The sequence below is a fragment of the Camellia sinensis genome, chromosome 4, assembly GCF_055761805.1.
Source record: "Camellia sinensis isolate YWXY chromosome 4, ASM5576180v1, whole genome shotgun sequence".
In the NCBI taxonomy this organism is placed as follows: domain Eukaryota; kingdom Viridiplantae; phylum Streptophyta; class Magnoliopsida; order Ericales; family Theaceae; genus Camellia; species Camellia sinensis.
In genome coordinates, this window is record NC_138964.1 from 155,364,762 (window position 1) to 155,434,506 (window position 69,745).

Consider the following 69,745-nt stretch of genomic DNA (forward strand, 5'->3'; position numbering starts at 1 on the left):
GACTAACTAACCAATTAGTGAGTTTAGGTTAAGCGACTGGGCTATAGGTGTTGGTTAGGGAATACCTAATAATTTTCTGTTGGTTAGTAAGTTTTTTTTTTTTGTTTTTTTAAACTTATACAAGTTACAAATTATTGATGAAAATGGGAGTAAAGTGTTTTATAAATTAAAATTTTAAGGAATTCTTATGTAATTATGTTGAATTTGTAAAGTTTGATATATATATTTATATATATATATATATTTCAAATCTCAAAATAGTATAAATTACACTAAAATAAAATATAAAAATATTGAAAATTCAACTTCAAGAAGCACTAATACAAGTTTTGCTTTCTACTACAAGTCTTTTGCAAATTGATTACAAGTTACAACCTCCTAGGAGCAATTATGTCAAAGGCATTAGGAGTACAACCACTTACATTAGGAAATTTCTAAATACACTAATCTAATTTTTCTAGGAAAATGTTATGTAAAATTATATTTTTTATCTTATTTTCTCACTCGGAAATATAAGTGAGTGGGTCTTATGTGTAATTTTTTTAAATAGATCTCCATTATCTTGTGTCAAGCAATAAAATGATGCCAAAAATATTTCTCATTAATCTGTGCACCGACATATACATACAAATATGAGTGAATTTAGAAGCTTTCATTTCTATTACTTCTAAAGCCATATACCATCCATGCCTATAAATAACAAAAAAACATATGATTTTTATGTGAATGTAATCCTTTCTCACCCTATGGCAATTATTTTGGAACTTTCATTTCTAGTACAATTACTTTTTTATATTCTCTCTTTAAGTTGTAATTTTTTAATTTTTGTGGTCTAGTTTTTTTTTTATTAATTAAATTTTCTACACTGACATATACAAATATTTTTTCTTGACGTACAAGGGTCACCATACTACATGTGTGAAAATGAGTGAACTTAGAACTTCTCCATTCACTACTTCTAAACCTCATCCAACCCATGCCTATATAACATAACTAACCCAAAAAAAATATTTTTATGTGAAATAATCATTTCCAAAGATGCTGTTGAAATGATCAAATCTCTAAAATATCATCCTAGGCATACTTTTAGGAATGGGTCAGGTTGCAATCAATTTATTGCATTATATTTGTTTGAAAAATAATCTGTAAAAACATATTATAATAAATTGTGCATGTAAAGTTCATTTAGGATGTGTTTAGATAAAAATTTTGAGTGATTTGTGTGGGTTGGAAATGAAAAGTGAATGAAATAAAAATTAAATTTTTGTCACATGTCCCTTTCATTTTCCTTTTCCACCACAAATGAGAATGTTGTGTATAAAAAAAATTTCAAACACAGATGTGAGACAAAAAAATTGGTATCACATATGGTCTTTACTTATGTGGGTCTCCTAATTTTGTTCCACATTTGTGTCTCATTATTTGAAAATCTTCTATCTCCCTACCATACTGCACCATAATTCTATTCTAAAATCCTACTTCTAAACACAATCTTTAGGCCTCGTTTGGGAACATACTATTTTAGCAATTTTTTGGCTTTTTATGAGAAGATGTAAAGAAAAATAGAAAGAATGATGTGACAATTTATAACGACTTTTTGACTTTTTAACTAAACTTAAATGTTGTCAAACGAGACGTTAGAGGTGCTACAAGGGAGAGTTAGGCTAGAAGAGTACCTTATAATCAACCTAAAATAAGCCCTCTTTGCATCACCAAGCAAAAGACACCAAAAAGCTATACATTGTGTATTTCACACACTTGAAAAGGGTGAGTGCTCTTTCAATATTTGGAGATCACAAAGACGCAACACCCCCAACCACAATGAGTCCAAAACAAACTCATTGTTAAAAACTAAACTCATTGTTAAAACCTAAGTTCAAAGACCACCTTCCCATTTGTTTGATTTTGTAGTTGTTGGCCAATCTATTCATCCAAAACACCAACTCCCCAAACTCCTCCAAACTAGAAAGAGAGAGAGAAACCATTAAAGAGAATTTGAAATTTGAGGAAAATTCAATGACTCCCATACTACTCTTCCATTCATATAGAGCCCATTGTTGAGAGACATAGATATACCCATATCATCATTTCCATCTCCAAGCTCTCAAATGGAAGAAGAATACCCATCAATCCCAATGGGGAGAACAAGGAAGATACTTAGAACATCAATCCACACTTTCCTTAAAAACTACCAATACTTCACCATAACTTCCTCTCTCCTCTCTCTCCCCTTCTCAGCCTCAGTCCTCCTCTCCCAAACCTTTGTCCCCTTCTCCCCTCTCCTCCCAACAATCTACCACCGCCTCCGATCCCTCTTCGACGCCGCTTCCTTCCCTCCCTCCTCACAATTCTTCACCATTCTCAACCTCAAACTCTCCCAAACCATCACTTCCTCCATTCTTGTCCTCCCTTTCACTCTCTCCTTCCTCCTCTTCGCTAAGGCCTCGGTAATCCAAGCCCTCCACCACCACAAACCGCCTCTTCACCCTTCTCTTGCTTCATTCATATCCATCTACAACCCCATCCTTCTCACCCAAATATGCAATTCCATTGTCATCCTCTCCGCGAATGCCACTTGTTTCTCTCTCCTCTTCTTGGCATTCAATTTCCTTGAAGGGTTTGGCTTCTCTTCCCCTAACTCCCTCCTCTTCCTTTCTGCTACCGGGGCTGTTATGTACTCTGTAATTCTTGCCAATGCCTTCATAATATGCAACTTGGCATTGGTTTTATCCGGGGTAGATAAATGTGGCGGTTTTCAAGCAATTCTCAAGGCCTGTGTTCTGATTCGTGGCAGGACTGCAACAGCATTGGCATTGGCTCTGCCTGCCAATATGGCTCTCGCTGCAATCGAAGCCTTGTTCCAATACCGGGTAGTGAGGGCTTATTATTTCACGAAGAGTTCAAATTCTTCTACTGCTTTAGAAGGGATGTTCATCGCTTACTTGTACTCCATCATTGTTGTCATTGACACCATTGTGACTTATGTGTTCTTCAAGAGCTGTAAATCAGCTTACCGGGATATTATTAGCAGTGTTGAAAATGTGAAGAGTTTAGATGACATTCCATGAATTGTTTTGTGAGAAATTTGCCGGGAAAGGCTACAGATTAGTTCATACAAATAAGGCGGTATCCGCAGAAAAACTCGGTTGCTCAGGAAAAAAAGGATACAATAATTTGTATAGGTAACTCCATATGCATATATTTCAGTTGGAGTAAGCTCAAGAAATAGGCAAATTTGGGTATAATGCAAGCTGTTTACTCAATTTCTCTGTTTCAGTTATTCATTTGATTTTGTATACTTTGTAAAAGAATTTTGTTGCAACAGTTTTTTGTATATCAGTTTAGCATTAAGATTGGGACAACACAATCATGACATTGTCAAGAATCTCATCAATAAATCAAAAAACAAAAAGAAAAAGAGAAAGAAAAAGAAAAAGAAGAAAAAAATAAAAGAGTTTGATAAAAGAATATTTGTGTCATGATATCTCATTCAGAAAATTCCCTACTAGCTAGATTTTCATGAGCTCATGCCAAGGACCATTGGGCTTTTAAGTTCATACTGTGGTGTAGATCACACCCAAAAAATGAATGTGGTAGACATATCTCATTTTTGGAGTAGTTTTTGTTTTTTTTTTGTTTTTTTGTGCGCATGTCTTTTTGATGGCTTATATATCAAGACAAACCCCTTTTGATGATTTACAAATCCAACCTCAAGAAAATTGTAGCATCTCACAAAGTTTCCAAGCTCAGTGGAACTTCGTGACATAATGGTAAAAAGTACTGGTGATTTAAGGGTTGTTTGGAATGATCTAAATAAATGCACTTTTTGACTTTTTATAAAATATAGATTGAGTTTGGATTGGGTTTGAAGTGATGTGTTAGAGAGGTGATGTGACTTAAATAAGATGATGTGACTTAAATAGAATAGTGACTTTTTAACTTTTTATCTTTTTTCAAGTATGCCAAACTTGGCCTGAATTTAGGGCTCAATCAATTCTTATCGCCGGAGAAAGAAAAATTACTACCATGAAACTTCTTTCTATCCTTGGTCACTATTGGACAATTGGTGAAAGTCAATTTCATTGGACTTGATCTTAATTTTTTTCTCGATTCTTAGTCTTAGCATTGTACTTTCAGTTTTCCCTGTAGTGGAGTATATATCATGGACTTTCAGACTCCAAGAACCTGTGCATTCATATACACTGGTTAAAGACAGAAATAAGTGGCTAAAAAGTTGTAACATCCCAACAAACAAATCTTCTGACCTATTATTCTTGCTCGGTATCATTTTTCAGAATGATACTACCATTCCAACTCTGTTCTCGAATTCCCTTAGCGCTGTAATTTCAGTTTTCCCTAGTGGAATATATTCTTAGTCTTGGCACATGTTGGCAAAACTTCAGTTTAATGCCCCTAAAAAGTCATATCCATCACACAAAGCTACTGATTACAACATGGTCTGAGAGACGGAGGTAATACCACTTGCAGCATGCCTTGACACATAGGCAGCCTAACGCCCACTTTTGTGCGCACGTGTTAAAAAGCACCAAAATACCAACCAGATGATTATGATCTTCCAAATGGTGTTTCGAACCTGTTGGTGTTAATGCCCTACTCAAATGCATATATATCAAACAAGAACAATGAAGCAAATTGATTCCACATACACAGCTCGAATTACCAAAGAGGCCGATCTCAAGTACACGGGAGTATAAGATGAGAAGATAAGTTTTTAGGTCAAATAAATGAGAATATACTTCCGAGTAAATATGAATCAATGAAAGAAACAAGCAGATTCTAAACCAACAGCCTATACTAAAGTTATATTACAATTGCAACAAAAGAGAACCTGTCTCCTACTTCCTCTTCTTATCCTCCTAACCTTCTATACAACAATTTCGTGATGAATTCCTGCCAAAATCTCAATACGAGAGGGGGAAAAAACAAAAAAAAAGGGGTCATACTTTTTTTGTTCCTAGATAATTTGAGATCCTACTTCTATGATACAATGAAAAGAATCAAATTTGAATGTTAAGTACAAGGTTAGAAGCTCTGTACATGTTTCATGTTACATTGTGGGGTTGTGCTTTACAGTCACAAGGGCAATCGCTCTCTGGTGCTGAAATGCCAAATGAATGGTGAAAGCCAAAACTGTGCCTAGTGTATTGAAGAACCGACCCAAATATTACCAAAATCTTCTTCTATACATGAACTGAGAAAGGGCCAGATCCATTCCTCCAATAACTAAGATAACCACTGATAACGGTTTTAAATAACAGTATCAGGATACATGTCAGGATCAATGATACGGTCATATATCAGACAGTATTGGCCAAGTGATGTAATCATATTCATGCATCTGACCTGTTCAAAAGACAGTTTAAGGTCCGCAAGCCTCAGGAAGGGGCCTTTCCCCTTCATTTTCTTGAATCCCGTAAAAGGCGTACCATTACAACAATACTGGAGAATACTGGAGAGGGACACTCCTTGCCCGTCTTTGAATACGTGTCCTTGGACACCGTGTAAGCAACCTGGCAGACCTCTGATGGAAGAACCATAATTCCCCATTGCCGGGGATTGAAGCAAACAATCTTAATTATTTCCCACTTTTCTTTGTTAGATTAACCCCCTTTGCCTTTTCCATTTCAACTTCCTTCTGAGCTTTTTTCTTTTCCAATTCAACCTGTTTACAGTTCTCTTCATGTGCTTTTCGGAACAACCTCACAAAGTTTAAGAGGGTCACAGTAACTGCATAAATCAAATGAATATGATTAACGAGGCCAGCTTTAGCATTGCCGCATAAAAGAACCAAGAGAGTGGTGAATCACATGAATAAATCAGCCCAGTTCAAGCCTCGATGCCCAATTTTAAAAACAATGAAGGAGAAATCACAAAGATTTCTAAGACAGTAACAACATATTATCCTTTCAGTCATTTTGTTCAGGGTCAAATTTTGCAGATACAGCAATTCTTCACATGAAAAGAAGTCCATGGCCAAAACCAATCCCCAAACTAATGATTGGTGGTGTAATAACCAGCGTTCATTATGTTAATGCAATATGTAAAAGAGTATTTAACCGATGACAATAATTTTTAATATTAAAGTAATGTGCATAGAATAATGCACCAAAAATTCTTACACAAGATATTTAAAATAAATATTGTAACAAGAAGTCAACACCCAATCACCGTTTTTTAACTGAAACGCCAATTTTACCTGTATGTATTAATATAATTTTACCTCGTCACATCTGATATAAAAATGGTGAAATTTAAAACTAATAATGGCAACTTTGGGTAGGGATTTGATGACTGTGTTACTCATATGTTACCTTGTTCAAATGGGCAACGGGCGGGGTCCTCACCAAAATATAGGGCAAGTGCATCTGCGTTTCTACCCTGTCCAAAAAAAAAAAAAAAAAAAATTTGCTAGAAGATTTTAGGAGAGAGAGAGAGAGAGAGAGAGAGAGAGATGCTATAAATAATTAATTTGATAGTTGATGCGCTTAGAGACAATTACAGCCACTGAATACAAATTCGTTACAGCTGCCACCTCTGTCTCAGCAATACCAATGAATTCCTTCAGTGTCTACATAACAAATAATAACAATCAATAATCAATTAAGAAAGTAAATCGATAGCACCAAAAAGAAAAACAAACTCAATAACAAAATATTTAAAATATTTTCTATATAAAAATTACTTCAATATTCAGACTGCAAGTCACATGTCTACATTTACAAGATTTTCTAGATAACTAAAAATAAATAAATAAATCATTTCAGAGTGAAGGCCATATGTCTACAGTGAAAGACCTATGTAGGGTATAATCCACATTGTACTTCCACAATTTGAAGAAAGTATTACAACTTGAAATTCAAAATTTATCCATAGGGGACAATTAAAAGTAGTATCACCAAATGAACATGTGAAATTACTGTTGCTGAATGAAAAACTTACAAAGGATGTACCTTACGGAAAACTTCAGATACAGGACCATCATTTTCAGATGCACCCAGCTCCTGCTGTAGCTTTTCTAATCCTTTGATAATAGCTTGCATTTCTTCTGCTAAGGACTTCAATTGTATCTGCAAGGAAGTACATCCCAGTTGAAACAATCCAAACATTTTTTGTCACATACTTCAAATCAGCAATTAGAAAGAGAGCATGTTAACCTTTGTTGCAGCTTCCAGGTTATTAAGATCCACATGAAAGTCCAAAAGAGGTGGTGACTTAGAGGCAAGGACCTGAGGCACAAGACAATCCAGTATTAAGACTAGATAAAAGATCTGTTTTTTTCCTTCTTTTTTTTTTTTTTAATTTCAAAAAAAAAAAAAAAACTATTATTCAAAAAGTGCTAAAACGGGTGACCTCTGTACTAGTATACAAGGTCAAAATTGAAGGCCATCAATAAAATTAATTTCTCCTATGAAATTTACAAGGGTAAAAGTAGATTGACATAGCTTCCCTTCAATAGAAAAATGAAAAGTGAAAACTATGAAGTAATGACAAGTGACAACTTTAGCCTATGTACCACCATCTCTACACCCTCAAAAGTTCTGCAATTCCTGTCCCTCCGTACACTCAACTCAACATTACACACATAGGCACCACCATTCAAACTGAAGGAGACTGTACCACAATGTGTTTTGAGAGTTGACAAGACAAATAATTTGTCAAAAATTTTAAATATAAGAAGTCAATATTGCCCATGTCTTCATCTTCTTATGTGAAAACCTTTAACCCTCACTAACCCAGCCACCCCAGCCATCTTCCCTGCCACCCCCGCCCCAATTATTGGGTTTCTCCTTGCTGGTAATGGACTTTTAGTCTCATCTATTGCCATCAATCTGTTCAAGCAGCCCTCACCCTCTCCCCCCCCCCCCCCCCCCAAAAAAATAATAATAATAATAAAAATAAAAATAAAAAATAAATAAATAAACAAACCTTTCAGGTTGTATTATGGTGATGCCTGGGAAGACCTTTAGAGGTTATTATTGTGTGAATTAATGCACTTTGAATGAATAAAAGACTTTAATGTAAATGCCATTCAGTTTCATAGCACAAGAAATGAGTGCACCAAACTACGAAGCAAAGATTCATGGAATGAACATTTAACGACTTCATAGGTTTCGAAAACTACTATAGAATGAAGTAATCCAAACCAACACAAAAATGCTTCTTGAACCCACTTTAGATTAAGGACAAAGGGGGGGAATTAAGATCATTTTACATATGTTGTTTTGTTGTTGAAAGCAATGTTTTGAAAACCGGACCGGCCGGTTTGACCGGTTGACTAGTCTATGGTCCAGTTCAGATATACCCTCTAAACCATTCTCACTTGAAAACAGGGCCTTTTCTAGCTAAACTAGCAAAATTCGCAGTTAAACCAGTACGGGTTGAAGCAAACAAACCAGGTTTGCTAGCTCCAGAAATATTTGATCCAACATAAAAAAAGGGGGTGCTGCAAAGAGTTGAACCCAACACCTCAAGCTCGAAAGGAGAATGAACTTCCACTATGCCACCATGGCTCCTCGTTAATATATAAGAGATATATAATATTTATTGCATTCAAAGTAATATCTCTCAAACACATGTATAATTAATATTTTTACAAACAATATTAATAAAAAATATATATATATGAACATATATATTTGGAAAATATATATCTTAAATTATAAAAATATTTTAAATGAATGTATTTTATTTATTTATAAAATAGTTATGAAGTCACGGTTCAATTCCGATTCAACTTGATGGTTAAATCGGTGACCCGTCCACCCAATCCTTTTTCTAATTGAGTAAGGATCCTCTAGAGTTTTTTTTTCTTAAATTTTCTTAGAGTGGTGTGTTGTATGGTTGAGATTTAATGACAAGTCACATCAATTTTTTAGCATTAAATCTCACCCATACAACACACCACTTTAGAAAACTTTAGAAAAAAAAAACTCTAGAGGATCCTTAGTGTTTCTAATTTGCTCACCGGTCCAGTTTTTAAAACCTTGGTTGAAAGTGTTAGGCATTTCACTTCAATTCAAAACCACATGAGGGTTTTTTGGGCTATTTTTAAATTTCAGGGGGTGAAGATCTTATTCTAGGTTATGTTCCAAGAAAGATCCAACATAGTTTTATACGCATACTGCATAGAGTCAAAACTGAAGTCCGTCCTTATGATTCAACTAGAGGCATATAATTTATCGACTCTACTACAAGGACTGCAAGACTAGTGACTGGAATGAAGTCAAGGTAGCTGTACTGGAAGGTGCAGAGGGATCACCTCCTTTTCAGCGAGAGCTAATGCTTGTAAAATGAATTTTGCCTCAATATTTTTATTCAACACAATTATATATATATATATATATACACTAGTCAACTAATACAATGAGAATGGACAACCTACAGTTCGCCAGAAAGATCTGATTCAATAACAAGAAAAAGCAAATAAGCATACCTTGCAAAGATAATGCATCAATGTCATCTTGCTGTTGGAAGCACGTGTATCAGTGAGTTTTAAAAGACTGTCCAACTTGAATCCAACAGCAGAACCTAGAAAAAAGCAAAAAAAAAAAAAAAAAAAAAACTTTCATTTTAAGAAATTCGTTCAAAGATGTGATGTATCATATGTGCCTTGTACTGTAATTACATTTCTTTTAAAGCAGATCTGGATGCTCTGACTAAATTGGGATGCCCCCAGTATAATTACTTCAAGATATTTAAATAGGCAAAACAGTAACATGATATACTTGACATAGCAAAAGTATTTTACAGAATCAAGAGCAAAATTTCTTGCATCACTCTTAACATGTTTGCATTCCTGAAAGGACAGATCTAACAACATTTTTTTATAAATGCATTCGTAGAAGGCAATTTAAGTAACATTCAACACTTCGGGAGTATAAAGGACAGACCTTGTGGTATGAGTCTCATGGATTCCTTTAAGCATTACTAAACCTCTACTATAGTTGACTGAAGTCGTAGAAGCTACCAAAATTGAAAATTAAACTGAGTCTAACCAACATATTCTTAATGAGAAGGGAGACAATCAATTCACTTCATATGATGTCACATTTATTTGCAGAAATCTCCTTTGTTTTCAGTAGTCCAGTATCAGAATTCGGAGGCACAGGTTGCAAAAGTCTTCTATATGGGCCACGAAATAGACCCTAAACTATTAATCGTCAGCAATTATCAGAGACTACAGGGATAACTGGACCGAGGTTGTTAAGATCGGAATCCTACACAAGATCGTTTTGGGGGTCTACCGGATCGGATCGGGGATCGTAAGATCCTACTAAAATGATTAAAAAACACAATAATTATGATATGACCAAGTAATATTATCAAAATGTATATAGAATGACCCCCCAAAAAAAGAAATATAGCAATTCAAGGTAGCATTCAAACATTTTTTCAGAAAAGAATTGGCATAGAGTTGTGCTGAACAAAATTTATGGTTCAAATTAAAATAATTTTTTTCCAGCAAAGTTCAGGGAAAAAGAACCAAAGAAGAACAGCAACAGCAGCAAAGAAGAACCAAGAAAAATGAAGAAGAAAAAAGTAGGAAAAATGAACAAACAGGGGGAGGGTCGGGGGACGTGATTCAAAGTTCTTGTCAAATGTTTCAATCGGAGTTCTGATTTTCAGTCTCTCATATGTTCGCTTTGATCAGGAACAAAAACAGAACAGACAAAAAAATAAAATAAATAATATACAGACAAGGACAGTCGAACTACAGAACAAAGATGAGAGAAGAGGAGGAACAAAGAAGTCGGGAGAAGAAAAATGGTGATTCGAACTACAGAGAAGAATCGAACACATAAAAGAAGAAGAAGAAGAAAGAGGAGGAGGAGAAGCAGAAGAGCAGCGAAGAAGGAGAAGAGCAGCACGAAGAAGGAGAAGAAACAAAGAAGACAGAAAGGAAGATTCGAAGAAGGATACCAGGTTCCACAAAATCTGAAGCTTTGATGTCCAATTTCTCTTTCCCCAATTTGTATTGCCCTAATCGCAGCTCAATGGGTCAATTTTTCTTCGTCTTTTATCTCGATAAAGGGTTGTTTGCTTTAAAGTTGGCAAAAAAAACCCTATAAATCAGGATCGCATGGAATCGCGATCCCGATACTATCCCACCGATCCTACTGATCCTAATACAATCCTACCATGATCTTGACATGGGCCCAATCCAAAATACAAGTCGGTTCGTAGGATTGTACAATCCTACAATCCAGATCGCGATCTTAACAGCCTTAATCTGGGCCCAGCAAGTGAGGTTGGTATTGGTCCTCTTTGAGGTTGGTAAGTATCACAAATATATTCACAATATCAAAATTTAAAACACAGTACGCAGCTTGTACAGGTGCAAATTCCACCTCCAATTACCACAAGAAAGAATTCATCAAACATGGATATCAAGTTGCATCCTCTAACCTATGCTACATGGATTCGGGTACAAATATAGGGTGCACAAGTGTCAGATTTTTCTAAACCTAAATCTTAAGATATTGGAATATGCATCCAAAAGTTGGGTATGAGTCCGGGGACTCGTTTTAAAAACTTATACATGTTCCATACTGTATAATATTAATAGGTAAGATGTTGTAAATTGTTTAGAAATATTTTTCATATTAAATAGGATTTAGAGAAAATATGGAATTATATCTCCCATTCATGTGAGAAGCTAGTAATGTTTATTTACTAGCAAATATGAGCATCTTCTTCTTCAAACATCATATAGCATTAGAGGTTCTGTCTATCTAAATTGAGTACGACTGTCAGACATATATATCTGGTGGACACAGGTACACTAGAGAAAGCAGAAGAGTCCACGGAACACAGCTTCTAACCCAAATGTAGATACTTAAAGAGCCTCACCATTGGCATTGCAGAATGTCACTAGAGCAATACTCAAAGGAATGGACTCAAATCATTTATTTTCATATCTTGTTCTTCTGCTCTAATTCTTGAATCTTGATCTTCAGTGAAAAACTCTTAGGATGAACATAATTAAAAGAGTTACACAAACCCCAGTTAAAGCAAGATCGAAATAAACCATTTCAATTTGCCCACTACCTAACAGATGAAATTTAAGAAGACATTCTGAATCAATATACAGGTCCTTACCTCTGGCAGTTCCTTGATTTAATGTATTCCCCAGATATAAGATTTTCTTCATGATTTCCTTCAATTTAAGGGAATTCCGAACCTAATAAACCAGTGAAAATCATATTAGATCAAAACAAAATGAAGTTGCTGCATGAAAAGCTTAATTATTTCCAGAGGAATACCTCTTCACATGCAGAGTTCACAGTGTTCAAACTCTGCTTAAAATCTGAAATCTGCAATGTAGGTCAAGAATTAGACAACTGAGGCTACATGCTAATTTAAGAAATCTCTTAGAAGTACCAATAAAATTTCCAGATACCAGACCTGAGAATTAAACTGAATCTTGAAAAGAAACACTCTTAATTTAGACTCCACCCTTGGCACCTTCATCAGCTCCAGAAAAAACTGAAAGGGAAAAAGTACCAGAATAAGAATAAGAAACAGCAATGTAGATAGTCAAAAAAATTAGAATAGGTAACACCCATGGTTCCATAAAAAACAAAAGCATCACAAAACTTATGAACAATAATCACTGGTAACAGCAATGCATCCACATTACTGACAAACAGTGGAAAAGCATATTCTTAGAAGTTCAAACAACTAATTGTTAGGAACACATGACAACTTTTAGTACATCACTCAAATGGCAACTTCCAATACATCACTCCTCTCAAATAAACAGTAGCTACAATCAAGCCTCACCAAAGCTATTCCATTATTCTTCAGCTTTCACCTGGTAATTCTGTAGACTTCATCTTGCACTATCACCACTTCCACTGTCCTCATTCTTCCACACGCCCAAAGCATCTAATTTGACCCTATTTAATTTTCATCACTTGAATCTACAAAATATATATCCGGCTCATACTACACATTTGTAACATCAATGGCCCCATAATAACGGGCGACCTCCTTATTTTATTTTGCTAATCACAAACATACTCTCTCCAAAAATATTTGGAATGATATGCTAAGAACGTAAGATGTAATTTCAGAAGTCCAATTTATCCACAAGCACACACCCCAAAAACAAGAGAGAGAGAGAGAGAGAGAGAGAGAGAACTAATTTTGCGGAACTTTGGCAGACAGGCTATTAGGGAATTTGTCAAGTCTATTCTTGTCTAAAATTGATTTTACTCATAAGCCTTTTGCTGAAGTAGTTTTACATGCCATGAAAGATAAATGATTCTAGTTTCATTTCCAACTAATGGAAATGAGAATTATGGTCATAAACAAGGTTATAGAAAATTGCCTCGTGAAAATTATAAATAAATTGGCAGGATCCATCACTCATTCCAGTCAATTAAATCTGTTTAGAACTGTTATATGGTCATAAAATTTTGATAGTCCCATTGCCATTTTTTTGATGGCAATAGTCCCGTTGCCTTTAGTTATTATTTTATCTTATATGATGTGTGAAGTTTCAGAGTGTGCTTAAAAACTCCTCTTTTGGGCCCTCCTTCAACAGCAACAGAATTCCATACTTGATCCCATACAGACATAGAGAATTCTCTGGAAAGCCGTATTTGATGAAAGTCGTATTTACGGCTTGGAGGGAGATCATTCATATCTTTCGAGATCCAAAAAAGTGGGAAAAAAAATATTTGAGGCCTATTGAGTTCTCAAGTAAACAGATAATCCACACATTATATACAACTACACAAAACCAAATCAAATTTCAGTGTGTTCAAATAATTTGGTCAAGTACAATATATTCATTAATGCAGCAAAGAGAGCACTTTCCCCTGTCCATACATTCAGATCCATAAAGCGCTCAAATCTTTTGAGCACTACATAAATAACTGAGTATGTGATCTGGTTTACTGACCTGTTCACATTTCCCCAGGTTCTCCTTATCACCAGTGTAATTCTAAAGAGTCACAAATAAGAAAGTCAATACAAAAATTAGGGGAAAATGAAAGAAAAGGGACCAAATGAAACTATTGAAATTACTTCTACCCAGCAGGAAACCATCTCATGTCAAAAAGAATGATGATACAGATAATAGAAAGTTGAAGTCCATGATGCTTTACACTAGAGCATCACCTTAATAAGCTCCATTTCTTCTTTAGTAGGACAAAATTTTATAAGATTTTCCACTTGATCAGCATCTAAAATGGAACCATCCATCGCTAGTACTGCAGCCTGTGGAAGTTGAGCATAAATGCAGTTACTACTTTTATTTGAAAGGAAAACCTCAATATTGGAAGACAAACACCAAACAGCATTGACGACCAATAGAGGTCCTATTTAGGGTCAACAAATTCATTGCTCATAAAATGTACCACTTGTCTAAAGAAAATCTAAGTATACAAAAAAATAATATCAACAAAGCAAATAACTAACAAAAGGTTGCAATTTTCTCAGGTACTAAAACCAAATTTGTTTCTCATTTGATCCTGATTCCAAATGATGTTTATAATTTATTTATTTGTTGGTAACATTGAAAAGCAGGACTTAAATAAGATAACTTTCAGACTATGAAAATGGAAATTGTTTTTAGACTATAGAGCATATCAAGTCATACAAGTTTCAAAAAAATATGTTTCATAGAGTCTTCTTAATTCATGAAGTACCCATGTCAGACACATGACCTCTTGGTAAGGTATGGGATATGCATCCAACATTTATAGTTGGACATGCAACAAGCAAGCATTTCCGAGTAATCCAAGTTCACTATACAATGGACATAAACCTCATTAATATGTTACTTCGAAGGACAGATTTTTCAAAATGAGTGAAGCAGCCATGCTTAGTTCTCTATGTTCCATAACCATTTACTCTAGGAATCCTGGGATAAATTTAGATGAATCCATTGCTAAGATTCATACCTGCCCCAACAAACATACCCTATCCATGTAGCATAGTCAATTTCAACTTTTTATTTGATAACAAGTGACTGCACAATCCAACATGCTCTTCCATTCTCTCATAATTAATATAAATTATTTTACATGTGTTATCTCAGCTAACATTTTAGGCTCTAAGTCCCAATTTAAAGATTTCGAGTTGGTAAGATTTGTCCCTCTCAAAACTCAAGTACAAGTATAATAATTATAATTCTAGTAAACTCTGAGCATTTTTTAAAAGACTTTCTGGTGGAGGAAGCAAAAGCATCACTAACTTTTCTCTTCATCCTTTATGTTTTTGAAATAATATTTTTTGAACTAAACAGCTAAATTGAAATAAAATTTGTTGCATTATAAAAGTATGCATGTATAAAATATGCATCATATATAAATGATGAGATCACATGTATATACACAAAATTAGTCTTCGCCATAATTTTTATATCCCTCGTAAGTGATGCCCATGTTGCACTCTATACTCTAATTTTCTTAAAATTTCACATCCCATGGCAGTAAAAATTGCTGCATTCTCTATATTATGTCCATCACAATTATTAATGTTGAGTACATTTAATTTTCAAATCAATATATATTCTCTATCAAGAAACTCATAGGTTTAATTTAGATTGTATAGACACCCACAACACAAACATATAATAAAAGTATACAATTCGCACAAGGAATTGGATGGACATCCTAGAAGAAGAGGCAGTGTGGTTCTAATTTGTAAAAGCAGATAAAAAGTTCCTGACACTGCTCTTCCCCGATGGTCATAACGGGGGAGCTTTCACACTTGAGGCCAAAGCTTTGGCACAAGAACCAAGTGCCATGGCATATTCAGGGATGATCTGTAGAACAATAACAGGTTAAATCCTTGGCCACCGGTTGACCAATTTTACTTGCTTTAGAAGATATAGATGGAACCTCATCTTTCTTGGAAAAAATTCCTAGGGTTTGTAGAAGAGCTAAGAAGCATGGACATGACATGACATGACACAGATACAGACACATCGATACACTAATTTTTAAAAAAATGCAGGACATGACACGTGGGGGACACACACAAAATATAAGATTTTATATATTTATTTTATGTCATAAATATGAATATATCATTCAAAGATAATAAAAAAATGTAATATAACACTTATTTTATAAATTTACATTATTTTTTCTCTTATTATTATATCCTAAACTATTTAGTTCAAACTTATAATTAGTTTTATGTGTGTTTATTCGATGGACAAGTGTATTTAAGCAATAGACACTAGTGTCTGAAGAGTGTAAAAAATGTTTTAAAAAATAAGACACGTTTTGATGAGTATCGGATACGTGTCAGGAAGTGTCCAATGAGTGTTGGAGTCCGACACGAACATGACATGGATACACCACCTTCTTAGAAGTGTTCGTACTTCTTAGTAGAAAAGCATGTAATGTTTCAGAAGTCAAAGTAAGATGGGATATTGTGTTTTCAAGAATACAAGCAGGGTTAGTTTGCTAACATTTATTTTAGGTAATTCTATTTTTATTTTTTTATTTATTTTTTTTGTAGTTGGGAACTATACTTGAGCTAATTATCTATAAAGAAGAATGATAGGCTTATAGTCACAATGGAAAGGTATCTATCAATCTATCTATCTATACTATTATAAAGAGTAGGCTAGAATTGGTGTTGATGTCTCATTTTCTGGATTTTCCCAAAACAACCCAATAGCATTTATGCCTTATATTTAGTTTTATTTTATTTTATTTCATTTCAAATCTCTCAACTGTTGATCATTTTAGATTCATAAAATATTGAATTCAATCATACATTTCACAATCTCATTTCTCTAAATGATAATGATCATATGCACATGCACCGCATGTACCCACCACTTCTAGTACATATATATGTAAATTGATCATAAAACAAGATCCTTCCTTTTCTTTTCACAAAAGTAGTTCAATAATAAATTTTTTAATTGTATGTATTGAATATGAGTAGGAATATATGATCTTATGCACAACATGTTTATTTTGACTAGTTTTTATCAAATCAATATAATTTGATAGAGTAAATTAAGGAGATAATTTGAGAATCAATTCAAAGTTCTACTATAATTTTGTATTTTTTTGAACTACTTGAAATGTAAAATACTGGTTCAAAGCCTGTCGGAGACTGTATTTACTGGTTCAAAGCGGTAAACGTCCGGATTCTCAATGCTTTCCGGAAGTTGTAATTGAAGAGGCATTCTATCTTGTACACCCCCTGATTGGCCGGTCTGGACATGTCCACTGCTTTGAACCACATCGGGTTTGTCAAAGTATCGTAGAAGACCCCTAATAGCGTCCCCTCTCTCCAATGGATGTGGTTTGATACATCCGTTGATGTGGAATAACGAACACCCGTATTGGAAGTGGAATATCTTCCTGCGTTGGGCCTTCTTCTTGGCATTACGATGCCTCTTCTTGATTGGTTCTGGCGAACAGGGGCTCGTCGACTGTATAGAATTCTGCGTTTCGGATTGTCCACGCTTTGAGCCCGGCGTGTTCATGTTTTTCCAAAAACTCATTGTAACTGGAGTCGGCTCCGGGGTTGCATAATATAATACTTGGAATCCCGCCCTTTCTCTTCTTCGGGCGGGCATATTTACAATTTGAAAAAAAATCCCGTTGTGCTCCAATAAACTCCCGCCAATGTTTCAAAAATTGTGGGCCCACATCATCGATTATGTTGTAGAAAGCGTCGTCCTTGTGGTCCCTCAAATCGATGTGGCCAGAATAATAATTATGCGGCCCCAAAGACCGGGCCCAACATGTTTTACCAATTCTAGATGGGCCTTCAACTATAATGCTCTTGGGCCTATGCGGTCTTTGGGCTTCGTCTCTTATATTGTCTGCAACCCATTGCTGTATGGCTGTTGGAACGATCCATACTGTTTCTGTAAATGGATGAACATACGGCAATGGTGGATTAAATGAAATCCGATCATAATTGGATGACAACTTGTCATAATTTAACCAGAAACATTTTGGATCGCCATTTCGTACCAGTGCCAGTGCTTCGTCCTTGGTGCCGGCTGCAAGTGCGGGAATAGACAAGTTGCGGCGCTTGCCTTGTCTTGTATTGAGAAAAAAATAAATATATATATATATATATATATATATTAACATAAATAGAGGTGTAGGTGTATTAAAAAAAAAAAAAATTAAACATTTACACTCTACAAATCCACCATAAACCCATGCACCTCCATATACCTAAGTACCTCTCTTCTCACCCATTTCAATCTCAGACTGGTAATGCTCCATGTATATCCATTTCAATATCAGACTCGCATACATAATACAACCACAAACAATCCTCTCTCTCTCTCTCTCTCTCTCTCTCTCACAAAATGTTGACCGGAAGTTGTAGAATTCCGTCAAACCCAGAAAAATTCAGATTTAGATCGTCGACAAAAAAAAAAAAAAACCAGAAACAGAAATAGAACAGAGCACAACAACAAAAAATAGAGATGTATCCGACTGTATCGGCCCGTATCGGCCCATGTATCGAATTCAAGCCGCTACGTACCGGGACTCGGACGCTACGGACGCGAAATTCATTCTCACCGGTATACCGGTGAATATCTGACTCAACACTCCAATTTTCCGGTACGAACCGGCCGGTACGGCACGTACCGGCAGATATTTAGAACCTTGAGTGCACCTCAGATTGGGCTAGGACAGGGTTCTTGCCAAACCAAAACTACCTAGAGCAGCCCACATATCACCATAGAAAAGGGTCAATGGCAAGCATTTAACCATGACTGTAGTACTTTCTCTAGATATTGTGTTACGCGCAAGGTTCTGAAAAGCAGTTGCGGTCACCGTAGCGGTGGCGGTGGAGCGGTTGCGATTGCGGGGTGTAAAGGCCGTGACGTAACGGTTGCGGTAACCGGAACTGTAAATTTTTTTATTTTTTGCACAATTTGAAAAAAACTTACCAATACACATATTTTTTTTTCCATAATTATATTCATTGGGTTTAAAATAAATATTGATTAATTTTTGTAAATTTTTAAGTATGATCCAATATATTTCATATTTTTAAATCACTATAAACTGAGTTTTTTACATTTTATTTTAATAATTAATGACTTTATATCATACAAAAAAACCAATCACTAACTATTATATATAAGATAAATAATGACAAAAGTAAGAAAATAAATAAGAGCTCAAATATATATATATACATATTTTAACCAAGCCAAATAGATAATGATCGCACTTATTATTATTATTATTATTATTATTATTATTATTATTATTATTATTAAACAATATATAGATGGACACACACAAACAAAATGGTTGAGTAATAGCAGTTGAATAGAATAGCATAGGTCTTACAGCTTCAACAAATCAATAACATGTTCTTCATCTTCCCTCTTCTGTCTCTCTATCTCTTGTTGCTCCATCTTTTCTCTTTATCCTTCTTTCCCCATTTTCAGTTTTTTTTTTTTTTTTTTTTTTTTTCAAAAGAAGCAGTTTGGAACCGTTACGTAACGGTGCGTAACAGGCCGTTACGACTGTTACAGCAACATTACGACCGCTACGGCCGACACACCTGTGAATCTAAATCACACTGCAAAAGCGGCCGTAACGAGTGTCAGTAACCACCACAACTGTTACGTAACGGCGTTACGTAACAGTTGCGGCCGCTTTTTAAAACCTTGGTTACGCATCATTTCTTTAGCTATCAAATCTCAAACAATAAGTATAAATTCCTCCACACAAGTGGTTAGTTTATTAACTAATTTAATGAGATGCATATTGACAACCATTGACAATCTAGATTATCTCGCTAATTATCATGTCAACCCAATTTGCATCATATGCAAATGGAAGGTTTTAATTTACATTTTCACAACGTGGGATGTACATGGATATACTTCCCTAAAAATGATAAATTTTTCTTAATTCATGCCCCAAGGTTAAGTATCGTTGTGTTTATTATATGGCAAAAACATTTTCCTCATTAATAGAAACCACAACCACTTTAGATTTTCCACAAAATCCCAACACATAAGGTTTGAAAGGAAACATCACGCTAAGCACCTTCAATCATGTCAAAGAGAGAAAGGAGGTTCTATGTACACAAATCACAATGTTTGATTCAGTCAAGCTTACCATCATGTCCGACAATGGCATCTTAACCTTAGTAAGCATAATTTCAGTGTTATAGGCCCTCCTGAGATCAACCTGCCCAAGCATGAAGAAGAACATTTATCAGTAACAGACTAAAAATTGTGGAGAAGAAATGAGAATCAAATTGTAAAAGTCTAATTGCAAAGCTAATAACAATTTTTTAGGATGATTTTGTGACTAATTGCTCTACTACCATTAAATTTAAAAACTCTGTTATCAGAATCTTACGATTCGCAATTCAATTTACGATTCTATAAGTGAATCTATTTTGGAAAAGAATCTCTAGTGAATCGCACGATTTACAAACGATTCATACGATTTTTGAAATTATTGTGTCCAACATATTTTTGACTCTTTTCTTCTCCATTTTTTTCGTGAAAATGACATAATACAACTTCTAATAGCATTTAATATCAAAATAACCAACATATACACATGATTATCATGGAGTTTTTAATAGGATTCAATCAGATTCAGTCAAACCCAACATATTTTTAACATTTCCTCTCCCTTTAAAAAATTATAATATATCTTCTAAAGATATTTACGATTAAAGTTATACTATGAATTATCTATTACTATTTTATTATATTGAATATTACATGTATGATGTCAATTATACTTTTTAAAATGTTTTAAACTTTAAAATAAAAGATTCTAAATAATTCTTTCTTATGGTTTGCTCACTATTACTTAGAAAAATATATACTTATTGTCCAAATATCAATATTACTGTTAATTATTGTTACTTTGGAAATTGATAGTTTGTCTATTTAGTTAATATATTAATTAAAAATAGTCGATAAGAAATATCTAAAAAAAAAAAAAAGGTAAGATGATGATCTTACATAGGAACGTTTGTTAACTTTTTACCTATTAAACTACGTGATTATCATTGAAAATAATATTTTCATTGATTCTAAATATTTCGTATTCATACGATATATTTAACATCTAAATATGTAGATAATTGTTTTTAAGTAATTTAGAAAAAGTGACTGAATCTTTACGATTCACGATTCGATTCGCGATTCGGTACGAGACCCATTTCAATTCACGATACGAATCCCAATTTGGCAACTATGTTTAAAATAATAATAATAAATTCAGCACCACACAATTATTTAATGAGTACGTATATAAACATTATTTTTTAGGATGAATAAAGTTCTCTTATTTATCCCCAAAAAAAAACATTATCTTTCAGAGAGAGCAGAATGAACAAGAAGAAACAGATACATTTCTTTCGAAAGATCTAGTTACTTTCTTCATTTAAGTTGTCCCAAAAGTTAAAAACAGGAATCCTTTTTTTTATGATTATAAAATTACATTAAAAAGCCATTTCAATAGGGTCTGTTCCACCTCTCTGTAAAAATTCATATTCAAAGGCCTCTAAAAATACCAGAAACTGGTTCAATGACTGATTAACCATCCCTGAAAACCAACTGTACCAAAAAAACAAAAAACAAAAAAATTAATCTACTTTTTAACAGCAAAATTGAATCTTTCATGCCATCAAAAGTCTGCCTATTCCTTTCGCCCCAAACTATCCACATAAGAGCCAACGTAACCAAATCCCAAGCCTTCCTCCTCCTCACAAGATCCTCTCCATCAATACAAAAACTCCTTCACCTTCTTGGAAAACACCCAAACAATGGCAAACATGACAAGGAGGAAAAACCATAACTCTCCTGCCACATCACAATGGATAAGAAGATGGCTAATAGATTCCCCATCATACTTACACATACAACACCAATCAACATGCACTTGCCTTCTTCTAATCAAGTTATAAATTCAAAATGCTTCACTTGTATTTATTTTATTATTCAAAGTTAAAAAATAAAATAAAATAAAATAAAAAGGTATGAAGCTAGAAGTGGAATGTGGATATCATTACTTTTATTTTATTAAAAAACTTAAGTCCTATGATCATTTAAAGTTATACAAGTAACTTAATTACACAACATACAACTTACAAGTTACAACTACAAATATAAATTATGTTTGGTATTCATGGTTGAATGCTGAGTAAATAAATAACAAAACAGAAGTTGAAAGAGGAGAAAGGAAAACAACCAAACACAAAAAATGACTTTTAAATGTAGCAAATGCTGCCACTGTTACTTAACAGAAGTAACGGTCATAATGGTGTCATAACAGCCCAGCCAAACACCTGTGAAATTCAATCACACCTCTATAGTGGCTTTAACGCGTAGCAGTGACTGTCCATATAGCTACATAACGATTGCAGCCCATTTTCAAAATATTGCTTCTAACATTAGAAATAGCAAATGTAAAGACAAAAGCAATTCTGTCAAGATCTAAAAGTGAATATGGCATGGACAGGGGATGAGAGCATCAATTAACCAGCCCCACAATAAGTCATCTGCGTATATGCTATGCCTTTGTCATAACCTCGTGTAGCCATTCCAAATTGATCAATATCTTTTTACATTCACCCACCCAATAGACTGATTAACTAGCTTATACTTTTGCTATTCTATGATCATACCACTTATTCTTGTTTGATAAAAACAGAAGCCGTGCATGTGTTAAACAAACATATAGTTATTTACAAAGGGTCATGCTAACGATAGCGGAGGGAAATGCCAAAAAATTTAGAATCTTAAGATATTTTTTACACATCCCAAAGCACTTTCACATATTTCTGTACAAATTTCAATGCACCTTTCACATGCATACCGAGACTAATTACAACCTTTTGGGAGGTCATTAGCATTTTCCATTTATAAATTATAGTTCACAAAGCATGATAATCAGAAATTAATCACAAGGATCAGTTAAAAGAGTTTGCAAATTGATCCCATAAATTTTTACAGCATCATCTTTTACAGAATAAAATCTTCCAAAATAGGATGTTTCAAAGAAAAAGTATTGAAGTCATTTTTGCATTACCAGGGTAATTTTGTCAGTTTTAGATCCAGCAGACTTCCGCCGCTCTCCAGATTTACCTCCGGACGACTTTGGGACTATAGCAGAGAAAAGAGTCTCCAGCTCTGACACATCAAATTCTGTCGCACTAGGATTAGAGAGTACATGATCAGTGAGTTATATGGGGCAACAACAAAAAGCAGAAAGGTACAGAATCACATTTCAAAATGTCACAACTTAGAACTTTATGCATTGGTATCTAAATCTATTTCTGCATGTGGGGAAAAAAGAGATCCACTTAGAAGCAACCAAGCAGTTGTAAATGGCCTTGAACACAATACCGAACCACAACTCAAAAATTATTTGGAATTAGAGAAATTTTAATTACGACCAACCACAAATATCATGGTAAACTACGGAATCGGATTCAAAAGAGAAGTTTCATTACCTTTGAGGCTCTCCATGTCTTTGCAATTCTTCCCATAAGCTTCCTTGCAATGCCCTGGTTACCTTGCTCCAATGTAATGGCTTTAAGTTAGATCTTCGAGGGGCTGAAGCAGGTCCTGCAGGACGTGAAAGCCCACGGCCTCTTCCAGGAGGTGGGGGAGGTGCACCACCTGCTGGTCCTTTGGAACCAAACGGTGGAGGTGGGGGAGGTGCACCACCTGGAGGTCTAGGTGGGCCAGGTGGTGGTGGAGGGCCAGGTGCATGACCTCCAGGAGGAGGAGGTGGAGGTGGGGCTCCATGCAATGAGGGAGGTGGTGGAGGTGGTGCTCCAATTGAAGGAGGTGGAGGAGGAGGAGGTGGGGCTCCACAACTTGGATGAGGAGGCGGAGGTGGGGCCCCACGGCTTGGAGGAGGAGGTGGTGGAGGTGGGGCCCCACGGCTTGGAGGAGGAGGAGGTGGTGGAGGCGGTGTTCCATGCATTGGAGGAGGTGGTGGTGGAGACGGTGCTCCATGCATTGGAGGAGGAGGTGGCGGAGGTGGTGCTCCATGGATTGGCGGAGGTGGAGGAGGTGGGGCTCCACGGACTGGACGAGGTGGCGGAGGCAGTGCTCCATACATCGGAGGAGGTGGTGGCGGAGGTGGTGCTCCATACATTGGAGGAGGTGGTGGCGGAGGCCTTGCACCATACATTGGAGAAGGAGGTGGCGGAGGAGGTGCTCCATGCATTGGAGGAGGAGGTGGAGGTGGAGGTGGAGGTGGAGCACCATGTGGAAGGGGTGGGGGCGGTGGAGGAGAAGGCATAACTCCATACACGGGTGGGGGTGGGGTTGGAGGTGGAGGTGGAGGTGGAGGTGGAGGTGGAATAGAAACTCCAACTCTGGCAGGTTTTGAAGTTGCATATTCACTTAGAGTAGGAGGGGGTGGGGGTGGGGGTGGGGGTGGAGGAAGTGGAGAACTTGACACTGTCACAGCAGCAGTTGCAGAAGCCCCAGCCCCACCCTTCCAAGGTGGTGGAGGCGGCGGAGGGGAAAAAGCCCTACCGAAATTCTGCATGCTTGATGGAGGTGGAGGCGGAGGTGGAGGCGGAGGTGGAGGAGGGGTTCCTTGAGGAGTCATCCTTAAGCTTGCAGGTGGAGGAGGAGGAGGTGGAGGAGGAGGAGGAGGAGGTGAAGGAGGTGGTGGAGAAGTCACAAAAGTAGCATTTCTCGTAGACAATGGCAGTGGCGGTGGCGGCGGAGGAGGAGGAGGAGGATGTGGAGGGGACAGACTTTTTGCTGGCACCTGCAAAGAGGGAGCAGGTGGCAAAGAAAGATTATCCAAATAAGTATGCATTGAAAAGCTTGAAGAGGGAGGCGGAGGAGGTGGAGAAGCTGCCTGTGCTTGCAGACCTTTTGCAGGATCTGGTTTGGGAAAAAAATTTGAAGACTGGTAGAAAGATGGAGGAGGAGGAGGAGGAGGAGGAGGAGGAGGAGCCACTGAAAGTGGGCCTGGATGTAGTGGTGGTGAAGCTGAATAAAGAGGGGAAGTTACTTGAAGTGGTGGTCCACCCAATGCTGGCGGACAGGAAGTATGTTTCACCGGTTCAGTGTCTGCACCTCTCATACAATCCACTTCACGACTAGTGGATTCAGAAGCATCATCAGTTGGAACCACAGCTCCAGAAGTAGCAGAAGCCTTTGATTTGCTACCTGCACGAGAATCCTTTGCAACGGCCAGGACAGGTGGTGCACTGTTATATCTTGATGGTGGATAGTATACATGCATTGAATTAGTGTAAGAGCCTTTGTTAGAAGGAATCCACCGAGATACTGTGTTTGGTTTTGCCTGTCTCATAGGAGTGCCTTGAGATTCTTGCTGTTTAATTTTTTGCTTTGTAACAGTTGCATTTGAAGTTGGCTGTTTCTTTGGTGAAGGTGGGATTGACTTATCAGATTTTTGTCTACTGATAGGAGCACTTGACTTCTGTTGCAAACCCTGCCTTTCTAAGTTCTTCTGTATAGCACAGTCTTCTCTGTCTTGTCTACTCTCCATCTCTTCCAACTTGCCACTCACATCTGCAGTTACTACCTTGGTTTCTAAATTGCTAGGCGCATCGGCAACCACTACGGAGGAACCTAACTCATCCCTATCATCTAAAGCAATGGATTTTACCTCATTAGAATTAAAAACAACCTTCCCATCCTGTTTGTGATTGTCTTCGCTAGATAAGTGCCCATCCTGTTTATGATTTGCCTCATCAGCTGCACAGTCTTGAAATGTGTGAGGATCCAAAGCCTCTGTCCAAACTACTTTATTGTTCTCATCATCCTGCGCATTGTCTTGAACTATCTGAGAACCCAAGTATGCTTTTCCATCCTGCGCATCCACTACACTGCTGAAAATCTCCTCAACCTCAAAAAACTCCTCAGGTGAAGCACTTTCTGCCTCATTCTCATCTTCACTTTCCACTTCTGTGGTGATGATAGATTGCACTGCATCAGCATCCGAAAAGAGTACCTGACACAAATATGAGTATGTATTCAACCCCTACAGCATCAGACAAAGAACATTCCACCAAAGTAAAACAAGATCATACCTCTGCTTTGAACTCCCTTGGGAATTGAACCTTCGCATCCCACAAAACATCAACTTCATCACGGTTCAACATTAAAACATTTGAACGGACAAATGCAGTGTGGAACATAACTCTGAACATCATTTCCTCCCTTACTAGATCATCATCCATGTGAATGCACTCAAGAACAACATCCCCTTGAACGCGGCGATGAATATCTATTTTCACTAGCTCACACTCTTCCTGCAGTTAGAAGCCATTAAGTACACAATAAATCCTTATCAAATGATATACTTCAGCTTTGAAATAAAGTGAATTTGGCATTACCTGTTGGTAAAGGCGAGCACGTTTCTTTGTCTTTGGAGTCGAAAACAGAAGCTTAGAACTTCTACTGGCTGTGGTAGAAGGGTCCTGACCATAGACACGAACAATGGGTCGGCAACCCTTTCCTCCATCAAACACGGGAACAATTCTAAGTATAACACAATCCACACCTAAAGGTGTATCTGAGGGCGGCCAGTCTGAACCCAAATTACGTCTAGAAATGTACTGAAGATATCTCAATTGGGAAGGTTGGGGATTTAAAGGAGACAGAAGATGAAGAAGAACCCTTGGAGCTTGCTTGTACACCATTTCAAGAGTTTTTTGCTCACCACTGTACTGTTTTCGGTATAACAAAAGACCCGCAAGCATGAATGCAAGCACGGGCCATCCACCCCTTTCACAGTGCATCAAAAGTACATTTTGTTGACCCTCCAATGACAACCAGCTCTCGCTGGACCGAAGGAAGTGGTGAATCATCTCCAATGGTAACAGAGGACACCCCTCGTATTGCCGTGGGTAATCCATGACTGTCATGTCATACTGAGTTAATAAATCTGAAATCTGGCTCCTCCTTTCCCCTTCTCTGAAGTTGAAAACCATGAAAGAAGCATCGGGATAGTAGTCTTGTAGCTGAGCTACAATGCCACCCATGTACATTTTGTATTCATCTTCTTCCAATACGTCCGTGGAAAAGCAACAATCAAACACTACAAAATGGAACCCAAAACAATGCACAGGGCACAGTCAAAAATCATCATCACAAAATACCCAATTCACAAAACAATGACATTAACAATACAACTTCAATAAATTATCGATTAATCCTCCAATTCACAAAATACCCAAAAGTAGAATCCCAAAAAGAAGAACAAAAGTTCAACAATCAAACAAATTAAACCCAAAAAAATGCACAAATTTCTACATCCTCTGCCGAAGCTGAAGAAATTCCAACCCTAAAAAAAAATTTAAAAAAATAAAAATAAAAATAAAAAAGCGAGACTTGATTGTGAGTTATGAGCTAAATGAGGAAAGGAAGAACAAACCATAGACCCGCTCGGAGATCTCGAGAAGCCGATCCGGAGGCTTCCGATAGAAGAATCTTCTGAACAGCGCCATTGGATGGCGCTGTTACTCCCCTGATCGGATCCACACCGTTAATTGATTCAATGATATACTACCACCTTCCAGATCAAAATTGCACAAAATCAGACGACAGATCTCGAAACAGACCAATTCAATCACGTAACCAATGCACAAATTGACCCAACTGATCAAGAGAGAGAACCCGAAATGCGATCCAGAGAGGGAATTGAATGAATGAGGAATGAATTTGTGGAGAGAGAGAGAGAGAGAGAGAGAGAGAGAGTAGAGGAGGGAGGAAGTGAGGGAGTGTTGTGTTAGGGTTTGATGATAGGGTTTGCAGAGAGAGGGAGAGGTGTGAAATGGACGAGGAGGAGGGACATGAGAGACAGACAGAGAGAGAAAGAGTGGACTGAGAGGTGAATGTCAAGACATGCACAAACTATCTCTCTTCTTCCTCCGAAGGCTGGCTCTCTCTGCAACTTTGGGTTGGCTCCAATCGAACGATCAGTGGTTGTACACGTGGCACCGTAACAGAGATAGACAGACAGAGGAGAGAGAGAAGAGAAGAGAAGGGAAGATAAGAGAAGGCTCAAATTTTCATCAATTTCGGCCTTATGCGTTCATAGTTAGGTTAAGAAAAACAATTTTCCACGTCAAACAAATTATTTAAAAACAAATAAAATGTTATTTGTCCATCATCTCAACTTCATACAAATCTTCCTCACATTTAAAAAAATATGATTAAATTAATATATCTACCTTTAATCTTTATACATATAAAATAATACAAATATTTTATTCATATCATTTAAGAAAAAATAACAATTATCTTTTTTTCTTTAACTCACACAAAAAATTGATTTTTTTTATTTTTATTGAATTTTTTCAATATTTTAAGAATTTTTTTATTTTTAAATACACTTAGTCTAGATATATTTAAGAAATATAATATTTTTTAATTTTTTTAAAATTTACCAAATACAAAAATTCAATACATTATCTTATTTTATTGTATTCAATGAATTTTTTTAAAAAAAAATTGTATAAATTTTATACTTTTTAAATATTTCTAGAATTAATTGATCTAATCTAGATATAATGATGGAAATAAAATAAAAAATTATACAAAAAAATATTATAAAAATGATGTGATAGTAATATTATTGTAAATATAAATTACATTTAAGGATATTTTATTTTAAAATGAAATATCACTATTAAGTTTATATCATTGTGTTTAAAAATTACAATATATAAAAATTATGTTTGTCTATCATCACTCAGGGTAGTTTTGGAAAGTCGGTTATAATCCACTTCCCAGATTATAACTCACTTCCCTCTCTCACAAAAAGCTGATTATAATCAGTTTTTTTAAAAACTGATTATAGCCATCTTTTCGAAATAGCCCTCAATAATAATATGTTTAGGTAGAATTTAATGATAAAAAGCTGAAGAATGTAGTCGTGATGAAGAATAAATGGTAGGAAAAATGACAAGATGGTCATTTGAAAAAATTTAGGATATGATATCAACAATCCAATGGACAATTTGTAATGGAATTACAAATCTAAGAGAGGCAAATGTAGGCCTTATTTGGTTTGTATTTGAGAAACATGTTTTGAGATAAAAAGTACAAAAAATTATTTGGTTTGATTTTTTTTCAAAAGATATTTTGAAAAATTATTTTGAGAGAGAGTTTTGGAAAAAGTGATTGATTTGATGCGTATGAGAGAGAGATTTGTTTGAAAAATTTGTAAACTAAACAAGTTTTGAAAATTTTTTTTGAAAAAATTTGTTTGGTTTGATAACTTTTGAAAACTTATTTGTAGAGAATTTTTTTTCAAAATTTTTTGAGAAACACAAACCAAACAAGGCCGTAATTTTTCAAATATGAATGAGGATTTATATTAAACAGAAATCTTAAGAGTATCTGTGTAATTTACCATATTTATATTTATGGTGAAAATGTTAAAATTTGTAAATAAAATATTTATTTGGAAAATCCTTAAACAATTGTCAAGCATGGATATGTGAGAGTGAGATGTAAAAAACTGGAGACAATTTGGTCATTTCATCGTCTTCATTAACTGTATCAGGTGTGTGGCTTTTTAATGATTAAAAATATTTTTAATTATACATTTTTATAATTTAAAGATAGAATGACATTACTAAAGGGTAGTTTTGTCATAAAACAACTAAAATCTTGACACATCGTTTTCAACCTCACAATTTACTCATTTGGCAAGTTAGGTTTTATTTTTTTATTTTTTTTTGCTAAAATTTATAAAAAAGACAAAATAAATTAAAATATCTAATAAAATAAAATATCACATCAAATCTATAATCATTTCACTTTTTCCTCACAAATATCACATCTAACTATAAAAAAATTAACGGGCAAATTATATTAACGGTTCCTATAGTTTGGGGTTTCTGTCACTTTAATCCCTAACTTTTCAATTGTGACGCGTTTGACCCTGAATTTTGAATCTTGTTCCAAATAAGGACAATTGAATATATTATTGCTTAATTTCAATGGCAAAATCGTCAATTTGATAAAATATAAACTAATTTGATAAAAATAAATGTCAAAAAAATATTTTTGAATATTTAAAAATTATTTCTACCTACTAAAAATAAAATTATGTAAAATTAATAAATCTTTCAGACATTTATTTATTTATATCAAATTAATTTTTATTATGTGTTTAGACGATGATCATGTAAAGTTAAGCAAAATCTTCAATATTTTATTAAATATTTTATTTTTGTTAAGTTAGTTTATATTTTATGTAAAATAAATGACATTTATTAGATGATGATCATATAATTTTTCGTGAGATTTATTAGAAATAATTTTAAAAATTTTTAAAATATGCTTTTGACATTTATTTTTGTTAAGTTAGTTCATATTTTATCAAATTGAAAATTTTGCTCTTAAAATTAAGTAATGGTATCTTTAATTATCCTTATTTAAAATAAGATTCAAAATTCAGAATCAAATGTATCACAATTGAAAAGTCAAGAATCAAAAACATATTTTAAAATTTTTAAAAATTATTTCTACCCATCAAAGATAAAATTATGTAAAATTGATAAATTTTTTAGACATTTATTTATTTATTTATTTTACAAAATTAATTTTTATTATATACTTGGATAAGACCATGTAATGAGTGATTGTTAAGATTATAATGTGTAATCGATATATTTAATATATGAAATTAGTTTTGAATTTTTTGATTTAATGGATTGGTTTAATAATGATATTAAAGTTGTCACCATATTTGACATTTGAAAAAATAGAAACTAATTTAATGCAAAATAAAAACTACCCATTACATGATCATCATCTAAACACATAATAAAAATTAATTTGATATAAATAAATAAATGTCTAAAAGATTTATCAATTTTGCATAATTTTATCTTTAGTGGATAAAAATAATTTAAAATATTCAAAAATATTTTTTGACATTTATTTTTATCAAATTAGTTTATATTTTATCAAATTGACGATTTAGCCCTTGAAATTAAGTAATAATATATTCAATTGTCCTTATTTGGAACAAAATTCAAAATTCATGGTCAAATGTATCACAATTGAAAAGTCAGGGATTGAAGTAACACAAGCCCAAAACTATAAGGACCGTTAATGTAATTTGTCCAAAATTAAACTATCTTCCAAATATAAAAATTTTAGCCTACCAAAGTCTTCGTTTGGCAACTTGGGTTGGGTTGGGTTGGATTTGGGGCTATTTTAACCACAAAAAGATAAAAATAGGTTTTTTAGTTTAATAAGATAAAATGTTATATTTAACCCATAATCATTACATTATTTATCTCATGAAAAGTCAAAAAAACCTATAAAGGCTTGTTAATCCCAAGCTAACCCACATCCCAAACGAATTCTAAAATAGTTAGCCTCCGTTTGGGAAGTGGGTTGGCTTTTTGGCTTTTTGGCTTTTTTGGCTATTTTAGCCTGGGCTAAAAAGCTTGGTTTGGGAAGGGCTTTTTGGCTTTTTGACTTTTTTGACTTTTTTTGTGAGAGAAGAAAGTAATGATTATAGGTTGGATGTGATGTTTTGTTTGTTATGGCTAAAATAGCCTATTTTATTTTTTGTGGCTAAAATAGCCAAAAAAGCCTGAAAAAGCCCTTGCCAAACACAGGCTAAAATAGCTTAAATAGTCAATTTTCCAAACGAAGTCAATTTGTAAGTTTTTAGTGTAGAGACCAAAGTAATAATTAACAATAATTATTTATATACACAATTTTTTATTTAAGTTTATCAAAATTAAAAAATTATAAATAAAAACTCGCATAGCATTTAATTTAATTTTTTAAAAAATTGTAAACATTTTTTTCACTTCATAAAAATTTTAAAAATTAAAAAGTCAGACAAAAAAATCCAAACGAGACCTAATAAAATACTACACCCCTAATCTTATTGAACTTTACACAAACAAATAGTACAAAGCCTATTAATAAGCATTAATGTAACAGTTATTTATGAAAGGGATTGGATGTTTCCTGTTCATAATTGGATTGGAAGTATTGTTCAGCTCAATTGGTCAATTTTTTGATTCTATTTTGATAATTTGAATCATTCATATTTTAGGATTTGGCAAATGTATTATTACTACAAAAAATCAAGTCGATCAAATAACCAAAACCATTTGTTCGAATTAATTTGTATGAACCGTTCTCATCGTTTATTTTTTTTATACAAAACTAATCTAAACACATAGTTATCGTTATCTGATCAACTTAATTATTTATAAAAATAATATATTTAATAAATTTTAAAATGTAAACGATACAAATTATCAAAATAAATCCAAGAGTAGGCCCAGCCCAATCATTCAGTCCGATGAGGGACTTGAGAGATGCCATAGCCTTTATGAAACACCCTCTTTCTTGAATAGCACCAAAATTTGGGGATATTCATTAATAACTTCTTTGCCTTTTTTTACTTGTCAGTGGTCTGAAAGAACTTCACGAGATGATCCACACCACCAAAAGATTATTGTTTTATATGGAGGTGGGTAGAAGTTAATTTTTACCTTTTAATCAAGTTTTTTTGATTTTTTCAAAAAGGTATTTGAAAAATTAGTAAAAAGTTATTTGTTGACTTTTTTACTTAATATTTATTTATATTGTCACATCATAATTAAATGATCAAAATATCTCTACCTATTTTAGAAAATAATCAGTTTCACTCATATTGCTCATTTAAACAACAACAATGATTCATCCCACTAAAAACATCACCACTAATAGTACTAATGCATTAAAAAAGTAAAAAAAAAAAAAAAAAAATACAACTCCAAGACCAAAACATCACATCATTAATGGCGGGACCCACTGCCACCTAATTAGTGGAAGCACTAATTAGTGCTCCCAAGCATTTTTCTTTAAACAAATGGCTCAAGTAGGCAGCCCAAATTAAGCACCTTCTTTCTCTAGCTTGAGAGTTTTTCTCTCTAAACTTTTCTCCTCCTAAGGTTTTCAAAGTTGTGGCTGCCGGCGGTGGAGGAGGGGTTTCTGGCGGCCTCCGGCCTCCTCTCCCCTCCTCCTACCCCTCTTTTGCTCTTTCCTTTCTTTACTTTGTGTTCCCATAACTTGGAAGCTTAGGCTTTTCTTTCTCTCTCTCCTTTGTGCGGTGTTTTTGTCCTATCCATTCACTCCGGAAGTGGCCTTCTTGGATCCGCGCCTTCATCGCCTCTTCCCCGCTGTCCTCTCCATAGCCTGCTTCACCGACGTCGGATTTGCCTTCCCCGCCTCCTTCACCTCCTTTTCTCCACCTCCCCCGCTCTTTTCCGGAGCCTCTTCCTCGCCGTTCTTCTCCATCGCCGGATTCGCCGACGCCGACGCCGACGCCGAATTTGTTTTGGTGGTGGGTTTGTTTTGGTTTTTAGTCCTATGTTGTTTTCTTTGCTTTCTTTTCCTACGATTTGTGTGTGTTTTGGGACTGTTTTGTTAGAGTCCATATGTGCAGTGCAAATTTGTTAAGCTTACCCTCATTGTGATTGGGATCTATAATTTATTTCGAACATGCTCTATTGCCAAACGACTATGATCGGCTCTGCTTTGTAACACGAGCACGAGTACGATATGTACGTCTGAGTATTTTCATCATTTTTTTCCTTAGTGCTTCTTGCTTTATTTTCATTTTGTTTGGTATAAGTTTTGGGTTGAATGGACTCTTATAAGTGCCGTTTGGCTTTCATTTTGAAATATTTATTCTGATCAAAAAAAAAAAAAAATGGCCCAAGATGCGAAACGTAACTTTTTTCTTTTGTTTCCAAATGGCACCATGTAAAATGGATAGTGTAAGAAAAATTTTGGAGTGAAAATTGTTTGTGTCCTATCTTTTATTTTATTTTTTTAAAAAAAGACAGTGAGATGAAAACTTTGTTTGGAAAATTCTATGGAAACACCCCTTATTTAAGAAACACATAAAATTCTTTTTAATTTTTTTTTTGTGGGCAGGGGAGGGGGAACGATATGAAAATAATAAGTGTTCTAGATTTTTTCATTATTCTTGTGTTAAAAAATGTAAAACGAAAAAATTTGAAAATGATACAAAACAGGGAAGTTGCTACTTTTAATATATCTACGTCACCAAAAAAAAAAATTGTAATTAAAAAAAAAATATATTATTAAAATTTGCGAAATGTAAAATGTGAAAACTAAACGTTTTTTTATCTGACAAATTTTTGGTACAATTTTGCTATTAATTCAAATATTTGTTAGAGAATCAGTGGGTGTTTGGAAAATGGCGGTGTTGGGGAAGTTTGAGACTTGGATTTTTTTTTTGTTTTTTTTATAAAAAAACAAATTTTTTTGTAAAATTAAAAAAAATACATTCAAACAAAATATCACATCCAATTCCATAATTATTTTACTTTTTTTTTTATAAACGTCACATCCAATCACAAAAAAATCAAACTATCTTTCCAAACACCAAAATTGTTTTCTCCAACAATATCCTATAACTAAAAAAACCTACATAAAAATCCACTTTCCAAACACCCACATTATTTTAGTATGTTATTTTACTTTTTGGCTATTTTAGGATGCTAAAATTTTTGTATTTGCGAAGATAGTTTAATTTTTTGTAGTTGAATATGATATTTGTGAGATAAAAAGTAAAATGATTATGGGTTTGATGTGACATTTTGTCTTATTGACTATTTTTACTTATTTTGTCTTTTAACGCTATTTTAGCCAAAAAAACAAAAAAAAGTTACTTCCCAAACACCTTCTCACACGTATAATCCACATGGGGTCGTTTGGAAATTATGGTAAAAAGTCAATTTTTTGGGTTTTTAGATTTTTTTAACTAAAAAAGTCACTTTTTTTCCTCAAAACAATCTATTTTTTTGCTAAAACAGTCACAAAAAAAAGTCAAAAAATCAAAAAGTCAGATTTTTACCAATTTCTCAAAACACCACTTAGATAGGCAATATTTTACAAAAAAAAATTAGTTGGATCCATTTTTAAAAAATGTTATCCGAACATTTAATCATTTTAATTTTTTTTTTTAACATTGGTTATGATATTCTCATGTTACTAGGCTTCGTTTGGAATAGTCTTTTTAGTAACTTTTTGAATTTTTAGCTAAAATATGATGTAAAAATAATTAGTATATTTGGGATGACTTTTGATTTTTTACGAAAAAAATATGCAAAAAATAAAAAATAAAAAAAGAAATCTTTGACTTTTTTATATAAGTTATTAACTTTTTGATTTTTTTTTTTTTGACTTTTTAATTTTTAGGCTAAAAAGTGATATTGCCAAAACATATTTGGACAATTGACATTCTACATAAGCTCGAACCCAAATCTCCTCTTAAAAATGTAGAGATACAATTAGGGGTGTGTGTGATGCAGTTCGAGTGATTTAATAGTAAAATTATGAGGTGATTTGGAAAGTTGGTAAAAAGTTTATTTTTTTGCTTTTTTAGCTTATTTTATATTTTTGTAGGTAAGTTATGTGAGAGGTGATGTGATTCAAAATGGGTAAAATGCTGAGAGATGGCTTTTTACCAACTTCCCAAAAGACTCTTATAAATCGAATGATAGATTAGCGAATTGATAAATTGACAAATTGTAGTTTGAGCAGTTTTGGATGGATTGACAGATTAAAAAATATTCAAACCAATTATCAAGTTTTTGCATAATATATAACACTAACTTGCATAACATTTTGAGAAAATTGTTGAAAAGTCCAATCTAATGAAGGTATAAGGCATTAAGTCTAATGGATATTTTTTATTAGTGAAAGGTTCACAATTTGTGAAATGGTTTGGTGAGAGGTTTTATTGTTAGTTTTAGGAGACATCTTGTTTCCAATGTTACCCTTTAATTTATATGTTGACTTTTTTTTATCTGTTGACTTTTATTGACTATCTGTTCAAAAAATTTCTTATCTGTTCAATTTTTCTTATCTGTTCAATTTTTTCCTTATCTATTCAAATTTTTTTCCTACCTGTCCATATTTTTTCCTATTTGTTTAATTTTTTTCCTTATCTATTTAAAATTATATGTTCAATTTCTTATCTGTTTAATTTTTTTTTTACCTATTTAATTTTTTTATCTGTTCAAATTTAAAACATATTTTATTATCTGTTCAAATTTTTTTCTCTTTATCTCTCTCATCCTTATCTGTTCAACACAAAAATAAAAACACAAAAACAAAAAATTATCTGTTTGATTTTGATCGTCGTCGTCGTCATCATCATCATCATTATTAAACAACAATAACAACAACACTACCACCACCACCACCCTTATCTGTTACAATACCAAGCCAATCCAAACCCTATTTGTTCAATTTTTTTCTATCTGTTAAAATCTCTCTCTCTTTCTCTCTCTCTCTCTCTCTCTCACACACACACACACACTCATATAATCTATTTCATCATTATCTTCGTCAACAACAACTAAAAAAAATTAAAAATAAAATAAAATTGAACATATCTCAAGTTTGAGAAATACACCATTGAACAAGAACTAGAAAATAAAAATAAAAATGATGACGAACTATGATGATACTCTACAAATATCAACACTTACTGTACATATACATATATACGTACATACATAGATAAATAGAGAGTACAGATTCATCATAGAGAAACATGAGCGCAGATTCATCATAGAGAAACATGAAGCACAAATTATTTCTCTTTCTTCAATAGTCGGCCTTGTTGATGACGTCCTAATGAGTCGCCGTAAATAAGAAATGACAGATTAGCTAGCGTGAGGGAAAGAGAGAAATAACACTTTTGAATGAGAGCGAGTAGAGAGAATGGTGGGGGGGCATGTAACACTTTTTTGACTTTGATGGTTTTGCAAATGGTAATGGCAAATGAATTGGTGTGACAGAGGGCGAGTGAGTGATCGTGTCTTGGATCTTGAATCTCAAATCTTGGATCTTGGATTTGAGTGATAGCGTTGTTGATCTTGTGCGCTCCACTGTGGTTAAGATTCTCTATTTTCAAATAAATTTTTGATCCACTAAAATGAGGGCTCTGCCGTGAGGTGGTGGATGGATCCGACTAATGAGACACAATAAGAGTTGAAAAACTAGTGGTCCGCCGTGCATCGTTAGCGGATGGTGGATAAAGTGGTTATGGTACTATTAGTTGCTCAACAGTGGCACTGCTTGCTCCTCCTATGGCGGCGATCTAAGGTTCAGTAATGGTGTTGTGGGAGAGATCTAGGGTTTGGTGCATAAAAAAAGAGAAAATAAGATATGGAGAGAGAGAGAGAGATATGAGGATTAAGGGAGAGAGAGAGAATGAGAGAGGGTTTGGTTGAAATGAGATTTCAACAATTAATTTGTTGAATACGTAGAGACAGGCACACATATGTATGTAGAATGGGCAGTTTGGTCTTTCGGTAGAAACTAGAGGTGGTCACGGATCGGATTTATGCGGTTTACGGTTTGGTTTTGACCTGCCTGCATCTATGCGATTTGGGAAAAAGTCAACCCGCAACTGCCCGCAGTGCAGTTTACGGTTTGTGCAGATAAGGTTCACGGATGTGCGGGCAGTTGCAGATGGCTTCCGTTTTGGACTTTTTTTCTTTAACAGTCTATGAAGAATAGATTCAATTAATCAACACAATGTTTTGTAATAGATTCAGGCCTCGTTTGGCAACCAAACTTTTTAGCCAAAAAGTCAAAAAGTTATTAGCTAAAAAGCCAATAATCTATACCAAAAAGTCAAAGATTCTATTTTCTCTCTACTTTTTGCACATCTTTTTCGTAAAAAACCAAAAAGTCATCCCAAACATACTAATTTTTTTTTAGCTCATATTTTAGCCAAATAGCAAAAAAGTTACTAAATTAGCATGTGTCTCAAATGAGGCCTCAATTTCTGATTCAATTTCAATTAATTTAACAATCTAACAAATTTAATTTCAAAATAAATTAAAATTCAATAATAGATTCAATTAATCAAACAATGTTTTTGTACAAGTCCATGAAGAACAACAACCAATTCAATTTCAGATTCAATCAAATAAAATATAAACAAATTCTGTAAAAAATTCAATAACAGATTCAATTAATCAAACAAAGATTAATATCATCATTAAACACAGATATTAATAACATATTGAATTAATCAAACAAGGATTAATATCATTATCAAACACAAATATCAACAACAGATTCAAAGATGAACATATATCATCATCAAACACTACCTATTGTTGCCTTAAAAACAACTGTAGATCTTGTAAATTTGCATCTTGTGGGAGAGAGAGAGAGAGAGAAAGAGAGAGAGAGAGAGACAGAGAAACACTTAGCTGAGAGTTGTCGGAGAGAGAGAGAGTTGATCTTGCGAAAGTCGATCGGGGAGAGAGAGAAGAAAGAGTGAGAGAAGATCTTACGAAAATGGATCTTGCGATGACGGATTAGTCGATCGATGGATCAGGATCTTGCGAAGGTCTTGCGAAGGTAGATCGGTCGATTAGTGAGAGTTGTCGAAGACACAGAGTGGAGGTCGATCGGTAAGTGAGAGAAGATGGAAGAATGAAAAACATAGAAGGAAAATGACCGAGAGAAGAGAGCTAGGGATTAGGATTAGGGTTTGGTTTATTTGGGCAGCACAACCAAAAATATATAGGATATAGATCATAGATGAACAGTCTAGGTATTTTCTTTTTTTTAAAAAAAAAATATATATATATATATTCTAAGTGTGGACGGGTCGTGACGATTGTAGGTCAAACCCACACCCCGTTTGCAACCCGAATAATTGTTATATTCCAAACTGCACCCAACTTTGTGAAACCAAAACTGCCCACATGTGTGCGGTCGGTTCGGGTAGGGCAGTTTGTGCGAGTCGGATAACCTGCTGCCTAACCTTATTAGAAACTTGTCTTTATGGACAAAATAATTTAACGAACTGTTAGACCGAAAAAGTTCAAAATTGGACTTTTGGACTAAACGCTCTAATATTTTTTACGTATATAACACAAACTAAGTTTTTATATGTATAACTATTAATTTGTAATAAATTTCACATATTAAATCTATCTCACACTCATTTTTACTTTAATATTTTATTTTAGGTTAACAAATATATATGTATTAACTATAGCGGAGCGGAACAATTTCAAAGATGGATTATAAATTTTAAAATTTAAACTGCGGTTAATGATTAGAATAGTGCGAATTAATACGGATTGATGCGACTGTAACGGATTGAGCGGAGCAGTTTCAAAAATGAATTATAAATTTTAAAATTTAAAACTACGATTAGTGAATAGAATAGTGCAAATTGATGCGATTATAACGGATTAAACAATATTTTACTCAGTCTTAAATACAGTTCACTTGTCAACTTTCTTTCCTCATATCTTTTGTAAGACTAAAGTTTTATTTGACAAGTGACTATGTTAGATAAAAAGCTTTAAAAATAAAAAAATAATAACAACTTAACTCATATAAAAATAAAAAAAATATTTTTTCATATTGCTTTGTATTTTTTTAAAAAATAAAAAATTGAAAAAATCTTTTTTAAATATATTATTTTGTTCATCTTATATTTTAATAAAAAAATATTAAAAAAGCCACTTGTCAAACAGAACTTGAATCACTGATGCGGGGGCAGAACAAATTTGCCATAGCAAGTCACAAACACCAAAAAGCCATACGGTAGAAAGCAAAATAACCATTTGGATTTTAGGGAAATGAGCATCTAAGTGGAGACCATCAGGGAAAAAGAGGATGAAGATAGCATTCCTCCTCCATGTGCTTTCCTATTATACAACAAAATCCAAAACATAGAAAAGACAAATGAAAATCTCAAAAGTAATTAACTCCCTTGTTTAACATTTTTTCATTGTAGGTTTCTTAATTAATTAAAAATTATTTGATTCTCATAATATTATGTGGTATTATAATATTTTTTGATTAATAAAAAATCATAATACATATTAAATTAGTTGTTCTTTACCTCCTAATTATTAATAAAGATGAGTCATAATATATGCAAATTTTTTTACTGTTAGTTTGAAGCGCCACATAAATATGATATTATGCAACTACTGATTATTACCCCAAAAACTATAAGTGAAAAAACAAAAAAACACAAAAACAAAAAAACAATTGTGCGCTACTTACTTGACACCTCTCCCTCTCTTGTCAATTTTCTTGATCATGTATGGATAGAGGCTAAAGGGAGTATTTTTCTTTGTCATTTATGCATCCCAATTATTTTAAGTGTGATTTATATTTCATTAATTTTATATTTACATCATAAATTTTATTTTGAAGATAGATTTCAGGACATTAATTAATGGTACATAACATTTTTCTTTTGCAAATGAAAAACACAATAGTGATTTGACGGTATTATTTAACTAGTAATGATCCATATAATCCCACACAATCAAAAGTTAATTATAAATAGAGAAATCTTCGACACATATTAACAGGTCCGGCCTTGAGATTTTCGGGCCTAAAGTCAATAATCAACTAATAAATTTTTGGGGCTCTTCACATTTTTTTTTTCATTAAATGAAAAAAAAAGAAAAAAAATATGAAGATAAAAGACAAAAAATTTGTGTCAAAATCACAAAAAATACTTAGTATTACATCACAACAATTAATAAGTGTCGCTTGATCCTCACTCTTCTTGCATTTTTAGAAGCAAATAAATTAATCATACTTGCATAATCTAGTTTTTTTGCAAAATCATTTTCAATGGATAACAATGCTAATTATTTTAAATGGGTCTTTCAATTTTTTAATGGGTCAATTTATTTTTAGTTTGGGTCTTCCTTAATTTTTTTTTTGATTTAAAATATACCTAATATATTACAATAAACTAATAGGAGGACCCTTTTTTGGGTTTATTTTCGATGGATAACAATGTTAATTTTTTTGAATGGGCCTTTTAATTTTTTAATGGGTCAATTTATTTTAAGTTAGTTTGAGCATTCTTTAATTTTTTTTTTTAAACTTAAAACATACCTAATATATTACACTAAACCATAATAGAAGGGGCCCATTTTTTGGATCTATTTTGAGGGACCTTACGCCATGGCCTTGTTGGCCCATTCCCAGGGCCGGCCCTGCATATTAATTAGTAAGAAAAGTACAATATAATGTTAATATCATACCATCATTGATACTGCTGTCTAATAATAATCATATAATTATGATTAATTTCACCATGTATATGTGGCGATTATATAATTATATTGAAGTGAGTAGTTGCATTTCAAAGGTAGAGTTCACACTTTCATATATACATTTATTATTAATTGATAATATCACATATCAATAACGACGTGTATTTCTGTTATATTGAATTTTTATTCATTAGTTACATTCAACATGTCTAAAGACAGTTCAAGCATTAATCATTAAATCATTTAACGTGTTACCTAAAAACTTGAGGGTTTGTTTCTTTTCTTTCCTTTTTTTTTTGGAAAAAAAGAAGAAGTTATTTTAAAGGCCAATGTAAAATAATATCTCATTTTGATGATTAACTTAAAATCTCAAAAAACTTTAAACTGCTCTGATTAAGTGTGACATTTAATCAACATGTTCGTAAAAGCTCAACTTGATGGACAATTTTGATGATCATATTAAGTGGGGCACACCACGTGCATGTCATGTGAGGCCTAATGCTGTAAGCAAATAACATTCCAATTGGGGGAGATGATGATGATAATGATGTGGTGATCTTTGGGATTTCAAAGTGACAAAAATATGTAACATTCTTGGTTTTTGAGGAAACATTGCATGGTGAGGGGGGTGCCATCATGTGTAGTAATAATGGCATCACTGTTCCTTATATTATTACAAATCCCATTTGGTATTTGATTAGGACCCCCAATTCCAAAGTGAATGTAAGTTGAGCTTTGAACAAGCATCAAATGACCCTGCCCAAGCCCAACTTACTCAACCCAAAATTTATAGTTTAGCTAATATTGTTTCTTGATATTAGTTGTCTTTATTGTCTTGTTTGGGGATAGATTATTTTAATATTTTTTTAATTTTTTACAAAAAAATATCCAGAAAAATAAAAAAAATGACATGACAATTTATAATGACTTTTTGACTTTTTAATTAAAATATATAGTTGATAAACGAGACCTTAGTAAAGGCATAATCAACATATTGCAAAAGTTATAGTTCAATGAAATAGTTGTATTGGGTAACAAAAAATTTAATTTTTTATTTTTAAAATTATACTTGTCATGTATTATTTTTAAGATAAATATTATTTAATTTATAATTTTAATATTTGTTCAATCTTTTTTTTTTTTGGCATGAATTATCTGCTTTGTTCAATATGAATAGTTTAAACCAGTAACACGATTCCAAAATGGACTCAATTCCAAAATGGACTCAATAATGTGCCAATTGAACCCCTCTAATCCGACTAAGGACCTAAGAGAAGCATCATTCGGATAAAACTATTCTCCACATTTGATTCTCATTCATTAAGGAGGTTGTGCGGGGGGATGGCTTGGGTATTAAAACAGAAGGATTGCTAAAGATTTATAATTTTGAATTTACAATTCACTCAAACTGACATTGCAAAGTAATAGAATTTTACATAGTTAAGTTTGTGATAAGTTGTCATGCCATTATAGGTAAAGAATCTCAACTTTATAATAAAATAAAAAAGGCATTTGTATTAATATTACTTGCATTAAAAGTGATTGCAGTGAAGTTAAAACTCAAATTAGCACATTTATCCACTTTTTATGATTGCAACAAACAACTCAAGCATTGATTATCCTCAACCAAGTAGAATTGTTGAAAATTGAGGAAAACTAGTAACCAATTAATATCTGATGAATTAATGGCCGAGAATAAGAGGTTAACTATAAGTGATCTTCCTATTTTATTTTATTCACTTTTTGATAAAATTGTGACATGTATAAATTTGGTTTTTTCTAATATTTAATTTTTTTTTTTATTTAAAATAATCATACTTGAGTACTATTAATGTGTAATTTACGCAACTCCATGGAAAATTAATTTAGAGCCGGTGTTTTATAAATGAAAATGACATCATCAAATAATGTGACTAGTCCTATGTATGATAGATACTACATTAGCCTCCGTTTGGGAAGTGGGTTGGCTTTTTTGCTTTTTTGGCTATTTTAGCCTAGGATAAAAGCTTGGCTTGGGAATGACTTTTTGGCTTTTTTAATTTTTTTGTGAAAGAAGAGTGTAATAATTATGGGTTAGATGTAATGTTTTATTTGTTGTGGCTAAAATAGCTTATTTTGTCTTTTGTGACTAAAATAGTTAAAAAAGCTCTTGCCAAACAGAGTAAAATAGCGTACCTAGTATAATTGTTTCTCTTAAAACAAACATTTACTTTTAAAAAAAAAAAAAAATTCAAATATAGATATTTGATTGATTAAGTCTGTATTAGGTATGGAAAAAGGAAAAAATGTATAAAATTAAATGAAATGTAAGTATATTTTATTTACATTTTACCTATCTTTTTTCTATTTCTTGATATACTTATATTTTACATAATTTTATAATATTTTTTTTCAAATTTCTTAACCAACCACGATGTAAGAGAAAAAACCAAAGGCAGTCATTTTCTGTGGTGGTGACATACTGGTCCATTGGACCCTTTTCCTTTCTTTATCATTATCATGTTTGGAAGAAAGTTTCTACACACGCTCAATTTTTCTTTACACCCGCCTCATCCATTTGTATATTGTACCTTGTGAATCAACACTTGTACATATGAGTGTTCAAGAGAAAAACAAGTGTATTTTGAACTTTGAAATGAGCAATTCTATTCACACAGCATATATAATCTCAATATACATTATTTAGGCGGTACAGATATTAACTTTTCAACAAAAATTAGTTATTCAAATGTCAATAATTGAACTTTTTATATTTTTTTTTGGGTACAAAAGTTAGGCCTCGTTTAGTAACATACTATTTTAATAACTTTTTAGTTTTTTAGCTAAAATATGAGATAAAAAAAATTAATATGTTTGGAATGATTTTTTGATTTTTTATGAAAAGATGTACAAAAAATAGAGGAAAAATGAAATCTTTGACGTTTTGATATATGTTATATAGACTTCTTAATTTTTTTAGTAAGTTTTTGACTTTTAATTTAAAACTTCTGCATGTCAAAAGAGGCCACATATCGGAATATTACTAAAATAAAATATGTGCACATAAAAAATTATCTTTGGAAATAGTTTTTGTAGAGTCAAATTACCAAAAACACCCCATGTTATGATTTGCCATCATGTCCCCCCCCCCCCCCCCATTGAATGTGGCTTTTAGTGGAACTGTTTCCCATTATCACCCCAAGATTGTGATGGTGTGTGTCCTCATCTCCAATGATGTTCACATTGCAACTACTGATGATATAGATCGATTTTAAACCTCCTGTTTTTAAGGCTTATCTCAACTTGGAAATGATAGCTCAATTTACACAATGTATATGCACTTTTCTACTAATCAATACTTTGTATTTTCATCAAACTTCGACAACGATTCTCTAAAAATGAAAATCCAATACATAAAAGCTCACAATGTGTCATGTCTTATAGCTTGGACTAAAATTTGGTTGCTATCAATCATAAACATAGATATATATCAAGATATAGACAGGAACCAAATTACTTGTATCTAGTCAAGAAAAATTCACATGATACTTTATTTTTTTTCATTTTCTAATAAACACAAAAAAAATTGGTTTTGGCAATTATTTCCAAAAACTATTTTCTATTTTGTTTTAAAACAACCCACTTTTGAGAAACATCTATTTTCGTGTAGAAAAAAGAAGAGTTTTTCAAAAATTTTAATAATTATTTTTATTTCTAAAAATAATAAAACAAAAGGGAAGAAAACAAAAAGCACAGCCAAATAAATTTTGCTTTTGTCTAAGACATTGAAAATTAATGTCACTTAGAATCAAATGTTTCATCCTTGCTTTTCTTATTGGTGTTAGAGATATCAAAAATTTTGTCAAAATACACTCAACATGGGTACACGTGTATTTTGGTGAAAACTTTTATGTTGTGATTAGTTTATGAATTAGCAGAGCGAAAAATTGAAATATAAGTTAGGGGTTTTTTGGAGTGTCATTTTTGTCTTTTTGGACTAAAAAATTGAAGTTGAAAATATAGATGTTTGGGTTAATTTTTTGACTTTTTATGAAAAAATATGTAATAAAAAATTATAAAAATTGATTTGTAGAGAAAAATTCGAATTGGGAGTTATGCAGTTATAATTGTCGACTTTTGGTGAATAGTGTTAACTTTTTAACTTTTTGAGTAACTTTTTAATTTTTTAACTTTTTTATAAATTCCCAAACTTGGCCTTAATTAAAAAAAAAGTCTTATTTTATTTTCTCTCCACAAATTTGTAATTCACATCGGATTTTCTCACTTTTTCATTTGGTTTTAGCTAGTTTTTGGAACACTCTCTCTCTCTCTCTCTCTCTCTCTCAAAATATATTTTGAGATTCCAACCACATGGAGAACATTTCTAGCATAATAGGTCATTTTTTTTAAGAATAAAGCTTGGGACCCCCAGTGGGGGTGCTGGGGGTCCATTGTGATTGGTTGAAAAAACTGTTTTTTTTTTTTTTTTTTTTTTTTTTTTTTTCTTTGTGTTTGGCCATTGGCAGCCCCCCATGTGGCACTGGGGGTGCTGGGGGTGCCAAAATGGTGGGGGTCTGTAGCATTTCCGTTTTTTTTTTTTTTTGGGTAAATAGAAATCTGGACCTTTTCTTGATTTGTGTGTCATCCTTGTCCATGCTAATCTTCTCTCTATTGTTCCAATTTTATGGGATGTTTAGGCCAAATTTGGGAAGACTAAAAAAGTGCACTTTTTGTCTTTTTGGACTAAAAAATTGAGGTTGAAAATATGGATGTTTGGGTTAACTTTTTGACTTTTTATTGAAAAATGTGTAATAAAAAATTGTAAAAATTGATTTGTAGGGAAAAATTTGAATTGGGAGTTGTGCAGCCGTAATTGTTGACTTTTGGTGAATAGTGTTAACTTTTTAGCTTTTTGAGTAACTTTTTGACTTTTTGACTTTTTTGAATCTTCCCAAACTTGGCCTAAATCAGGAAGTAATGGAATAATTGCGCCAGATCAGTAGCTTTGGGCCCAGCACTTAATTCAAAACGGCCTAAAAGAAGAAGCCCAAGCCCACAACTTTAAAACCCAATGGGCCTTTGGTGAAGTACATTGAAAAGACTAAGCGACCAATTTTAGCTTGGGCTGTCAATCCAGGCTTCGACCTATGAAAGGTTCAAACTGTGTAAGGGCTTTTGGTGCAATTGGAAAAATACCAGGCCTAGGGTTCATTTTTGGAACTGAATTAGAACTGTTAATTTTGGAATTACTAAATTCTTTGAATTGCATATCTTATTCAACGTTTGAATTGACCTACGATTATGAGGATTTGATAAATAAATAAAAAAAAATTCAATTTGTAAGTTAGCAATAAGGCCGAACCTCTATTTAATTCCCATTTTGTATTGCACCTCCGACTTGAGATTTAGAGGTTGTTTGGGATGACCTAAATAAATGTACTTTTTGTCTTTTTATGAAAAGATGTGTAAAAAAATAGAGAGATAATGTGATAAAAAAAGATAAAAAAATAAAAAGATGAATTATTTTGTGTATGCCAAACTTGGCCTTAACAGTTCCCATATTTGTATCATGTCCAATGTTCAAGTAGATTATTAGTCCATATCCCAATATTCTTAGCCAAACTTGAGATTGTGTATTTTATTGAACTATTAGTCCAATTTCAAAAACATATCCCTAAAACAACCAGGGCCGGCCCTGGGCATGGGCCAACCAGGCCATGGCCTAGGGCCCCTCAAAATAGATTAAAAAAATGGGCCAATTTTATTATGGTTTAGTATAATATATTATGTATGTATTAAGTTCAAAAAAAATTAAAAAAGGTCCAAACTAATTCAAAATAAATTGACCCATTAAAAAATTGAAAAGCCCATTCAAAAAAATTAAAATTGTTATCCATTGAAAATAGACTCAAAAAAATAGTCCTCTCCTATTAGTTTATTGTAATATATTAGGTATGTTTTAAATCCAAAAAAAGTTAAGGAAGACCCAAACTAACTTAAAATAAATTGACCAATTAAAAAAATTGAAAGACCCATTTAAAATAATTAACATTATTATCCATTGAAAATGATTTTGCAAAAAAATTAAATTATACAAGTATGATTAATTTATTTGCTTCTAAAAATGTAAGAAGAGCAAGAATTAAGCGATACTTATTAGTTGTTGTAATGTAATATTAAATATTTTTTGTGATTTTGACACAATTTTTGTCTTTTACCTTCATTTTTTTTTTTTTTCATTTTTTTTTTCATTCAATGAAAAAAAAAAATGTAAAAGACCTAAAATTTATTAGTTGATTATTAACTTTGGGCTCAGAAATTTTAAGACCGGGCCTGAAAACAACATGACCTTATAAAATAAATCCTTGATAACTATATGTATTAATTAAGACTGAATGCAACAATAAGCGAAATCCAACCAAAAACATTAATTATGTGGTTAAAGTTGAGTTGAAAGCCCTCACCTTAAAGTACCCACAAAAATATCTTTCTAATTACAAAAATACCACTATCCTTGCATCATTATAGAAAATAAATTTTATAAGATTTCTTCTTCTTTTGATAGCCAAAATCCACCCTTACTCTTTCCAGGGTAAAAGCAAATAGCCCATATTAGGGCCTACAAGACTTGGAACCTAAGACACTTCCACATGTGTACCCATTGCCATGGTTCAACATTATTTGTAAAATTGCCTACAAATGTCACAGAACTATTTACCACAGCAAAGCCATTAATAAAAAAAAACCACAACAAAAAAATAGAAGAAAGAAAATAAAAATAAGCCGGATGCTAGAAGCCTCATGAACCATAGAAATATACATAGATCATCCGTAGGACCTATGAAATGCACTATATACATTGCCGGGGAGAGAATTGGTCGATCTGAAAAGCTTAAAAAGAAGAAAAAGAGAAAATGAGAGGGAAACAAGTAGGTAGTGGATATTATAACCTAGAAAAAAACTGAATGCTTTGCTAGAAGAAAAGAATGAGCTATCGATGGCTTCCTCTTCATGGCCTCTGTCTGAGCTTTGCAAACTAGTCATTTTTTATCCAATTTTCAGTACTCATGCAGAAAATTTCATTCAACTGAATTCAACTGACAGTTCATTTGTGTAAGCGTTGGGTTTGTTAGCTCTGTTAGCAATTGTCCTACATCTTCGTGCTCCTCTAAACGAGTGACTTGAGCCCAAGTACACCTTACGATCATTTCCCATGTTTTTTACCTGCAGTCAAACTAAATTATCGGTCATGTGTGATAATAATATACATAAATTCACAACTATCAACTTCGCAATGTTTTCAACATTCTTACTAATGATTAGTTGTATCTTCTCAAATAAATTAAGTAAATTTCAATAACGGCAGTCATTTCCAATCCATCGCCTAATCTAAGTTGCAAAATTTAGCAATCCAGTAATAGGGCTACAAGTGAGATGATGAACTACAAATTTCTTTAATAAAAATAACAAATAAAAATAAAATGAAAGAAGGTAGACTATATATGAAAGTTCGTGAAATCATAACTTGCGTGGTTTCAGTTTTTGAAACCTTTCTCTTTTTTTTTTGTGTGGTGTTTTTCTGTCATTTTTGTCAAATTCTTTTAGTAGATGCAGCTAAATTTTTTTATATTTACTCATAAAGATTTTACTTTTTAGCTGCATCTAGGCTGAAATTTGGAATTAATTAAAGAAAAATAAAAAATAAAACAAAAAACTTAAAAACAAATTTTGAGTTTCAAAACCAAACAAGATAAATTTAATCTTAATTTTTGGTAATTTTCTACAACTTTTTACCTCTTTGGAACCATGATCTCCGAACTGCCTGGCGGATGTGCCGCTCATGCCTCTCTAAGAGCTCATCGACTCTATGTGATTGAGACAACAAGGGTCCTGAAAACTCAACCTTGTCTCCTTGATCCTGATAAACCTGCGTCGAGTTCAATGTGAAGAATATTAGCGAAATTGAGAAGAGATCAAGAATTTAAATAATTATATCTTTTTTCCCCTTTTTGTGAAAACGTCAGCTTTTCATGCATTATGCAAATACAACTAAATCACATTAAATCGTAGTGAATTGCAATGATTGTAGTGGATCACTATTGAATCGTACGATTCACTCAATTTAAGATTTAAAAATAGAAATCAGATCATTTTTGTTGAAACTCAAATCAAATCGTAAATCAAATTGTGAATCATAAGGTTCTAATAACCATTGCCACATAGAAGTTTGACGGTCTCTAGCTTCGTTAGGAAATTGTAGCACTAAAACCAAAATTAAAGTTGAAATTGATATCAAAATTAAAAATCACAAAATGTTGTCAAAATTATGAACTTACCAAGCTCATCCTCTTAGTTGCCATCTCCTCTCTTTGATATAGTGCCAACGACAATTCTTGCGAGTGGTACCCGTCAGAAGCATCGAAAGAATCTGGACGTTCTAATTGGCTCCAATTTTTTAGCATTGCATGCTTGACAATCTCGTAGGAATCTTCACCCCTAGAGCTAGTGCGACTTCCAAGTACAACTTCGACATTTTCATGCCTATTTGACTCGGAATCATTCTTTGCATGCAATGGACCTGAAGGTTCTAAAATGAGGCTCCTTGAACTAGACCTACTCCGTGATCTCATTGATGATTCATCTATTCGCCTTTTTGCCCATGCAAATCCGCTTGACCCTGAAACTTGTAATGGACCCGGAAAGGGGACATCCCCTTGAGATGCATGCTTTACGTGGGAAGCCTCTTCCGTTACCTCAATTGATGGCTTAGGTGGCTCCATCGCTAAGATGATATCTCCTTCCTTACGAATAGTTACTTTATGACTGTTGATTTTTTGGGCACTGTGAGTTTGGGCTGGCAAAGACTGCACACGTGTAATAAGTTAATTAATGTGAATAAGATTTCCTCCACAATTGAAGCAATTACAACCTATGTTATATGGACTCAGGTATGAGTATCAAGTGTTGGTGTGTGTTCAAGCATCAAATATAGGGATATTGGAATATTTATCCAAAACTTGGATATATAGATACATACAGGGATACGTCATGGAAACATATATATTGCGTCTTATATAATATTCCTAGATAAGACATTGTAAATTATGTGGAAATATACTCGAAACTAAGTAGGATTAGAAAAAATAAAGAATTTCTATATCTCACCCACGTGAGAGGATATAAATGTTTCATTACTAGCATATATGAGTTTCTTTCTTTTCAAACATGATAAAAAATAAAATAGAAAGAGTAAAGGATCCAAATGTCCAAATTGGGTATGAGTGTTCGAAACACTCTTAACCTTGTCATATCTAGTGGATATGGGTACTTTCGGGAAAATATAAAAGTCCATGGAACACAGGCTACAACACATGCCACAGACAAAAGAACACATGGATATAGTTTTACGATATAGAGTTATAGATGTAAAATGGAAAGAGGGAGAGAGAGATACCTCTGCCGGTGCCAATTTATTGATTCCATTTGGTTTTCTAGTTAGCTTAGCTCTTGTTTCAGGTCCTCGAACTCTCCCACCAGGCTTCTTCCTGCAAACCCGGTGCAAGTCGGTTATAATTCTCAAAAGACAACTTGATTAAACAAAAATATGTATTTTCCCTACACTTTTATATATTTCTATACACTTTTCAGATATTTCATTACATTTTTTATACATAAATTAACCAAATGGCCAGTGGTTAGCATTTCCCTTTAATAAATGACCTCAATTTCACAATAGTAGCTTGCAATTATGTTGTTGTTCAAATATTTCTTGTACCATTATTATTGATTTTTTTTTTTTTTTAATATTGCAAAAACTACCTAAATGCTCCCTCTGTTTTAGATGCTAGGCTACAGTGGATTCGGCACATGTTTTGCTGCCAAATTCTTCCATGTACCGCTAAAAAAAGGAGATGAGAAATCTTACCTTTGTGCCTCCTCACGATGTTTGGCATCAATCTCTTTATTTGGTGGATATTTTGGCAAGGTCAACGGGTCACATGCATAGGGCTTTGTTTTGAAATACTGAGGATAGCAAGTACAAGATGAACATTAAGCATATTCATGATGCAACTGAAGATAAAACACAAATAATTACAAATAGTTTCTGCATGACACCTCAGATGCAAGAGCGGAAGATGCGGTTCCACGCTTGTATGGTTCCACAGAGAGTAAAGTTTCTATCAGATTCACAGCCGTTTTTGGTAAATCTTTGAAAGTCACCCCGAGAGAGCTTTCATAAGGATGCTGGGGCTTAAATAGAGTAGCATGAGGAAGTTTGGACTTTCTCCAGTAATCATCAGGGGGGGACCCACAAAGCTTGAAAATTTTGTGTAATTGTTCAACCTGTAGGTAAAACAAGAACATTTCTTCTTGAATTTCAACTGGAAAAGACATCAAATTTAAATACAGTAACATCTATATATTTATTTGATAGTTGTATATGATAAAGCATGTTATTTTTACTAGTCCGTAATAAACTACAAAAACATTGCCTCATGAGTTATGATCATCCAAGGACATTCACACCTTCAGATATGTAGCATCCAATTTTTAGTTATCTTTTAGCTGTCTCATTAATGGCAGTGTTATCAATTGTCACTACTAAATGGCTATACTAAAATGAAGGGTGAAATCTCATTATGTCCCCATAGATTTGTATATGCTCCTTAAAAAAAAAAAAGACATCACTAAAAGGGATTGATTTGGTTTGACATACTTGTTTTGACATCCCATCCTATGGAATCTAGTTGAGAATCTCATCCATAGTCTCTATCCTTTGGATATAAACATTTTAGGAATTAGGAGTAACGTGCTCATACACAATTTAATCCTTCGTCTAAAAGGATTTGAGCTAGCATAGTTTGAGACAATTGCACCAAAACATTTTTAAAAAAAAATTTATTTCCTCAAGATTTTCACAAGGTGCATGCCAAATCCTCTATTTGAATTGCAATCACAAGGATGCATATATTTGAAGGTCTCTGCAAGGAGCCCAAGATTGTACAAATTTGAACCAACTGACAAAATATCATTCACAAGAGTCATTAAAAAACAAAAATAACTAAACTTCCAAATAAGCATTTACATTACACTAAGGTGAACATCATGGAGCAAGATTCTGCAAAAGAAATTCCAAGAACTGATAGAATGTGTTTCCTTTCCCAGGAGAAACATATCTTCCTATTATGATGATAAGATCTACCTCACTTTTTTGATCATGCAGCAATGATTAAGATTATATCTGGGGTAAATGACAACAGCAGTCCTTGTAGTTTGGTCCTTCTGTCATTTTGGATCCTATAATTTCAATTGACTCAATTTTGACCCTGAATTTATGATTTTGCTTCAATTTGGTCTAATTGATTGTAACTCTTTACGTATATATATATATATATATATATGAACAATATGCATATAAATGGCATATGTCATATTTTTAAGAGCAAAATTATAAAGTTGCTCAACTCAATGAGTTAACCTCAACTAATTTAGTGATTATTTTATGTCAAAAACACTAATGAAATTATCAATTGGACCAAATTGACACAAAATTCAAAATTAAGGATCAAAATTGAGTTAGTTGAAAGTGTAAGGATCAAAATGATACAATGGGCAAAATGTAGGGACTACCGACATAATTTGCCCATATATCTGAGAATCATAAAATCATTTAGTAAGGTCAAAGAAGATTACCTCAGTTCTGCCCTGAAGGATGGGGCTCCCGAGGAGTAGTTCAGCAAATACACAGCCAACACTCCAGAGATCCACTGAGGCTCCATAATCCGTGGAACCCAACAAAAGTTCAGGAGGACGGTACCATAAAGTGACGACTCTACTGGTTAGAGGTTGTCTGTGCCCCACAGGGCCAGTACCACAGAAGTTTGCCAATCCAAAATCAGCCATCTTCAAAACTCCTTCATTATTTACAAGAAGATTTGCACCTTTAATGTCCCTATGCATTATACCCCGAGAGTGGCAGTGCTCAAGCCCAGATAACAACTGTTTCATGTAGCATTTAACCTACAAAACATAATCAATTTCAGTTGAATCTTACAATCAGTTTCATCAGTAATTTGTTAGTCATATGAATGAAAAAATGATGTTATATCATCTCTTTTACACTAAAATGTATATTTCCCATTGTTTATCTTTGTGTCTTTACACCATTTGCATTAATTCTAGTCCCTTTAGCCCTATTAAAAGGAAGCTTGGTGTAATTAAGCCAAAACTATGGAGCTTACTGTATTTTCTCCAAATCTTTGGGAGGTCACTATAATTTACCCTAGAAAATATTAACTCGTCCAGTAGAACGAAGGGGCATTTGAACACGAGAAATGAAAGTATTCCATTTCTTAGCATTTCAAAATAGAATGTGCATCTTTCAGTATTTGACATAGCAATTAACTGATTGTGCTTAGCATTCACTAACATTTCAAAATTTCAGGAAACTGAGTTTTCCTCACATTGTTATATTCTTATGCAGATGACTTTTACAAAGCAAATGACAAACCAAAATGTCCAATGCTACTGAAACCCAAATTAGGGTGTTTCATTGTGATGTGATAAGCACACACTAGTTATAAGTTTGTTGAATAAAAAAAAAAAATCAACATAAGCAAACCTGTGCTTCACTGAACTTGATGTCAGGGGAAGATAAGAGTCCAGAAATGTCATGTTCCATGTACTCGAATACAAGGTATATGCTACATGACAATCGGGAGGTAATTAAGCCCTCCAGTTTTATGATATTTGGATGGTCAAGCCTGCGTAGTATCATTATTTCTCGTGCCATAAACCGAACGCTTTCGGGCTCAAAATTATCAAATCGCACCTTCTTCAGAGCGACAATCCTCCCAGTTTCTAAGTTGCGTGCACGGAACACGCTGCTGTAAGTGCCCTGTCCTACCTGCCACATCAGTTGAAATTGTTTATTAAAAAAAAAAAAATTAAAAAGGAAAAATAAAGAAAAAAAAGAAAGTCAGAAAACCTGTTTAAACCTTTTAGAAGCAAACATAAAGATACATGTAAAAGAATAATCCAACAAAAGTGACTTTTTATTATTACATCAACCCTGGATATTTTGATAAAAGAAAAAGAAATTATTAAATTTATGCTCAAGTGAATGAGCAACATTTATAATGGGGGAAAAAAGTAATAATCATCAAGTTAAAATGTAATTGGTAGCTCTAGAATAGTAACTGTATTAACTGTATCCCACCGATTAATGAAAAAAAGGCTTAAAGCATTATTGACTAAACAATCCAGGTAAATAAAAATCCTTCAAAAGGCATTATGAAGTCTTTGGAGTTGTGGAATTACTTACACTTTCAGAATATTCATAGAAGTGAATCACCATTGTAGCAATGTAAAAGAAAGAAGAAAATAGGGAACGGAAAAATGAATAAAACATGCAATTGCGATATGATGTCAAGATGAAACAAGTTATGATCAGCAGTTTGTAAATTTGCTACCGAAATACGTTTTATAAAACTACAAAAAAACATGAATAACACAATGACAACCCAATTTGGGAAAGAAAAAAGACCAAAAAAATAAAAAAATTCAATATATCTGAAAGCTCATATGCTGTTCTGCAACTGAAAATAGGGAAATTTCTCAACTTCCATGATAAAAAAGGACAAGCTTTAAGATCCTTAGTAGAGTATCCAAATAAGACAACAAAGTCCAAAAAAACAAAAATAAAAACAAAAAAGAGTCCTACTGAGTTAATCAAGATCCTAGAGCATCCAAATAAGACAATGAACTAAATTAATTTTTATGTTTTGGTTGTATATGCACTAAAATTAAAAGCATCAAAATTGAGCATTTTCAATATTTAACGCGCCATGGAAACTGATAATTGGACCACACACAATGTACATAGAGAGAGAGAGAGAGAGAGAGCAACCTTTTCCAGCTTTTCGAAAGAGTCAGCACTGAGAGGCACCCAACCGTGAATGGCTTCGCCGGCAACGGCGCTGAGCCATGCCGGCCAACCGGCGGCGACTTGCTCTCCTTCTACATACTTCTGCAAATTCCCCAACCTAAAACTCAGTGACTCGCCACCACCTCCATTAGAACTCACCCTCCCTGATTCACCCAACTCGTTCTCACTCACCCCCGAGTCAGTCCTCTTCTTCTTCTTCTTCTCCAAGTCCACCACCCCACTTCCCCGGCTCCTCCCCGAGCCCCCCGCAGCAGCATTGTCTCGAAAGGCGCCGGAATGATCGAGAGCAGGGGTCACCGACACCGCCTGCTTCGAGGTCACACAACCCATGAAGAAAAACCAAAAAATTGTCACCGACCCAGAAACATTGGTTGAGTTTGGAGACAAACCCAGATCGACCCAGATCAAGAAATGTGGCAAGTGAAGTGGGTTTTGAGTTTGGACAGCAATGGTGGCTGCACGAACTGTGAAGATGTGAGAGGAAATGGGCTATATACCCCCAAAAGGGCCAAAACCCTCTTTACAGAGCTGCTCTCTCTCTCTCTCTCTCCTGCTTTTTGTTCAATTGTGCGAGAATTGCGGAAGGTGTAGAGAGGAGAGAGAATTGTTGTATGATGGGGGGTTGAGATGAGAACACAAATCAGCGGAATCAGCGGGAAGATAGATAGACCTGTAATGGTCTAATGCTTCTATGGTGTGTATCGTCGTTGCGTCTGTTTTGTTTTTTTTCAAAAAGTAATGGAAATGGAGTCGTTGTGACTTGACTTTTTTGAGTTTGTCTGTAGGAAGTAGGATGAGAGACGAAAGAGAGAAGGTGAGGGGTAGACTTTTAATTCTGTGCAATTGTTTGTATGCGTGATATCTTGCTTTCAACTTGAAACCTGTTCCCAAAAAAACACAAAAAAAATCGAACTTAGAAGTACATAACATGGTATTAAAAAATAAAATAAAAATTACACTATATTCTTTTTATATTTAGGTTTTATTTGTCATAATTTAAAAAAAATTAAAAAATTACTATCCTATTTAAGTCACGTAATTTTATTTAAGCCACATCATCTCCCTATCACATCACTGCAAACTCAACCTATACTCAATCCATATTTTATAAAAACTCAAAAAATGTACTTGTTTATATCATTCTAAACCACCCATAGTCACTTTTTTATTTGATTTTTAGAATTTGTTTTTCTTTTTACTTTTAATTCTTCATATTTCAAATTTTTTTAGTTAACTCTCAAAACTAATTTCTATTAAAAATTAGATACAAAATTGTACATTAATAGTCATGTAATATAAAAATATTTTCTTATATATTACTCATACTTATAGAGACTCAAATTCTAATATAATAATATATTTTTTTATGTTATGTGATAATTATCGTGATTTTTTTGTCTAATTTTAAAATAAATTAACTTTTGGAATAATTTTAAAAAACTTAAAATATAAAGAGTGGAAGTGACAAAAAAAAAAAAAAATTTAAGGACAGATATAAAAAAAAATGACCTGGGCCTAGTTTGGGAAGACTAAATAAGTGCACTTTTTGACTTTTTATGAAATATGGGTTGGGTTTGAAGTGATGTGTTAGAGAGGTGGTGTGACTTAAATAAGATGATGCGACTTAAATAGGATAGTGACTTTTTGACTTTTTATCTTTTTTCAATCATGCCAAACTTGGCCCTAATATAAAATAGACAAAATGTAATTTATACATTATTAAAAAAAAACACAAAAAAACTTATAAGGAGTTGGTTGTATTGTAATTTGTATATGCAGCAGAATATCGTCTTGGGAACGGTGTCAAAGGCACGGGAGCTTCTATTTACCCACAACATTTTATTTCAGGGTACACCACTATTTAAGGCACACATTAGGAATTTGATAAATACAAAATTTACTCAATACACATCACAATCTTCCATCATTGCCCTTACTCACACACCCCACTCATATCTTCTATTTTCGCCCTAGTGTCTGTCGAACATTAATCTTTTGTCTGGAGTGTTTCTCTTGAACAAATTCCATATATTCAACATTTTAGTGTCGAACATAAGTAAACTATAGTAAACTATTCGAACTTAGTCTGTCGAACAATTTCAATATGTTCGAAATGTGAGTGTCGAACAAAATTGAATCGCGACTATTGGATCTCACAGTTTGAAATTTAAATTAGTTTAAGACAAGATGACTTTAGTGACTTCAGAACTCACAATATTCTAGCAGGCTTATAAAGGCCCTTTCACACTATCAGTTCTTGATGGTACAAGAGTTGTAAGCCAAGCAAAGTTCGACACTATAAAATCAAACATATATAATTTGTTCGGTTATAGATAGTCAAACATGGATATATTGTTCGACTCTGGATAACCGAATGAATACAAAAGATTTGTTGGAAATGGTGGAAAAATTCTGGGTAAAACCAGAATTTTTTCTCAAGTTTGGTCTATTTTTTAGGTGGGCCCCGAGTATCGATTTACTCGGGTCAAAGTGGTAACGCGTTCTATGCCGCGTTGTGATTCACGTGGTATATTTGATTGCTCAAAACCATTACCGAGTGAATGGGAAATTGAAGCCAAAGTGTGCTCCATGGAAATGGAGTTATGGTGGAAATTCCTTAAAGTTGTAAATTGGCTTGTCCCACATTGATTTGGTGGGAAGTTTTGAAAGGGTTTATAAGGCTTAGGGTGAGATACTTGGGGTGTGCCCCAAGGGGTACCCAAGTGTTTTAGAGGGAGAGGTTATGGGCAAAATGGGCTAGACCCATTGGACCCAAAAATCACCACACGCGCGCCGCCGGTCGTCCGGGCGGCCTGGGCTTGGGCCAAAAACATTTGAATTTAATTTTATTTTTTATTAAAATAAAATCCAGAATTCAAATTAAACTGGTTTGGATTTATTGTTCATCCAAACAGGGCCCTTCCCGTTTTCAAACAGAATTAAACTGTTTTGGATTTATTACTCATCCAAACAGAGCCCTTCCCGTTTCTATTTGTTTGAATAAACAGATTCAAATCTGTTTAAATTTGAATCTAACAGGTTTCATACCTGTTCAATTCAAAACCAAAAGCCACATTTACATCTATAAATAGACTAGCCTCCCATTTGGATTTAACTCAAATTTTTCATACTCCATCCTCTGCAAATTATATTCTTCATCTTGCTGCATTTTATTTCCGAAAAAAAAAATGTAAACACTTAGTGTGTTCGTAAGGCAAACAATTTGTAGTGCTGCTATTGTTTGTGGTAAGATCATTTCATCCTGGGAGATAGACGTCCAAATTCTGAAAGTACCGTGGAGAGGACGAATCTGTCTTAAGGACACAGTGTTAAACACTGGACTTGATCAGAAAAGTTATTCAAATAAATTAACCAAGTAAGTTGTTTAATTTTATTCTGTTTTTTATTTGTTTATTTAATCAGATTTTATTTTTGTTTTTGTAACAAAATAAAATCTGTGGTTTTATTTATTTATTTATTATTTCGAGTTTGATTTTTGTAATCAAACAAATTCTCTCATTTTTCTTTATTTCTTTAAATTCTTATTGTTGTTGTGTACACAATAGAATTAAATCTTTTAAATACAGTGAAAATTGTCCAACAATCTTAAGACAGATTCCTTTTTGGGTATCTTCATTGTATTTAATTTTCTGTGTTTTCAAATTAATATTCTGGTTGGAAAAACAAATAGTGATTTATGCTATTTGACAGATAGTAGTAATATACTGTCTCTTTTCTTTGACAACAACTAGTAGTACGATACTGGTGCCATTAACAATTCAGAATATTATTTGGTATTACAGAAAATTCTTGTGATATTTTATTTTTCTAGTTTTAGTAACAAGGAAAATAAAATTATTTTGTTGTTATAATTTATTTTCTGGTTTTAGTAACTAGAAAATTAATTTGTGTTTTATTTTTTTCTGATTTTTGTAATCAGAGATTATGGCTACTACAACTGAAACTGCATCTGGCAGTGGTACTCCTATTGTTACACCTACATCGGTCCCTATCCAGAACCATGTTCATGTACCAATCAATCATGGAGAAAAACCGGAAAAATTTAACGGTACCGAGTTTAAGAGATGGCAGCAGAAGATGCTGTTCTATCTTACGACTCTTAATTTGGCCCGGTTTCTCCATGAAGAGGCTCCAGCACTTAAAGAGGGTGAAAGTGATCGGCAAGTTGTTGCCACTGTAGATGCTTGGAAACATTCAGATTTCTTGTGCAGAAACTACATCCTAAATGGCCTTGACAATATGCTGTATAATGTATACAGTCCTCTGAAAACAGCAAAAAAATTGTGGGATTCTTTGGAGAAGAAATACAAGACAGAAGATGCCGGCACGAAGAAATTTGTCGACGGTAAATTTCTGGACTTTGTTATGGTAGACTCCCAAACGGTAATATCTCAAGTTCAAAGTTTTCAAATAATTTTGCATGATATTCATTCAGAAGGTATGTCTCTTAGCGAGTCATTCCAAGTCGCTGCTTTAGTGGAAAAGTTACCACCGGCTTGGAAAGATTTCAAAAATTATTTAAAACATAAACGCAAAGAGATGACTATGGATGAATTGATTGTAAGATTAAGAATTGAAGAAGATAACCGAAAGGCTGAAAAGAGGAATGGGAAAAATCCCATGAGTCCAAGGCTAATGTGGTTGAACAAGTTCATAAACCACATAACAAAAAGAGGAAGTTTACTGGAGATGGTCCTAAACAAGGCGATAGTAGCAAGAAGTTCAAAGGAAAATGTAATAACTGTGGCAAAACTGGACATCGAGCTTCTGACTGCCGCCGCCCTAAGAAGGATCATGGAAGTACAAGTAAGAAGACCACCAATCAGGCCAATGTAACAGAATTGGATTACATCTCTGACGGAGTGAATGACATCAACCTCTCTGCTGTGGTGTCTGAGGCTAACTTGGTTGGAAATCCCAAAGAGTGGTGGGTTGACACTGGAGCAACTCGTCACATTTGTGCGGACAAGAAGATGTTCACTACCTACAATGAGGCTGCAAATGGTGAACAACTTTTCATGGGAAATTCTTCTACTTCTACTGTGGCTGGACAAGGGAAAGTGATCTTGAAGATGACATCAGGGAAAGAACTGACCCTCAACAACGTACTGCATGTACCTGACATCCGGAAGAATTTAGTTTCTGGGTCTTTGTTAAGTAAAAATGGTTTTAGGCTTGTATTTGAGTCTGATAAATTTGTATTAACAAAGAGTGGTATGTATGTTGGTAAGGGATACATGAGTGATGGTCTCTTTAAGTTGAATGTAATGACAGTTGTACCGAAAGTTGCTATGAATAAGAATAACACATCTTTTGTTTATATTCTTGAGTCAAATTTATGGCATGGTAGATTAGGACATGTGAAATTTGATGCTTTGCGTAGATTAATTGGTTTAGATCATATACCAAAGTTTGAAATTAATCCTAATCATAAATGTGAAATTTGTGTAGAAGCGAAACTAACTAAAGCTCCATTTAAATCGGTTGAAAGAAAAACCGAACCTCTAGAATTAATTCATACTGATGTATGTGATTTAAAATTTATTCAAACTAGAGGAGGCAAAAAGTATTTCATAACATTTATCGATGATTGCACAAGATATTGTTATGTTTATTTATTTAGAAGTAAAGATGAAGCCTTAGAAATGTTTAAACTCTACAAAACAGAAGTTGAAAATCAACTTGGTAAAACCATTAAAATGGTTAGAAGTGATAGGGGTGGTGAATATGATGCACCATTAAATGAATTTTGTGCACAACATGGCATTATTCACCAAACTACAGCCCCTTATTCTCCACAGCAAAATGGAATTGCTGAAAGGAAGAATAGAACCCTAAAAGAAATGATGAATGCCATGTTACTAAGTTCAGGCTTACCACAGAACTTGTGGGGGGAAGCAATATTGTCTGCTAATTTTGTTCTTAATAGAATACCCCATAAGAAAACCAACAGCACTCCTTATGAATTGTGGAAAGGTCGATCGCCTTCCTACAAATACTTAAAAGTGTGGGGGTGTTTGGCAAAAGTTGAAGTTCCTGTTCCTAAAAAGACTAAGATTGGACCAAAAACAATAGACTGTGTGTTTATTGGTTATGCTCAGAATAGTAGTGCATATCGGTTTCTAACTTATAAATCAGAAATACCTGATATAAATGTGAACACTATTATAGAGTCAAGGAATGCTGTGTTTTTTGAACATGTCTTTCCTTACAAGAAATGACAAGAATTAAGTTCGCAGAAAAGAACTTATGATTGTACACAAAGTCAAGAGATTAATGACAATCAAACACAAGAGACTAGTAATAGTCTCGACCAACAGGATTTAACTAATGATGAACCTAGGCGAAGTAAGAGAGCAAGAACATCAAAATCTTTTGGTCCAGATTTTCTGACATACTTGTTAGAAAATGAACCTCAAAGCTTTAAGGCAGCAATGATAGGTCCTGAAGCACCTTTGTGGAAAGAGGCTGTTAATAATGAAATTGAATCCATTATGCAAAATCATACTTGGGAATTGGTGGATCTTCCACCAGGTTCTAAACCTCTTGGATATAAATGGATATTCAAGAGAAAAATGAAAGCAGATGGTTCAATTGACAAGTATAAAGCAAGACTTGTTGTTAAAGATTACAGACAAAAGGAAGGTCTGGATTATTTTGACACATATTCCCCTGTGACAAGAATAACATCCATTCGCATGCTTATTGCTATAGCAGCGTTGTTTAATTTAGAAATACATCAAATGGATGTTAAGACAGCTTTCTTAAACGATGATCTAAATGAAGAGATCTATATGGAACAACCCGAAGGGTTTGTAGTATCAGGGCAAGAAAAGAAAGTTTGTCGACTTGTAAAATCCTTTTATGGATTAAAACAAGCACCAAAGCAATGGCATGAAAAATTTGATCATGCAATGCTTAGTAATGGGTTTAAGATAAACGAATGTGACAAATGCGTCTATGTTAAAAACACTGACCAAGGATATGTCCTAGTTTGTCTTTATGTGGATGACATGCTTATCATTGGAAGCAGTCAAAACATGATCAAATCAACTAAGCAGATGCTTAACAAAAGATTTGATATGAAAGATATGGGGGTCACAGATGTTATATTAGGAATGAAAATTACTAAAACATCTGACGGATATGCATTATCTCAATCTCATTATATTGAGAAAATTCTTGATAAATTTATCAAGGATGATTTGAATTTAGCTAGAACACCTGTAGACATCAGTATTTATTTATCAAAAAATAAAGGTGATGCAGTGTCTCAGTTAAAATACTCCCAAATCATTGGAAGCCTAATGTACCTAATAAATTGTACTCGTCCTGATATAGCTTATGCTATCAGTAAATTGAGTAGGTACACTAGTAATCCTGGAGAAGACCATTGGAAAGCAATCATTCGGGTTCTTAGATATCTAAGATTCACTCGTGATTATGGTTTGAACTTTACTCGATATCCAGCAGTACTTGAAGGTTATTGTGATGCAAATTGGATATCGGATACTAAAGATTCAAAATCCACTAGTGGATATGTCTTTACTTTAGGAGGCGCTGCTGTTTCTTGGAAATCCACCAAACAAACATGCATCGCACGATCCACAATGGAATCCGAGTTCATTGCTTTGGACAAAGTAGGAGAAGAAGCAGAATGGCTTCGTCACTTCTTAGAAGACATTCCAATGTGGTCAAAACCTGTGCCAGCTATTTGCATTCATTGTGATAGTCAATCTGCAATAGGCAGGGCACAGAATTATATGTATAATGGTAAGTCACGACATATTCGTCGTCGACATAATACCGTACGACAATTGTTGTCAAACGGAATAATCTCAATAGATTATATAAAATCTAAAGAGAATATTGCGGATCCGTTAACAAAAGGTTTGACAAAAGAGCTAGTGTATAGTTCATCGAAGGGGATGGGATTAAAGCCTATTACATAAGAGTCGTCATAATGGTAACCCTACTTATATGACTGGAGATCCCAAGAACTAAGTTCAAAGGGACAACTAAGTTATGTATGGCTCACCAGAAATCACCGAGGGATTAAAAATTCCCTACTCATTCCTATGGTGAGTGTGATATCTGCAACATATGTTGTATGCAGGGGTATAAGGATAAGCTTTGCTTTTAATGATTACTTATATCTTGATTAAGGTATAAAATCAAGACGAGTATAAGGAGATACTCACAATAAGAATCACCTATATGAGTGTCGAACTGGGGCCGGTTCTATGAGAATGAAGAGGTTAAATTTTCTAGACACACTTATGAAAACCAGGCGCGTTCAAGGCCAAAATGAACACAACAGTGAGAACCACGATGTGTTAGAAGATATTTTGTGTGAAATCTATTGTCTTGGCTTACACAAACGGCTGAACAATTCAAGGCATCGCGTCCATTGGTTAGCCAGTAAGTCCGATAGGTTATCACTAGGGAAGGTTCAAGGCCGAAAACTATCTATCCTGATGCAAGATATTTTCGACTTATACTCTTTTGTTAAAGTCTGCATATTGTTGCATTTCCGTTGTCATCAAATTGCATTCATGTAGGGGATTGTTGGAAATGGTGGAAAAATTCTGGGTAAAACCAGAATTTTTTCTCAAGTTTGGTCTATTTTTTAGGTAGGCCCCGAGTATCGATTTACTCGGGTCAAAGTGGTAACGCGTTCTATGCCGCGTTGTGATTCACGTGGTATATTTGGTTGCTCAAAACCATTACCGAGTGAATGGGAAATTGAAGCCAAAGTGTGCTCCATAGAAATGGAGTTATGGTGGAAATTCCTTAAAGTTGTAAATTGGCTTGTCCCACATTGATTTGGTGGGAAGTTTTGAAAGGGTTTATAAGGCTTAGGGTGAGATACTTGGGGTGTGCCTCAAGGGCTACCCAAGTGTTTTAGAGGGAGAGGTTATGGGCAAAATGGGCTAGACCCATTGGACCCAAAAATCACCACACGCGCGCCGCCGTCGTCCGTCCGGTCGGGCGGGCTGGGCTGGGCCTGGGCTTGGGCGCGTGGTTGGGTTGGGCTTCTAATCTTTTTGGGCCAAAAACATTTGAATTTAATTTTATTTTTTATTAAAATAAAATCCAGAATTCAAATTAAACTGGTTTGGATTTATTGTTCATCCAAACAGAGCCCTTCCCGTTTTCAAACAGAATTAAACTGTTTTGGATTTATTGCTCATCCAAACAGAGCCCTTCCCGTTTTCAAACAGAATTAAACTGTTTTGGATTTATTACTCATCCAAACAGAGCCCTTCCCGTTTCTATCTGTTTGAATAAACAGATTCAAATCTGTTTAAATTTGAATCTAACAGGTTTCATACCTGTTCAATTCAAAACCAAAAGCCACATTTACATCTATAAATAGACTAGCCTCCCATTTGGATTTAACTCAAATTTTTCGTACTCCATCCTCTGCAAATTATATTCTTCATCTTGCTGCATTTTATTTCCGAAAAAAAAAATGTAAACACTTAGTGTGTTCGTAAGGCAAACAATTTGTAGTGCTGCTATTGTTTGTGGTAAGATCATTTCATCCTGGAAGATAGACGTCCAAATTCTGAAAGCACCGTGGAGAGGACGAATCTGTCTTAAGGACACAGTGTTAAACACTGGACTTGATCAGAAAAGTTATTCAAATAAATTAACCAAGTAAGTTGTTTAATTTTATTCTGTTTTTTATTTGTTTATTTAATCAGATTTTATTTTTGTTTTTGTAACAAAATAAAATCTGTGGTTTTATTTATTTATTTATTATTTCGAGTTTGATTTTTGTAATCAAACAAATTCTCTCATTTTTCTTTATTTCTTTAAATTCTTATTGTTGTTGTGTACACAATAGAATTAAATCTTTTAAATACACTGAAGATTGTCTAACAATATTTACCGCTCAGCAAGTAAACGAAAACCAAAAAAAAAATGAAAATCTAACCTTTTCCTTGCTCTGTTGTTCCAAACCATCAGATATATCCATCATTCAGTCCAATCAAAATCTTTAATAATACGTATATTTTTGGTTGTTTCTTTAAGGGTTTTTGATTTTTATCTCAGGATTTTTGAATTCTTTAGAGAGAACATACGTAAATAATGTTTGAGATACTTGATATGTATTATATTCATTATAGTCTTTCATGGTAATTTTATAAAAAGTGTGTGTCATAGTCCTTGTCTTTTGTGATCCTTTTACATAAAATTAATATTATAATAAAAATTAAATCAATTAATAATGTACTTTGAGATGAAAGGTAGTGTGCAATTAGAGACTCCCAAAGGCACAGCATTACAGCTGCCCCATTAAACGGTTACGTTTTGGCTAAGCCATTGCCCTTTTGTCTGGCTGTCTGTTTGCAATTTTTAATACACTTCACATAATATATAATATCTTTAATTATTAACTTTTGACAGTATCTCAAATATTTGCGTAAAAAAAAAAAATTGTACAAAATGCTTAACTAATAAACGTTTAATTTTTTTTTTGAAAAAATTATAAAAAAAAAAACTTCGGCATTTGCCCCTTATAACAAAATAAATCTTAACTTTTTTAATTTTGTCATTTTAAATTTATTTTCAATCTAAACTATTTACTTATTTTCATTAAGTAAAATTGTTGAAAAAGTGATATTTTAGTCATTAAACTCAACTTAAGGGTACATACAATGTACAAACATTCTTTTTTTCATTAAGTTTAATGACTAAAATATTATTTTTCAATTGATTTTATTTAATAAAAATAGACAAATAGTTTGGAATGAAAATAAATCAAAATTTTAATGTTTAAATTGATAAAATTAAAAACTCATGATTTATTTTGTTATAATGGTCAAACTCTGAGAGTTTTTTTTTGTTGTAATTTTTCCTTTTAAAATATATATATATATATATATATATTATAAAAAATTGTTCTAAACAGATTTACAACTTATTTTAAATTTGTAAACTACAATTATGAAAATCAACTTATAAGTGATACCAAATAGACCTACAATTGATTAGACCATTGTTTTAAGTCATTTTGTTAATTGATCCAATCAAGTTAAAAAAAAATATATATATACGCTTGTCTTTGATTTTTAAAATAAAAAAAAAGTAGTGGCTAAAGAGGCCAAAATGAATGTATATTGTTATGAAGACACATCAATTATATTGTATGAAGACCCAACAATGCACAATTTAAAATGGGCAAATTACAAGCACCCCCTTGAGGTTTGGTAAAAATACAAATTTCTCCCGAGGTTTGAAAAATTACAAATTGCCCTATAAGGTTTATATTTCCATAACAAATTGCCCCCTGAGGTTTTTATTTTCATACAGATTCCCCCCTAATTTGTTATGCAAATTTGACCTTTAGGGGGCAATTTGTAATTTCTCAAACCTCAGGGAGGAATCTGTATTTTCACCAAACCTCGAGGGGGTGTTTGTAATTTGCCCATTTAAAATATACATCTTAATGTAATAGAGATAACAATATAATTTTTTTTTTATAAATACGATTAACAAATTTCTGATGAAAAAGAAGTCAAATATTATATGAATTAAAATCTTAAAAAGACGTGTAATTATACAAATTTATAGATTATATTGTGTTTTTTTCCAAATTTTAAGGGGGTGTAATTTGTCCTAAATATTATACAAGTGCAATATGGGAAGGTTGTTGATTGTGCATGGATAGATCATTCAAGTGCACAAAACCATCAGGGAATGGCTATGCAAACCTTGGAAAGCATAATGGTTTAACAAGACACCAATAGAAAAAGTCTCAGCGAAACCATCAGTGAACTATGGTTTAGATTCTCAGCAGGCACCCCCAAATTCATGTAAAATACAATGTTCATATTTAGATTTTTGTCTTCTTAAAATTTTTTGACTGACAATCTTCTTTTTTTAGGGGATAATTCGGTAAAATACATTAGTTCACTCACACTTTTTTGTGACTCTAATTGCGTTTGGGAAGGACATTTTTTGTTTTTTTTCACTAAAAGACAAATTGGTTACAAAATTAAAAAAAAAAACAAATCCAAACAAAATATAACATCAAACCCCATAATCATTTCACTTTTTCTCTTACAAACATCACATCCAACCACAAAAAAACTCAACATCTTTTCATACACAATTTTTTTTTCTCTAATAATATCCTACAACTAAAAAAACCTACAAAAAAATTCACTTCTCAAACACCCACAAAGTGTGCTAATACACTATTTAGGTTTTATTTCTATAGTTGATTTTGAAGTTAAAAAAAGTCAAAAATTCAATACAAAAAATTGTATTTGTCATGAATTGTTAAAACCAACATACCATCAATTTTATATCAACTATCTTGATTTTTTACAAAGGACAAAATAAGAATTTAAGACAAAAAACATGACATATTATGCCATATCAAGCATATTTTTTTTATATAATTAAAAAAATATAAATGTAAATGTAAAATCCCAAATCATTGATTTAAAAATGTAAATGTTATATTTAAAAAGTATATTATTTCACTTAAATTTGTAGGCTTTACATTTGAACTAATTAAAAAAAAAATTATTCACACATAATGGTGTTTGGGAAGTGGGTTTTTATGTAGGTTTTTTTAGTTGTAGGTTTTTATTGAATAAATTTTTTTTGGTGTTTGGGAAGATAGTTGGGTTTTTATGTGGTTGGATGTGATGTTTGTGAGAGAAAAAGTGAAATGATTATGGGGTTGGATGTGATATTTTGTTTGGAAGTGTTTTTTTTGGTTTTGTAAAAAGTTTGTCTTTTAGTGAAAAAAATGAGAAAAAAATTTGGAACCTAGGTTCCCAAACACCACATAATAGTGTGTAAACAAAGTCGGATTGGTGTTGACTAATGTGTGTTTGGATTCTTGCTTAATTATTTGCTTATAAAAAAATAAAAAAATAAAGACAAATTACCAAATGAGAAGCATGATATATATAAATGCATGAATAAGATTTTATAGATAGATTTTACTAATAAATTTTGTAAAAATTTATCTATTCATATATGTACAATCCGTGTGATTTTATGATTAATTTTTGTATTCAAAATATTTCTGTGTTATTTCTCAATCATTAATATAAATATAATAAATAAATTTCACTCTCTAAACCAAATAAGAGAGAAAAGAAACCATCATGTAAAAATCTTATCATATCAGCATCCAAAAAATTGCTTGGTTCGAAGGCTGTGGTGAATGATTGATTAAAGAAGAAAAGCAAAAGTGAAAAGAATTAAAAGGGGACAAACAAAGCACATTTTACTTTTTCTTTTCAATTTCTTTTCCCATTTTGACATCCTCTATAACTTTTTGTAACTATTTGTTTTTGGTTTTCCCCCCTTCTTTTTTATTATAGTAAATATATTTATATAAAAAAAGTTAATTTTATTTTTATCCTATAAATTATCATTATTTTTTATATTTTATCTTTAACTATCAATTTTGTTTATTTAATTTTTAAATGATTTTGTCTATATATTTAAATTGGTTCATTGAAAATAATAACTCGAGGAAGGAAAGTCTTAGTTGTAAAATAGACTCGAACATTTACATTTCACTAAGAAGCTAACGATTATAACCAAAGTATAAAGTTAATAGATAATTAACAAATGACTAATTTAAAGTCAATATGCCTACCTTAAGGTTCTTTCTTACGTTTCAATTCAAGTAATGCAATTATTTTTGATTTGGCATTTTCTTGATCTTACTATGTTTATAATTATTTTTTTGTAATGCTCGAAGGCAAGCAAGAAATTTGACGAATTTTTTCTATGTTTGTTGTCATACTATTTAACACACAAATCTCTTTTATTTGGGGTTGGGATTGGGATCGGTTATATAACAGGATTGAATGACAAAACCAAATCCATATAATCAACTCTACTTGATTAAGATACAAGATTTAATTTACTTTCATTTATAATTATAATTTTTATGGGAGTTGACCCTTTTGCTAAACTAGAGTTGGGACCATCAACTAAGCATGAGGATTTGATTAGTAGTACCTTTGTTAATAAAAGGTTATTATAAAGGAGAGGGAATTAAGAACTAAAAGTCATTTGGGCCTAAAAAGGAATGTTTATTCCAAACCACATGTATCTACAAGGATAGGTGTTCTTTTTTACTTGAAAATAAAAATAAATAGTTGACATTACTGAATTCTTGAACATGATTGTCTACTAGAATAAACAACATTAATTAGTTTTTATTTTACTTTTAAACATGATGAAAACCTAATCATAGAAAACACCCAACATTAATAAAGTTGTCATTTTTTCTTTTACTTTTTCTTTTTCTTTTTTTCTATTTCAAAACTGTCGCATAATTTTTTGTACACTTCAATTAAATTTGATCTTCTTTGCAATCACACATAATCCTACATCATCTTACATAATCCAAAATTGCTTCAAATTTGCTATTGTTTTGATTTTATTTCTTTATTCACGCACGCATTGTCCAAAGGCTAATTATGATGAAGGTAACACTAATTCATTTACAAAGAATTTTAAAAAAAAAGAGGAGATTACTAATTAATCCTTGGTTTTGCACAAATTGATAAGTTCAAGAATTGTTTGGAAGTCAAGAAAAGAGATAAAAAAGAGAAAGAGAAAGTGTTCATTAATAAACACCTCAAAAAGTTGGGGCTAGGTCTTTTAGTTTTGCAGTACAACCAAAAAAACCTCAATGTATGGTATCTATCCCAAGAAATT

General features: G+C 33.2%; 3 protein-coding genes and 1 non-coding gene across 9 annotated transcripts; 1 reads left to right on the top strand and 3 right to left on the bottom strand.

The window, feature by feature from the left end:
* Window positions 1-1,787: 1,787 nt before the first annotated feature.
* LOC114285629 (uncharacterized) lies at window positions 1,788-3,334 on the top strand. Its single transcript, XM_028228696.2, has one exon. It carries the CDS (start codon window positions 2,109-2,111, stop codon window positions 3,066-3,068), a length of 960 nt encoding a protein of 319 aa, XP_028084497.1. The 5' UTR covers window positions 1,788-2,108; the 3' UTR covers window positions 3,069-3,334.
* A 1,395-nt stretch (window positions 3,335-4,729) lies between these two features.
* Window positions 4,730-28,065, bottom strand: LOC114285630 (actin binding protein). 5 transcript variants are annotated; one of them, XR_014327715.1, is made up of 17 exons: window positions 27,393-28,065; window positions 26,353-27,056; window positions 26,047-26,268; window positions 23,473-25,967; window positions 23,049-23,172; window positions 20,112-20,183; window positions 14,149-14,247; window positions 13,931-13,972; window positions 12,427-12,507; window positions 12,285-12,328; window positions 12,121-12,202; window positions 9,455-9,549; window positions 7,176-7,247; window positions 6,972-7,088; window positions 6,521-6,589; window positions 6,333-6,399; window positions 4,730-5,748 (listed from the first exon to the last, which is right to left on the bottom strand). XR_014327715.1 is itself a non-coding variant. In XM_082866621.1 (17 exons), the coding sequence occupies exons 1-17, from the start codon at window positions 27,463-27,465 to the stop codon at window positions 5,597-5,599; spliced, it is 4,617 nt and encodes a 1,538-aa protein (XP_082722747.1). In that variant the 5' UTR covers window positions 27,466-28,065; the 3' UTR covers window positions 4,730-5,596. The 5 variants fall into 5 exon arrangements, 1 of the variants encoding a protein (XP_082722747.1); XR_014327713.1 differs by having other exon boundaries at window positions 6,961-7,088; window positions 12,285-12,335; XM_082866621.1 differs by having other exon boundaries at window positions 12,285-12,335.
* Window positions 28,066-45,678: 17,613 nt separating this feature from the next.
* LOC145789980 (U6 spliceosomal RNA) lies at window positions 45,679-45,781 on the bottom strand. The gene has a single exon (XR_014328535.1). It is a non-coding gene; the product is annotated as a U6 spliceosomal RNA (small nuclear RNA).
* Window positions 45,782-47,840: 2,059 nt separating this feature from the next.
* IBS1 (Protein kinase superfamily protein) lies at window positions 47,841-55,761 on the bottom strand. 2 transcript variants are annotated; one of them, XM_082866623.1, is made up of 9 exons: window positions 54,977-55,761; window positions 53,690-53,974; window positions 52,762-53,088; window positions 51,184-51,411; window positions 50,993-51,090; window positions 50,522-50,612; window positions 49,404-49,931; window positions 48,862-48,994; window positions 47,841-48,291 (listed from the first exon to the last, which is right to left on the bottom strand). In XM_082866623.1, the coding sequence occupies exons 1-9, from the start codon at window positions 55,343-55,345 to the stop codon at window positions 48,272-48,274; spliced, it is 2,079 nt and encodes a 692-aa protein (XP_082722749.1). In that variant the 5' UTR covers window positions 55,346-55,761; the 3' UTR covers window positions 47,841-48,271. The 2 variants fall into 2 exon arrangements, with proteins under 2 accessions (XP_082722749.1, XP_082722750.1); XM_082866624.1 differs by having other exon boundaries at window positions 47,841-48,302; window positions 54,977-55,708.
* Between the last annotated feature and the right edge of the window lie 13,984 nt (window positions 55,762-69,745).

What these genes read in the sequence shown, in the direction of transcription:
- LOC114285629 (XM_028228696.2), top strand. Translation starts at nt 2,109, where the DNA reads ATGGAAGAAGAATACCCATCAATCCCAATGGGGAGAACAAGGAAGATA.
- LOC114285630 (XM_082866621.1), bottom strand. Translation starts at nt 27,465, where the DNA reads ATGGCGCTGTTCAGAAGATTCTTCTATCGGAAGCCTCCGGATCGGCTT. An exon ending in AGACATGGAGAGCCTCAAAG is followed by an intron (nt 23,173 to 23,472) that starts GTAATGAAACTT and finishes CTCTAATCCTAG; the next exon opens with TGCGACAGAATTTGATGTGT. An exon ending in AGATTCAGTTTAATTCTCAG is followed by an intron (nt 12,336 to 12,426) that starts GTCTGGTATCTG and finishes CCTACATTGCAG; the next exon opens with ATTTCAGATTTTAAGCAGAG.
- IBS1 (XM_082866623.1), bottom strand. Translation starts at nt 55,345, where the DNA reads ATGGGTTGTGTGACCTCGAAGCAGGCGGTGTCGGTGACCCCTGCTCTC. An exon ending in TCCTTCAGGGCAGAACTGAG is followed by an intron (nt 51,412 to 52,761) that starts GTAATCTTCTTT and finishes TTTTACCTACAG; the next exon opens with GTTGAACAATTACACAAAAT. An exon ending in GAGATCATGGTTCCAAAGAG is followed by an intron (nt 48,292 to 48,861) that starts GTAAAAAGTTGT and finishes GTTTGACTGCAG; the next exon opens with GTAAAAAACATGGGAAATGA.